Below are 69,603 nucleotides of genomic sequence, written 5' to 3'. Positions count from 1 at the left end.
TATCTGAGTGTGGTTTTGATTTGTATTTCCCTGATAAGGAGCGACGTTGAGCATCTTTTCATGTGCCTGTTGGCCATCCGGATGTCTTCTTTAGAGAAGTGTCTATTCATGTTTTCTGCCCATTTCTTCACTGGGTTATTTGTTTTTCGGGTGTGGAGTTTGATGAGCTCTTTATAGATTTTGGATACTAGCCCTTTGTCCGATGTGTCATTTGCAAATATCTTTTCCCATTCCGTTGGTTGCCTTTTAGTTTTGTTGGTTGTTTCCTTTGCTGAAAAATGCACTTTTTAAAAATAAGTTTATTTATTTATTTTTGAGAGAGAGAGCACGTGCGTGCGCACACGCGGGGGAGAGGGGCAGAGAGAGAGGGAGAGAGAGGGAATCCCACTAACAGTGCAGAGCCTGAAGCAGGGCTCAAACTCATGAACCGTGAGGTCATGACCTGAGTTGAAACCAAGAGTCGGATGGTTAACTGACTGAGCCACCCTGGCGCCCCTAAAAACATACTTTTCAAAAACATATATGGCGACCATGGAAAATGGTAATTGTGTTATAATATCCTGAATAGGGAAAGTTAGAGGTTGGCTTTCAAGTTAGTTTTGAAATCTCACACATCTCTGAGATCTTAAGTGTTGTTCATACATTTTCAAGGGTTTCTCATTTCAAGGAAGCTTATGTTTTTATACGCCTCTCCTACCATCCCGTTCCAGCAACCTTTTGCTTTATAACACACTACCCCCCAAAACTTTGTGACCCCCAAAAATGGTATCTCATACATTCTTCTACACCAGGAATTTGGACAAGGCTTACCTGGGAGCACTGGCTTCTGCTGCTCATGGTATCGAGTGAGGTGGTTCAGTAGTCTGGTCCGGAGAGTCAAGGAGAGCTCCATCCCTGTGTCCGGTGCCTTGAAGAAAATGGACATAAGGTGGGATTATCAAGAGGCATGCTTCCATGGGGCCTTCTGGCATGATGGTCACAGGTAGTCAGACTGGCTTCCCTCAGAGCAAATATCCCAAGATCACCAAGGGGAAGCTGCTTCTGGCTGAGCCTCAGAAGTCACCCGGCATAACTGCTACCGCATTCTGCTGGTTACAAGCAAGTCATAAGAGCAACCCAGATTTAAAGGGAGAGCAATTACAGTCCACCTCTTCAGAGGGAAATGGCAAGATCACATTGTGAAAGGGCATGGGGGGTGGCAATATTGCTGTGGCCTTATTTGGAAAATACAATTTGCCACCCCCCCCACCCCCATGCTAACAAAGCCCCCTGGCCAGGATGTACCTAAGGAGCCCTGAGGTCACTGCAGCCACCTCCATCTTTCATACTTTCCCTCTCCTTAACTCCCTCTCTTATCTTCTTACCTCTTTTCACTTTACTTTCTTACTCCCTTCTTTTCCTCCCCCTTTCAATGAACCAAACTCACAAGGAATCCCACTGGGCATTTCTTAGTCCTCTTCTGCCCATCCCTCCCTACATATCCCCAAGCTCTTTGACCCTCTGGTGATAGAATACTGGGACACCTGGAACCATACATAGCATGTCAGGCCCGGAAAGGTCTTGACTAATCCCAGATGTAGTTTACATATGAGGAAGTTGAGGCCTAGAGAGGACAGGGGCTTTCCCAAGGTCCTACTTCAAGTAAGTGGCAGAGTTCTGGTGAGCACAGCCCAAAACCTAGCCCACACTGGGTCCCAAAGAATACCAATGACTTTTCCTTCCATTTCTGACTTCCTGGAACTAGAACCATTTGTTTCTGTTTCACATTCATTGCCTCAACATTACAATCTCTTTTTGGCTTCTTGGTCAAGGAGAGAAACCAGTCTGGCAGGCCTCTGTTCCCAGAGAGGCCTGTCCCAGTCCTGGCCCGGGTCCGGGCCTTCAGAGATGGGTGGGGGTCTTGTGGATAGAGCAAAGCGGGATTAGCTCAACCGGTCCCCCTCCAACCAACTGACTGCACCCAGACACAATTATCCTTTCTGTTGCTGAAATCCAAGAATCCTCTAAACTTGAGTATCAACTAGCAACCGGTTTTGGACTTTTGTGCATATACAACAGGGATGGTGAATTTAACTTAAGCTGATGACGACAGAAGTCAGGCTAAGGATAAATCTGAAGTGACATAGGGCCAGGAGTCACAACTCTATGTCCAGGCCGAGAGACAGAGACTCTGTTACGTTACAACCTGTTTCGTCTGATAACTCCACTCGGGAGGAGGCGAGGGCCCAGAGGGTGAATCCCAGGCTGGGCCACCAGACATCGCACAGCATCAGGGGCTGAACTTCAAGGGAAAAGCAAGGGCTGGAGAAAATGGGGGTGGGGGGTGGCACATTGGGATCTCAGTAGTAAGGACATGGAGAACAGCCTGCTAAGAAGCCTCTCCGAACTTTTTGTGATCTACCAGCTCAGTGCTTTAGGCCACAAGATAGCAGACTGAGACTGAGGCATGCTGTCAGGGAAGTCACCTTGGGCCAAGAGGGAGTCCTGGAGGTGTCTGTGTGTGAGAGACAGAGGGGAGAAATGGCATATGTTGAGGACTCTGTTGACAGGAAAGGATCCACCGGTCACTCCTGCATCCAGGCGCAGTGTGTCCAGGGCCTTCTATCCTTCCCTACGCCCCTTCCTTCCCTCCCTTCCAGCAGCCTTCTGCAGCTCTGACTGACAGGAGGCCCAGGACAGGGAGAGATATCACTAATGACGCTTAGTCCTTCCTTGCCCACAGAGGCCATGCCCAAAGACCCTCCCCAGAATCCCTTTGCTGGGAGTGGTCCAGATAAGTCGTGCAGGGTTCCCTGCCTTTCTTCCTGGTAGGGTCCCTCCTTCCAGCTCTTGTGCCTGCCAAACGAAAGAGCAATTTCTTTTCCCTTCATACTCCCCTCCTGGAAAGAGAGGGAAAAAAGGAAACCACATCACTACCCGTGTCATTTCCCAGCCTGTGGTTGGCCAGATCCCGTGCCTGGCCCTCGTCCACACGGCCTGCTGCTGTGGCTGTATCCACTTGAGCTGAAAGTGTATGAGCAGCTGCCACACTGGGCACGAAGCCAAGAAACGGGGAGCCCACCCCGTGTCTCCTTCCAAGTTCTGCAGTCTGTTCCTTGCATCTTATGGGGCTGCCACGTATAATGACAGTAGTATCTATTGAGTGCTTCCTCTCTGGCAGCCGCTGTTCTAAAAACTCTACAGGGGCTGTTGTGTTTAGTTCTTTTCCCACAGCTCTATGAAGTCGGCATTATTATTCCCATTTTACAGATGAAGGAATTGAGGCACAGACAAGTTCAAATAACTTACCCAAGGCCTCCGGTGGTGGAGCCAGGATTAAATCCCAAGACGTCTCACACTGGGGCTCACCCCCCAGGCCCCAGGGTGGGCTGACTCTGTGAAGTACGTGGCCTTAGAAGGTATCTGCCCCTGCACCCTGGTGAATGGCCAGCCTTTAGCCAGCAGGCAGTCAACAAACTCCATGGCTTAGAATACTGGGCTCCATATCAGGCACCACCCTCTCCCCCTGGCCCTGGGGGCCCCTCCATCTCCCTCCACTCCTTGCCTCTCACTCAGGCCCAGGGTGTCTTGGCCACTGGAGGAATGAGGTGCATATGTGGGCAGAGTGGCTTGTTCCTTCTAGTTCCACACTGCCGACATCTGTCTTACCTGGGACTGCTAAAAAATCTGTCATAGGCACTTTCAGGCTGTGACACCTCAGACCATCCCTGGACAGACCCAAGGGATGACTTTCCGGGCCCAGCAAGAAACCCTTGTCTAAGAGAAAGGAAAGGAATGGGCTCCAGAAAATCTGCCCCGCCACTCCCCCACTAACTGTGACCACTAACTTCCTAGATAACAGATGATCACTCTCCAATCTAACTAGCCACACAGAGCTTCCCCACCCATTCCTGCTCCCTCTCCCCTCTTTCCTTTTCCTACCCCAAGGCTCCCCTCCCTGGTCTGTCTCCATGTCCAGTGAGGTTCTCTGTCATCCCTCCTTCCATCCCCGACTCTGACTTCACTGCTTCCTTCTGACTGTTACCCGGATCTGAGGATCCCTCTTCACCCACTCCTGTCCCACCAAAACTAACCCCCAAAGCTTGCTTCATGACTCAAATCCCCTCTGCTAGGCTCTACCACATTGAGGGTGAAGGTTCAGGGTGTGGAAAACAGAGGCCCCCTGAGAGTTCTCAGTGGACCCAGAGTGAGGATCTACAGGTCAAGTGGATGACAAAACCTCTTGCCTACAAGTCAGGGCCACCACTCTTGCTCTCTCTGAGGCCGAGGCTGCCTCTCTCTGCCACCTCTGTGGGGCACAAAAGCTGGAGCCCATTTGCATTAATTCTCTGAGTTGCTTTGACTCAGAGTCCGGGACTCAGAAGCATGCTAATTTTATGCAAACGAATGCAAATGAATATAGAAAACTAGGCGACCCTGAATTTACTGGAAATCAGAGGCTCCGCTGACGGGAAGACTTACAGAAATTTTGGAATCTACTTCCCAAGAGAAATGTAAAAATAGTGTGGCCTCCAGTTAGGGGTTGGGGAGGGACATAGCTGGAAGGCATTCAGAGAAAGGAACACAGTCTGGGTTTCCTAGTCGTTTCTAAGTGACCCAGCAAAAGTCAGAGGAAGGAAAAGCATCTGGCCACTAAACCTTCCCCCTTTCTCCTCTCTTGGAGCTGAGCTTGGCGTTCAGCTCCTCGCCCTGCCGCAACCACCCTACAGTGTACGTCTTGGAGAGCAGAGAACACAGGACATTAAGGCATCTTTGGAAACAGGCATTTTGTTTATATCCCGCTTCCCATGACAACCTCCCACTATTATTTTCTCCCCTTACATCTCCTACATTGACCTTCTTCTGCTTGTTCCTCGTTGGGTCTGACTGGTGAACTGAACAGAATGTTCTGGAACCTGACCTGGAGGGTTAGGGAGTCTGGATATTCATATAAAGAAGACCTCAGAGGATATCTCTTGGATAGGTCAACCCAGGCACAAAGGCTTAGGCACCTCATTTCCAGGGGGAGAGAGAAAAGGACCACTCTGAGAAAGAACAGGGGAGAGGAAGTGGCCCCAGAAGCAACAGTCCATTCTTTTGACCCTAAACTGAGATGTTCTGAATAACTTCAAAAGGCAGACACTGCCCTTTTCTTAAAGATTTCAAAAGAAGGAAAGAATTTTCCAAAATACTTCCAACAGTCTACTCATTCTCATCAGAATGTTTTTACCTATATTAACATAAATGTCTGATGCTACTATGGAAGTACCTTTTTTTCTGGTTATTTTCCTCCAAATAAATAGCTCCTAGATATTAAGGTAATACTCCAGCAAACCCTTAACACACACCATGAAAAGACCTGAAGACAACTTCCCCAAGATTTAGTGACCACTCACCAATTCCTGGCGAGGAAATCATTCAGACTAAGCCCTTCACCCCCAGGTGAAAAGGAGCAGTGAGTATTCATCCATGTTCTCCTAACTAGGTAGAAAGCTTACTGAGGCCCAACTGCCAACGAGTTAGTGTTTGGGGTTACCCAGAGGAAGAGAAAAGTGCTGATTTGTACACTTAAAAGAGAAGGGCATACTTGTATATCAAGCATGCTATGTATATCATATCCTTCAAGTCTTATAACAGCCCCACTAGATACAGAACCTTCCCATTGTACAGGTGAGGAGATTAAGGCTAAGAGAATTGAAGTCATTTACCCAAGATCACACACCTGTGGCAGAATAATATCCATATTCTCCTTTTCTTTCTAAGCACATGTTCACCTACATTTCCCAGCCCTCTTGTTGTTAAAGACTGGCCAAGTGACTGAGTTCTGGCCAATGAAATGGGGACAGAGATGATTTTTTGCCACTTCCAGGCCTGGCCCATAAAAATCTGGCAGATGGTCCTTCATCCCCTTTCCTGTCACTATCTGGATGGCCCAGGCACCACAAAGCCACATGATTAAGATGGGAGGAGCTTGGTCCCTGAATGACTCAGTGGAGCAGAGCACCCTTCACCCTGCCCTCTGCCACCTGCACTGGACTCCGACTTGGATGAATAAATCTTCACTGTTTGAAGCTACTGAGATTTTAGCCTATCTGGACTAACTACCTGGTGAAGGCAAGATCTGAAACCAAGTCCACCAAACTCCAAAGACCATTCTTTCTCGTTAAGCCTTCTTGCTACACAATATAGCAGAAATATAAAAGTTGAACTATAAAATATTATCTAATCTCACAGTTCACTTCTTCCCCATCCATGCTTCTCCTACAACCAAAATCTAGAATCCTAAAGATTTTAGAAGAAATTTAAAGATTTAGAACAAAATCAAGGAAGCAATCAACAAATATTGATTGACTGCGTACTACCTACTGAGCAAGGAGAAACCCTTTTATCGTTCATGCCAAGAAGGGTCCTCCCCACCTTCACCTGAGGCTCCATTCCATGGGTGTGGGGGCTATGAATTTGGAGGACATTGAGTACAGCCATGGCCATCATCAAAGCATGCAAAAGCCATCATGATTTGCCACTCACCACTGCATCCCATCATCCCTATGCCAAGTCAAAGAGAGTTGAGTCAACATCATACAAGCACAACACTCTGATCACGGCAAGAAGAAACATATGTAATCAGTCAACCTTTCCTCCACAGGCAGTTAGTCTATTAAATATAAGTTAAGACTGACCAGTAGTTTGGGCATGATAGAATCGGCACAATCTGATTCTTAAAAGAGAAGGAGACAAAGGATTATTGACGAGAAGGATTATTGGCAATGAAGGAGTAAAAGGTTTTTAAATTTTCTATTGAGATAGGAAATCCTGCAAGTATAATTTGTGGGGGCTAGAAGACCTCCCCTGCTACCCACATCTGACATTTCCCTCTCTACATTCTCTGCATTCAAGGATTTGTCCTCGGTCTTAACACACTCTGTCTCTCTCCCTTAAAATGATGATCTCTCTAGAGAGAGATCTTATTAGTCTTATTAGTCAACTATATCTCCTTGTAATGCAGGACTTGGTGGGAACCGATATTTATTGAGCCCTTAATATATGCCCATTATAGTTCCAGGATCTTAAAAATCATGAGTACCTCCTATATAACATGGGCATGGTGCCTGCAGCAGTGAACCAGGGAATAGCAGGTACCTGCCTATGACCAGTCATTCCTGGCACAGCTGTGCTAGCCACCAGCATTCACATGGCCCAACACTCCTGGGACACCTGGAGTACGTGACAACCTGTGTCCCACCAACAAGCACTGACAGACCTCAGAATCCTGCTGCCTGCTCAGCCCACCAGGGCTTCATCCACCCAGGATTGCCCCAACTCACTTAGGGCCCCAGCATCAGGCCTCCACTAGCTGCTTGAGAGGCTTGAAGTCATGACCTCTGCCCTGTGCTCTCCCAGATGGGATAGGGTGGAGATGGAGGGTAGGGTGGCAGGCAGGTATGGTCCTTTTCTTTTTATCAACATGATTCTTATTGTTGATTCTCCCCTGGCTTAATGAGTTGTTTGGGGAGAATCTGATTTTATATTTGGGAAGAAGAAGAACAACGATTTTCAATCTGAAAAAATTTAAAATACATTACTTTACTCAAGTTTCGTATTTTACAGATGGGTAAATTGAGACTCAGAGAAGCTTTGTAATGGTCCCCGGCCACAGTGGCAGAAGTTAAGTTTGAGCTCAACTTTGTCTTTGATTCCGAAGTCCTTGCTCATAGCACTACGCCAGTGTTTCTTAAACTGGGCTGATCTTCGGAATCACCAAGGGAATAGTTAAAAATACACATTCGTGGTCCTAAAATACAGATTCCTGAATCACTCTCCAGGGGCAGGGCTCAGCAATCTGTGTTTGCACACACCCCAGGTGCAGCTGAAGATGAGCCAAACTGGAGATACACTCCACTGTACCTTGCAGTGGGAAAGAACAGAGGGCAAGTTGAGTGGGTACACCAAGGAAATGAGGGGAGAAGAGAATGGAAGGGTCTTCTGTGCTGTTGCCCAGGGCTGGCCCTGCCCAAACACTGGTGCCTGCCACTTAGTAGTTGAGGTCCTAACATAGGACCTGGAGGACAATTAATGACATCAAGGAAAGGCCTTTCCAGTCAGCTGTTTTCCTTACATCTCTACTGTGGAAAGAGGATATCATGCCTGTGGAATTTAGCTGCAAAGAGTCATCTCCAGATCTATTTTTAAATTCTCCAGAAACGAAGAAAGAAAAGCCTGTAAAGGTTTGGAATGTGCTCATCATTTTCATGATTCAGGAAAACTGCTTTGATTTAGTGCTCGTTTCTTGCAAGCCTGTGCTCACAAATTGGCTGAGCGTGAGGTTTGTGGGCAATGGGGGAGTTTCAGCTGAAGGAGACTGAGTCACAGAGGACTCCAGATGGCAGGAGGGAGGGCTCCCCATCTCCCCCTTCTCTGAATCCTCCTTGTCTGTGCCCAGGGTCCAGAGCTTCCTCAGGCCTGGTGATCTGAGCACCTCCCCCAGAGCTCCTGATAAGAGACTTTGTGATGGTCCCTCAGGAGGCTTATATTTAATGGACCTGATAATCTGAGGGAAGAAGTTGTTTTAAAGAGGATTAAAATTGGGCTCTCTGCTCCTCTCTGTTCGACAGACAGCTGCATCTTCTGGTGCAGTGCCAGCCATGTTCCCAAGACACGATGGTGAAGGTCAGAGTAAATGGATTTGGCCATATTGGGCACCTGGTCACAAGGGCTGCTTTTAACTCTGGCAAAGTGGATATTGTCACCATCAGTGACTTCTTAATAGACCTCAGTTACATGGTCTTCATGTTCCAGTACGATTCCAGCCGCTGCAATTTCAATAGCACAGTCAAGGCTGAGAACAGGAAACTTGTCATCAATAGAAAGCCCATACACTTCTTCCAAGAATGAAATCCCACCAACATCAAATGGGGTGACGCTGGTGCTGAAGATGTTGTGTAGTCCACTGGGGTCTTTACCTCCACGAAGAAGGCTGGGGCTCGCTTGAAGGGTGAGGCCAAGAGGGTCATCATCTCTGCCCCTTCTGCTGATGCCCCCATGTTTGTGATGGGTGTGAACCAGAGAAGTATGACAACTCACTCAAGATTTTCAGCAACGCCTCCTGCACCACCAATTGCTTGGCCCATCTGGCCAAGGTCATCCATGACAACTTTGGCATTGTGGAGGGACTCATGACCACAGTCCATGCCATCACTGCTACCCAAAAGACCACAGATGGCCCTTCTGGGAAACCGTGTGATGGCTGAGGGACTGCCCAGAACATCATCTCTGCTTCTACTGGTGCTGCCAATGCTGTAGGCAATGTCATCCCTGAGTTGGTTGAATGGGAAGATCATGGAATGGCCTTCAGTGTCCCCAACCCCAATGTTGTGGATCTGACCTGCCACCTGGAGAAAGCTGCCAAATACAGTCACATCTAGAAGGTGGTGACGCAGGCATCAGAGGACCCCCTCAAGGGCATCCTGGGGCACACCGAGGACCAGGTTGTCTCCTGCAACTTTAACAGTGGCACTGACTCTTCCACCTCTGATACTGGGGCTGGCATTCCCCTCAATGACCACTTTTTCAAGCTTGTTTCTTGGTATGATAGTGAATTTGGCTCTAGCAACTGAGTGGTGGCCCTGATGGTCTACATGGCCTCTAAGGAGTAAGAGCCCCCTGGACCACCAGCCCCAGTAAAAGCAATAGATGAGAAAGGTGCTCAGCTGCTGGGGAGTCCTTGCCCCAGTTCATCCCCAAACACAATGAGAATCTCCTAACCTCTACACAGTTTCCATCCCAGACTCCCCTGAAGAAGGAGGGGGAACTGGGGAGCCGTACCTTATCATGTACCATCAATAAAGTATGCTGTACCCAACAAGAACAACAGCAACAGTTGATTAAAATCGCATAGTGATTGGATTTGAATATTCGAGTTGAGAGTTTAACTGATAAGAGAATGTTTCTTTTTAGATAATTGCAATAATGACTGTTGTTGAGTTTCTTTGCCCATGTTGAGTGTGCACCGAGGGGAAGGGTTGAAGTATTTGAAAAGTCTAAATTGTAGTGGATGCAGGAAAAGACGTTTGATATTCCTTACGCGATGACCTCCTTTACTAAGTGTAAGGATAAATCCTACCCTGAAGCCTCCAGCAAAGAGGTCACTTAGTACCAATTAAAATCCAGTCCATCACCTACCTCAACAGATCCTGTGGCTTTGCCCTCTCCAGATCCAGGAGCAGCCTGCCAGGGGCTCTCAGTGCTCACTGGTGTGGCATCAGGATTCAATTTCACCGCAATGCACATTGCAGGAGGTCAGCCCTGGCTGGGGGCATTGAGCACGTACATGCGTTTATGCTGTGTGTGTGTGTGTGTGTGTGTGTGTGTACACACACGCGCGCATGTGTGCACATGCACATCACTGGCTGGGAGCTCTCTTGCCCCAACCTTCCATCCATCCCAGACCTGGAATCTTGTGTTCAGGGATGTTGAGACTGATGCTGTGTGAGCTTGTGTTTGACTCATTTTATTTTTTTTATTTTTTAAGCAAGCTTCATGCCCAGCACAGAGCCCAACATGGGGCTTGAACTCACAACCCCGAGATCAAGACCTGAGCTGAGATCAAGAGCAGGACGCTTCACGGCCTGAGCCACCCAAGTGCAACTGGAGGTCATGCGGATGACCAGAAGTTGTGCCTCAATATAACAGAACCAAGACCACTTGCTTCTCTCTGTCTAGCCAATTCAACCAGATGGAATTGGTGCCCCTACGGAGCCTCTGCTCCCATCACTACCCTCTCTTGGTGGCCCGTCAGAGAAGACCCTGGCGGAGAAGCAGCTCCCGTACCTTATCATGTACCATCAATAAAGTATACTGTACCCAACAAGAACGACAGCAACAGTTGACTAACCACACGGCTCCCCAGCCCAGCTTCCTCGCCGATACTGTTCCTTTCCAATGTCTGCTGTTTGTTTTTAACCATATCTATTTCCCTGAAGGTGTGAATAGCTAACCGCACTGCAAAGGTTGGCTGACATAAACAGGTGTCAGTGTTACAATGAAATTAAACTTACCCCACGGTCAAAAAGACTTGCAAAATGATGTGAAACATCTAAGTATTACTTTGCCTCCCGGTAATTAATCCTGGTGGACATAAACAAGCCCAACCCTGCCTTCCCATGTACTGCATCTCCCAAACTGCAGGCTTAATAGAGGCTTTTCCAATTCTTAGATATTAGCTGGGCTGTCTGGCTTTGCGTTGGCTGGACACCGTCCCACACTTTCTTTCCTATTGAAGGGGAATCTCCCAGTGTATAAGGTCTTGGTAGGTGGCTACGCTGGAGACCAAAAAAGCCAGGTGCCCCTCTACGCACCCAGGTGTCCGTGTCATCGGCCCGATTCAGTACAACATGCCCCAAGACTTCAATGTTGAACGAGTGGCACAAAGTGCAGAGGCACTAGAATTCTTTCACAGTGATGAGGGGTCCAGAGCAGGCCGGCTAAAAAGCATTTATTGTGCTTCCTGCTTCTTTCTGCAGACTCACCCTGTACCTCTTTCCGATAAATTCCCTTTCTGGTTGTAACAACCAGATGCTGTTTCTGTTTCTTGCTCCTAAAATCATTCCCCCGGTTGCCGCAGGCACTATCGGTAGCCCAGACAACAGGTGCTCCACCCCTTTCTTGCTAATAGAACCCCAAGGTTTCATTTGCTCATATATCCACCTGTTCCAAGGGGATGGATCATGACTAGTCAATCCCATCCTCCCGTCCAGTGATTGGTCTAGACCTATGACCCAGTTCTGGCCAAAGAGACCCAAGAGGAAGCTGCTAGATGGAAGTTTCTGGGAAAGATTTCCCTGCTGGAAAGGCTGTGCCCCTCCCCCATTTCTTCCTGCTTGAGAAGGAAAGCTTGGAGCCCCTGTAGCCATCTGGCCACCATGAGGGGACATAGCAGAAGCCCCAAAGAAGGCATGGAAAGAGAAGATGGAAAGAGCCTGAGCCCTTCATGACCTCCTGGAGACACCACACCAATCCCAGAACCACCTTCCTGTATTCTGTGGATTTGCTAATGAGTCAGCCCCTGTCATTTAGTTCTTTATTCCAAGTATTGTGTTATTTGCAACTGAAACATTTACACATACTGATTCACTGAATCTCACTGTTTTCCCAAATAATTAATCACACATCGTTGGAGCTAGAAGAGACCTGGGAGATCAGCTAGCTTCGAGTCACTTTTTAATAGAAGATGCTGAAGCAGAAGTGGAGGCAGAACCAGAAGAAGAACATGGGCCTCCTTAGTCCTACCCCATGGCGATTCCCCAACACCCTGAAGACTGAGCACCTAAGTCAGGGGCACTGGCCGACACCCACGGGGACAGATCCTGAATCCTGGCATCTGAGAGTTGTGGGCGAAGGGGCAAAAAAGAAGGGCAGAACGGGCTGGGCTTGGACAGGTCTGTGGCCAGAGACACCTGAGACATCAGAGCCTGAGGAAGGGCGAGATGCGTTTCCAGCTCTTTCTGTCAGGGCTCACACGTGCGCGCGCGCACACACACACACGTACACACTTTCGCCCTGGGTTCCACTTCCCAGCCTCTTGAGCCTCTGGAATCTCCTGTTTCCTCACTGGCCTGGCAGCAGGGTTCTCTTTTTGTGGTTTTGGTTGGTCTCATACCCTGTATTTTGGTCTACTTCACAATTTTTCTTGCCACTGTGTTTGGACCAAAGTCAGCTTGAAGAGAGGCTAGAAATTAACTCTTGTACTCTGCCAACCTGCAAAAGAGTGAACCAGACCTAGTGGGGACATTGGTCATAGAAAGCCACCAGCTGGCAGAGATGCCATTGTGCTGTGATCTCTTCAGAGGCTTCAGGAAGAACACCCCCACCCCCCCGCCGTCCCGCAGCTGCCACCCCAAATCACGCTTCCTTTGCCTGGGAAAGCAGTGCTAAAGTTCCACCATTAGAGCTACAGTGTAAATGTTCCTGGGAGACGCATCAAGGTGGATGTGACCCTTTCAAGAGGGTAGACATTGAGAGGGATGAAAGTGGTATGATGGTTAATTCCATGTGTCAACCTGACGGGACTGCCCAGTGCCCAGATAGTTGGTCAGACATTGTTCTAGGTGTTTTGGGATGAGATGGACATTTAAATCGGTGGACTCTGAGTACTATTGGCTGACCTCATCCAATCGTTGAAGTCCTAAATGGAATAAAAAGACCAGCCTCTCCTGAGCGAGAGAGAATTCTCCAGCCAACTGCCTTCAGTCTTCATCTGCAGTATTGGCTCTTCCTGGTTCTACCACAGACAGTCTTTGGACAGGAGCATGTGTATAGATTATAGATCATAGATTATAGATACACCTTCTATTAAATCCATTCCTCTGGAGACCTTGACGAATATAAGTGGACCAGGTTTATTGGTGGGTCGAGGGCAGCAACGAAAGATTCCTTTTGTTATGCAGGATAGTCTCTGCGAGTCTGTCCTGCTCGCAGGGCACACACAGGGGAGCAGGAGGGCGGTGGGGACAGTTGCATCCTTCCAAGGGAAAAAGTTGGGGGAGGGAGAGGGCAGGGAGGAGGGTGGGAGGTATGTCAGGCCATAGTGGAGGACCACAGCCATCAGGGTGAGGAGTGGACAGTCACCTATAGTAGTGGCCAAGGAGTCCCTAGAGGTTCTTGAGGAGGAGAGTCGCATAATCCAAACACTAAATCTGATGGCTGCGGGAGGGATTGAATGAGGGGACTCAGGTCAGGGAGTCCCAGGGAAGACCCGTGAAGGGCTGAGCCTGGGCATGGGGGCGATGGTAGACCGATCATGAGGAAGGAACAAAGTAGAATCCAAGTGGCCAAGTTCCCAAGGACACGATGGAGGGATGCTGACTCCATGGAAGGAAACTAAAAAGTGAGGCCAGCGAGCTGGTTTGTAGGGAAGAACTACCGAGTACAAGGTGCTTGCAGGCCATCCAAGTGGAAATATTATTGCCATTATTATTGGCCAACATACACTGAGAACATACTGTCTACCAGGCAACATGTTAAGCCCCTCACATTCATTATCTCATTTATTCCTCACAGCCTCCCAATGGGAAATGTTATTATTATCCCCATTTTACAGATGAGAAAACTAACTCTCTGAGAAGTTAAGCCCTGGCCAAGTTCCCACAGCTAATAAGAACCCAGGTTTCTTACGCCAAAACTTCTAACCACCTCTAAGCTCTGGCACTTGGGCAAGAGGCCTGAAGGTGGTCCATGGCCACAGAGACGACAAGAGGGGTCTTAGGAATATCTGGCACCTCCAAGGAAAGTTGGAGGAGGAAATGGACAGGAGAACTAATCTTTATTTAATACCCGTAGACAAGTCACTTAACTATCACCCTGTGTCACTTAGCCTTTAATCAGACCTCAGAGAGCCAATTTCCCCACTTAGCAGGATTGGTGTGGGCTCTGGGGTCGGTGGTGATATCCCACTGACAGCTCACTAGCCACAGTGCAGAGTCACCGTCACCTGAGCACGAAGGAGGCTCCTTCCACTCTCCAACTGAAACCCCCAGATTCTCTCTCTCTCTCTCTTTTCTCATCAGGAGTTCTTTTCTAGTTGTGAGTCAGGGACAAAACTTTGAAGCAAAATCTGGATAGCAGATGCAGAGGTGGGGAGCAGGTTTGAGGGTCGTTGTAGTTTTCAGTGATTCCTCGGGGCTTCAGAGATAGTCTGGGAGGGGGAGGCTTTGAGGAGACAAGAGAGCAGAGGTGACGGCCAGAGAAGAAGGGGAGACAGAGACAGAAAAATGGGGAAGGAAGACTCGAGGCAGCTGGGGCCACAGAAGCGTTTGCCCTCTCTCCACCCTCCCTCTTATCCATCAACGTCCCCACCCTGGGCTTCTGGACTCCCTTTTCATCTTCTAAAAGAAAAGAAACTTAAGAAAACACTGGAACTGGAACCAAACTGACCCCTTTTCCCTTAAAGCCCGTCCCATAGCCGCGTCCCCCAGGCATAACCTTCAATGCCTCTTCCTTTCTCATCCACATCTCTGCAGGAGTCCAGAGCAGACCAGTTAGCCTCAGAAACTTCTCCATCAGGCCTTCCCTGTGACCCCATGAGAAAAGGGGTGAATCCCGGGCACCTGAAGGAAAGCTCCTACTTGCCTACCTTCACCCTCATTCATGGCCTGGCGAGGAGAAGCGGGGACGAATGGCAGGTAACCCACCTCAGTCCTTCCCGAATGGAGTCCGTCTTCATCACCCGGGCCTGTGTTCCCAGGGCCCAGCACACTCAGGGTTTCTGACAAGGATTTGTGGGACAGATGAACGAACGAACAAACATGAAATGGAAGGTGCCAAGGGCAGAGGCTGCCGGATGGAGGAGCCTCCAGTCTCCCTGGCTGGCACAGCAGTGAGTCACATGGCTCTCCACACCTCCAAGGCAAAGCCCTGAAAACCATTACCAAGCTACCTGCTCTGACTCCAGCCCAGCTTTCGTGCCCCGGCTGCAGGGTTCACACACCGGGTGCCCGTCCCTTGGACCAGCGGCCTCGCCTCCGGTACCCAACACCCCCAGTCAGATCCAGTCTCAGACCTTCTGCTTTAGTCCTATTTGGGCGAGGCTGTGGGGTAGAAGCTCCCAGCAGGCAGGGACTTGGGCTCACCGCCTGTGTACCCCCAGGGACAGGCTGACCGTAGGGATGGGGATGGATGTCAAAGGGGAAGAATGGCTCATTAGGTGCCAGCATCTTGAACACACAGCTGGCATTCAGGCCACACAGCAATTCTGGGAGGCAGGTCCTCCTCAGCCCGTTTTTGCAGAAAAGGAAATAAACACAGGCAAAGAAATAGAGAGATTTTTTAAAGCCTGCCTAGCTGTTTTGGCAGCAGAAACCTGGGGTTTGTTCAAACCAGCTCTTTTGTTCTAAAGGCCTTGTTCTTTCTACCAACCATAGGAACTCAATCTGGGAACCCTGGTGTCCTAGAGTCCAGGCAATCAGTGCTCCACCCCTCCCCCCTCCAGGCTGAGTCGGGGAGGGCAGCAGCTCCTTTTAGACCTCAAGGTGGCTCGCTCACGTGTTGCTCAGACCAGGTCTCTGTGGCCTCTCAGATGCCGGGATGGGGAAAAGGGACTCCTTCTGAGACCCACAGGGCCTGGGTAGGGTCTGGATGCCAAGTCGGGGGGTGGGGGAGAACTGCTGACTCTACCCCAAACCCCATAGGCCTCCTCCTCTTGCTGGGGCCTGGGGGCCCAGAGCAAGCAGCCAGAGGTCAGGACACAACTCATGCTCTGGAAGTACCCAGCATCCCACGGGTGAGAAGAGAGAGAGAGTCAAAGAACCTGGCTGGCTCTTTGGCTAGGGGAGACCATTCGGCCCTTGACCCCAAACCGGGTGAGCACATGGGCCAGCAGAGCCAGCCTCTACAAGCATGCTCGTGTGTCTGAGGGCAGCTGGGAAGGGCCCCGGGCATAGTCCAACCCCAGCCGAGTCTGTGCCTCGCCTCCCAGAGCTCTGGACCCCTGAGCAAGTCACCTCGCCTCTGTGAGATGCCCTTTGGATGACGGCGAGGAGCCTCAGATGAGATGGTGAGCGCGAGTGAAGCACCGCCCAGCAAAGCACGTGAAAGAAATGAACAGAAGAAGACATTCAATTAACCTTTGTTACATGGAGCTGTTCCTATTACTAGCCGGGTGCAGGGTTTGCAACTTTCACTTAGTTGGATTCGGGTTAATACTCCCCCATATTTCCTCATTCTTCCTTTTAATGCATACCTGGGTGATTGGGGAATGGCAGTGAACGTTAATTGAGGGTCTACTATGTGCTGGATTAGCCTTTCTCCGAGTTCGGTTCCTGGACAGATTGTACCAACATCTCCAGAGATGCAAATTAGAAATGCAAATTCTTGAGCCTCACCCCAGAAAAACGGATTCAGAAACTCTGGGTGAGGCCCAATGACTAGTATTTCAGTAAGTTCTCTGCTGATGCTAATGCATGCTAAATCCACTGTTCTACATGTTTTACATGAGTACCTCAATTAATTCCCCCCAAAAAAGCCTTCGGAGGTAGGAATTAATATCTCCGATTTGCAGATGAGAAACAAGGTTTGGTGAAGTTAGTACCTTTCCCCAGGTCCACACCATGCCCTTTTTTCCTCGCTACGGCGATGCCTACCAGGAGTGGGACAGTTTTGTTCCAAGAGGGCCTCCTACGGGCAGGTGTGGGAGGCAGGAGTGACTGTGACGATAGAACGTTCTTCTGGGCTGAAGAATAGGACAGCCAGATACTTTTACATGGTGTGCAAGACCAACCAGACTGTTACCTTTTATGAAAAGAGGCAAATGTTTAGTGCTCCGCCTGTCCTACTATCGAGCTGGCATTCAGAAGGCATCACTGCTAGTTTGCAGTGCACCCAGAGCACCTGCCATCTGCCAATCATGAGTGTCCGCGGCATTGAGACCTGTTGCAGTGACGGAGGACAACGACACCATCGATGACGTATTGAGCTCCTGCTGAAGACACTGCTTTAAGGGATTTGTAATTTAATCTCCACCCAGTGTTACTACACCCTCTTCCAGGTGAGAAAATGGAGGTCAAGAGCTTGGGGACAAAAGCTCACAATCAAGGGGGCAGGGGTCAGGCCTGCCCGGATCTAAGGATCATTCCTTCCATTATGCTTCCATTATGAAAAGGCAGTTCTCCGAGCCAGGCAGATCTTGGCACCCAGGCCCACTTCCCCCGTGGGCTCCCTGCACCAGGAGGAAGCCAGTGGGGGCCCACCAGCGCAGGGGCGGAGAGCTCCGGGTACCCGAGCCAGAGGAGCCCAGGCGCGCCCCGTCCGCGGCCACAAGATGGCGCTGTGGTTCAGGAGACTCCGGGGCTGGCCTGACCCCAGCTCCGAGGACCGGAGACCAGCACCCACCGGATCAGGCCGGCCCCAAGAGAGGGACCCCCAGGTCGCGGAAAACGGTCGTGGAGGAGACTCCCCGCTCCCTCCCGCTGCCGGCCGCGTTCGGGAAGCTAGACCCCTCGGGGCAGGGACTCCGCCGGGACTCCCAGGCAGGGCCCCCGGGGCGGGCCGAGCGGCTTCTCGCTCCCTCCCTCTGTCCCCCAGCGCCTCCCCGCCGCCGGCCGGTCCCAGCCCACTGCCCTCCCACGTTACACGTCATTTCAGCCCGCTCCCAAGGCGAGGATTTTAAATATTGCAAAACGAAGCCTCAGAAATGACCTCTTTGCAGCTCAATACTATTGCAATACTGTTGCATGGTAGCAGATGGGGACTCCACTTAATCATGGTGAGCACTGAGTAATGTATGAAATTGTCCGCTCACTAGGCTATACTCCTGAAACGAATACAAACAACATTGTATGCCAACTCTACTTCGATCTTAAGAAAAATTTTTAATTACAATTCACATGATCTCTTCACCCTCAGGCACCCTCCGACTTTAAAACAGCCATCGAAGTTTTTTTCTTTATGTCAAAAATCAGTTACAAATAGGAGTCAGAGTCCCGGCGCCTGCTTTCCCAAAGTCTTTTCCCATCACTTAAGAAAAGCATGCACGGGTACGTTTGTGCACAGGCGCACTTGATGAGGCGGAACTCTGAGTTCGAATCCTGTATCTGCCATTAAAATTGTAGGGGCACCTGGGTGGCTCAGCCGGTGTAGCGTCAGACTTGGGCTCGGGTCATGATCTTGCGGCTTGTGGGTTGTGGCTTGAGTTCGAGCCCCGGGTGATGATCTGACGGCTTGTGAGTTGGAGCCCACCTACCCTCCTCCGGCTCTGTGCTGACAGCTCAGAGCCTGGAGCCTGCTTCTTGGTCTGGGTCTCTCTCTCTCTCTCTGCCCCTCCCCCTCTCATGCTGCCTCTCTCTGTCTCTCAAAAATAAATAAACATTAAAAAAAAAAAAGAAGACATATAAAATTGTGTGCCGCCAGGCGGAGCTCTTTCATCTCCTGAACCTCACTTTTCTCATAGATGAAATGGGAGTAATTCTAGTACCCACCTCACGGACTGCTGGAAAAATTAAATATATGTAAGCCAGGGAGCATAGCGCTTGACATGTAGTAAGTGCTCAGTAAATGTTACCATTGGTATTTCTTTTCCACTGATCTTACTGGTGTGTTCTTATTGCGGGCGTGCACCAGTCATCTGGCATTTCGTCCAGGCAGCCTTGGGTTTGGGGCTGACTTCATCTAGGATATCTGATGGCCAGAGGGCTGTCTTGGATATCTCTGTGTTCAGAAGGCCCAGCACTGGCCCCGGGCCTGATACACAGTAATTAAAGCGGGTCATAGCGGATCGCCGCAAACCACAGCCTCTGGCTACGGTTCTTCCTCCATCTTGTCTTCTCCAGGTGGTGGGTGCTTGCGTGGACCTGCCATTACAATTGCTGAGTGACCACCCCCCTTCTCTGCCGTGGGGCAAGTGGTGTCCAATTTTGAGTGATAAGAGCTAGAGCTTTTTACTCACCTCTAGGCCAGGGAGCCCCTTCTGCTTCCCAGGGCAGGGGGGATGTCTAGGGTGGGTAGGAGATGGCGGCAAAGCTCCGTGTTGATTCGACTCAGTACTGGAGAGAACATGTGTTCCATATAAAGGCCTGCTAAGGCAGGGGGAGGACCCTGGCTCTAGAACCTCGGCCGGATTAGCGTGGAACTCTTGCCTCTGCTGTGCATGGTCACACAGGTGAACAAGCCAGTGCAGAGATGTTTACGTCTGGAGTTCTTTGGGGCTTCTATTTCTGTCCTTCCCGACTTCTCCATTTCTAAGAGCTGGGTGCTCCCCTCACCGTCTCTCTGTCTTGCACAAACCAGTGCCTGCAAAAAAAGGCTTTACTGACGATGCACAAGCAGTCCACGTGTGTTGACTGATTACCTGGCAAACAGGCTCTGAGACCTCAGCCAAGATCTTTAAACAAGCTGCCACCGGCTCATTAGATTCCATCAGAGGGCCCTGCTGAAGCTGTTCAGAGATCACTCCTTGTCACTAAAAAAGCTAACTTCAGGGGCGCCTGGGTGGCTCAGTCAGTTAAGCGGCTGACTTTGGCTCAGGTTATGATCTCACAGTCTGTGAGTTCGAGCCCCGTGTCAGGCTCTGTGCTGACAGCTCAGAGCCTGGAGCCTGCTTCGGATTCTGTGTCTCCCTCTCTCTCTGCCCCTCCCCCATTCATGCTCTGTCTCTCTCTGTCTCAAAAATAAATAAACATTAAAAAAAATTTTTTTTAAAAAGCTAACTGCATATGCAAATGCAAATAACAGTGTTGGAGGTGGGGGGTGGGGTAACCTGGGGTGGAAAGGGCTTCTGGTTCATTTAGGAAAGCTTCCTGGTTGGCAGGGAGGGGGCGGTGCTATTGAAGCTGTAATTGAAACGGATGCTGTTTGACAAAATGAGAAAAGGGTGTGGTTTTAGGCCATAACCCATCCTTTCCTGGTTCAGGTCCTCACTTGAGTCATTCCAGAGTTCCCCTGCCAGCCACTTGGAAGGTTCCAGTTTGTGACATCTCTCAGGAAGCTAGCTCAGTTTCCTAGAAAACATCACCCACAGAGATGTACCACCTCTACCCCCCAAATCTTTCTTAGAAATCCTACCTGCAGCTAGGAATGAATGGATCAGAGGTCAGGGATTAAGCAGTAACCAGATACTGGGTTTGGGGTGCCCTGGTAATAGTAATTTGGTTTCTGGCCAGGGCCTCCTGCTCTCTGGGGGAGGACACAGGACAAATGTGAGCTGAGCCCGGCAGTGGGGGGCGCTGTCTGGGGGGGTTCTCAGACGACCCCACCTCCCGCTCAGCTGGCAGAGTGAGGCTGGCATGGCAAACTGCTCTCTGAAGTCCTCGCCTTCCTGCTTTCCTCTTGGGACTCTGAGAAGGAAATCTAAAGCGTGTGTTTCTGATTCATTACTGTGAACTCATCAAGTTGCTGTTTGGCAAGAGTCCTTGGATGTTTCGGAAAGAGCTTTGGGTTTGATTTCGTTTGTTTTTATAGCGCTTTTCCTTTGAAATAGGAAGTCCGTCTTTGCCAAGAATAAAATGAAAAACTAGATTTGAGGTTGGCTCAGAACATAAGAAGAAATCTAGATTTTTTTTTCCTTTTGTTCCTCTACTTTTGACTGTGCGATACTAAATAAGTAATAGCTAACGTTTAATCTTGTAAACTGGGTCATATTATTATCATTGCCAATCTATAAATAAGAAAACTAAACACAGAAGACTTAAGTGAATTGCCCAAGTCTGCCAAACCAGGAAATGGTGGCCTTATACACCTGCATAGTGCCAAGGGCCCATAATACTTCAGGGGGCACTTACAAAAATGTTTTAATTTTTTTTTAATCAAGATTAAAAAAATGAATTTTTAGGTATAAAGACAATGTTTTTTTTTCTTTTTTTTTAAGTGGGTTCCATGCCCAACGTGGGGCTTGAACTTACAACCCTGAGATTGAGAGTCACATGCTCTACTAAGCCAGCCAGGCACCCCTAAAGAAAATGTTTTAATACATTATATTACTATGTTTGTCTTTATACCAACGTCACCATACAGGTTGTAATTATTTGAGAAGCAGACACTGAGTTAGGTACTGGGCAGAATTAGGAAAGAACAGTAGCTGTTACTGGTGGAACTGCTCTAGTGTGGGCTGATCACTGTGTGCAAAGCGACTCAGACACCACCTTGTTCCTTGGGGGGGGGCGGGGGGGGCGGGGGAGGGAGGGAGCCAGGCCCGCATCTGAATACACAGAAGCCTAAGAGTGACAAAATGCTACAGGGTTTGCACGGGATGGATCAGAAGAGGCTTCATGAAGGAGCTGGGTTCTGAGGAACGAGAGTTAAACATGAAAGGAGAGAAAGGGGAAAGTGGGAGCATTTGGAGGAACAGGGAATTCAGTGTATGGGGAAACTGAGGCAGCCGACAGGTTGTGATGATCATCAGTTAAAATTCAGTTCCGAAACTACTTTCAAATGCTTTCTTATACATTTCACATCCAGGACTCATTTAATTATTAAACTCCATCAGTAGCACTTAAGGCCTAATTGTTACTTAAACCCACAGATGATTATCTTATATAATAGAAGGGTAAACAGGACTTTTGTTTTTGTTCATAGTGCTTTCCTATTGGATATTAACCCATATTCATTCTTTAGCAGTTAGTGTCCACCAGTAGTTAGCAAATTGCCCTAAAGGTCCTAAGAAACCATCTTACTTCCTTTTTTTTTTTTGTATCAAACTGTCATACTAAGCATTGCAGAGTTTCTATGGAGCAGACTGGTGGTTTGTAAACAGGGCTCCTCAGAGCTAGAGCTTGGTAAATATGCCTGGAACTGGGGGCTTGGGATCTTTCTCACGGCTTTAATCTGAATATTAGATAGATAGATAGTTAGGTAGGTAGATATAGATAGATAGATAGATAGATACTGTAAAAACTTCAAGAAAGCTAAATAAGGACTCCAGGAACTAGTATGTTTATTCTCTGCCTATTCCAAGAACACCCCAAGGTGACTTATGAAAAAAGATATGACACAGCAAGGTTTTTTTTTCTTTTTTTTTTTTTCTTTTTTAAGTAAAGAAGGAAATGGAAAGAAGGAAAATCATTCTAGGAAAAGTCAGATGTCACCACGGTAAGGTTCAGGCCCCAATCCTGAAACTGAGGGGCTGCCCCACGGGTTAGGAAGTGCAGGCTGCTGTTGACAGACGTGGTCCCCCGAAGGGTCCTGTAGACACAGCCATTCTCTATCTACGGAACAAGGAAATGTCATCCTGGGCACGGCCCTGAGCTCCCTGCTCCTAGAATACGAGTAAGAGGAAGTGTTTGACCTTGGACAGGCTGGTGCCCTCCTCTCTCCTGGCTGCCAACCTTATCCTCTCCTTCCCTGCAGAGCCACAGACCTGAAGGAGGGCTCTGCCCGCCCACCTGGCTGTCCTCAGTCTTCTGGCCACACCCCCTCCTAATACTACCCTACACATGCCAGTCACCCCCTCAAAATGATCAGAGAGTGACAAAACCCAGGTTTGCACATCCAAGGACCTCTGCTAAATAGGAATAGCTACCATTTACATCGTGTGTACTCTGTGCCGGGCACTGTTCCAAGCACTTCCTATGTATTGGCCTCCTTGATTCTCTCAACAACCCTGTGTGGTAGGTACTGTTATTACCCTCATTTGGCAGATCAAGAAACAGAGGCACAGAGAGGTTAAAGAACTTGCCAAGGTCCTACAACTGGTGAGAGCACAGGATTTGCATCCCGTTTGGCTCTGTGCTTTTACCCACTCACCATGCAGCCTCCTGGTCCGCTGACACGTTACAGCCCGCTGGCTGGGGATGGTCCTGAGGCTGAGGTCCCAAGTGTTGCCCTCAAGCGGGCCTCTCAGCCTCATTCTGGTCCATCCTGTTTGGTGGCTGCAGGTGGCACCTTGTGCTCTGTCCAGCATTGACACTATAGACCCCAAAGAACACTCACGGTTCGGGGGGGACTGCAGGAACTCAGGGCAGCCCTTCCTCACAGTGGGAAAGGCGGCAGGCAAGTGGGATATGTAAGGCAGCACCATGGCTGATCCATAGTTTTATCTTACTAACACTAATAATGATTGTGACCAAGGCCATTTAGAGCTAGTTGCTGGTCTAGGTCTTTCACATCCATGATCTCATTTAATCCTTAAAGCAGCTGTGCGGGCAGGTGTTATTATTCTTGCTATACAGGGGAAACAGAGACCTTGGATAGATTAACTCCCCAGAGGGCCCAGCTAACACACCCCTGCCTTCTACCAGGCCACAGTACCTCTGACCCCTACGTGGTCACCACCCTTGTGCCCTTATGCCCCCTGAGCCCATTTGTACAGAGGTTCCTCCGTGAGCATTCTTAGGATCTTGCTTTGTTTCTGATCCTGCGCAGGTTGTCGGTTCCTCAAAAGCCAGGGTTATGCTCACCAGCTCTCTTTGTGCACCCCTCTCCAATGCCAAGGACCCCCCATGAATTTCTTTGTAAGGCAGACTCGAGTGAGATGCTCCAACTTCATGGCTATGCCTGCATCAGCAGCAGGCATCTCTGGTAGAAATGCAGAATTAAGGAAACAGCCAGAAATCGAGTTTCCTGATCCTTGATCCCTCCCCAAAACTCCTCACTTGCACAGATAGGCATAAAGCATGCATTTACCCAAACAGCCCAGAAACATACCTCCGGGTGAGTGTCCAAGGCCCAGGCATGTAAATCATCAGGCAAATGAGGCGGCAGCTGGTGGGGTGGCGGCCAGAGGCATCTGTGTCTGCTCACACCCAGAGAGAACTCAGCCGCTAGTAGGACAATCCCAGTCCTCCAAGCTCTTTCCTGCCCTGATGACTCAGGGAGAAACCTTGCAACAATTTACTGAGCAGCCTCTGAAAGCAGCCTCTTGACTTGCCTGTCAATCCTCCTGCACCGCCCCCCTCCCCCCACCCGTACCTGACATAGGCAGGGAGTGGTGATAATAAATGGGCTGTTACAAGCCATCATTGCTGGGCAGTGAAGACGATTGCTCAGCCTTGCTTGGGAAAACATACTCACCTACCTCTGAGTAATCCCCGGGCATGCAGGGGCACAGGAAGGAAATGGGTGCCAGGCCCTGGGCTAAGGTCTTGGGAAAGCGTCATTAATCTGGATGGTGCACAGACCTTGCAACAATGTAGGGATGACACCAAAGTTTACTTCTCTTTTCTTTTTTTTTTTAATGTCTATTTATTTATTTTGAGAGAGCGCGTGCAAGCGGGGGAGGGGCAGAGAGAAGGAGACAGAGGATCCTAAGCAGGCCCCAGGCGCTGAGCTGTCAACGCAGAGCCTGACACGGGGCTCCAACCCAGCAACTGTGAGATCCTGACCTGAGCCGAGGTTGCCCAACCAACTGAGCCACCCAGGTGCCCCCAAAGTTTACTTTTCTACCATCTATGAGAAAACTGATTTCTAAGCAAACAAATTCAGTTCATTGTTCATGTATTCAATGAATATATGAGAGCACACTCCATGAGGACGAGGGGGAAAGAAACTAAAAAGGGCCCTGGGTGCCAAGAAAGCAATGGGTAAGGTAACCAGTTATAGCATTTTAGCCAATGAGACAGAATCAGGCCATTTCCAAGCTGTTTCAAGGCCCTGTAGTTCAGCAGGAAAACAGACCTGTGACTCTGTTTTCCTCTTCATTGGAGCAGATCCGCGGGACCCTCTTTTTTTTTTTTAACCCTCTGCCACCCCATCCAGTGAAAATACATCTCTTTGAAAGAAGCAAAAGCCCTGGTACTCTACAATATTTAAAGAATCTACTTTCTAAAACTCAGGCTGTGCTCCCTACCTCAATCATTCTGAATTAATGACATGATCCTAAAGAAAGACGTTTTTACAAATCACAGTGGCTTTGGAATGTATTACGTGCCTGCCACTCGGTTTTGCCCACAGATGCAGCAATGGCATCACCTGGGAGCTTGTTAGAAACACAGACTCTGCAGCCGTCAAAATGTCCCGGGTCAGGAGCTGCAGTTTAGCAAGACGCCCAGCTTCTTCCAGCGCACGTTAAAGTTACAAAAGCGGTGCTGGGTTGGGTATTATCTTCATGGGCACTGACTTTCCTTGCAGGGTTTGCTGTGCTCCAATGATGCCACCAGCGGCTGGTCATCACTAACCATGTACTCTGTTCTGGAGGCAGCCAGCTCTGGGCCTGGCTGAGAATGGGGGCAGCAGGGAGAGAACAACCCAGGCACGCAAGGACAGATCACACGACGAAGGGGTGTGTGCGCCGTGACCTTGGCTGCTGGCCTGTAGCAGGGGAGGAGCGATGAGGGGAAGGAGCCCAGAAGGCAGACTCTCCCAGAGGACAGTGGGTGGCGGGAGGGTGGGGGTCTGCACGCACCCTGTGAAAGGGAAGCGCCTGTCTTTGGTGCGGGTGGTAGAAACGGAAGAGAAAAGCCCCTTCAGGATCAGCACAGTGATCCACGAGGTCTCTGTTTCAGCCCAGCCCACAGGGTGTGCTACCACACTAAGGGCTGAGGAAGGGTTGAAGGCAAGGAGCCAGGCTGAGAGCTGTGTCCAGGTCCATTTCCTGGCTCCAGGAGTGTCTGCTCCTGACTTGCACTAAGGATATGAGGGCAACAGGCTGTGTTCCGTGAGCAAGGAGCTAAGACCGGGCTTCTGAGCCTGCAGCTGACAGCAGAGAAAGACAAGGGCAGACCAGGGCTGGCACTGACTTAAGACAACCCACGCCAACTGCTGCACAGGGAAACGTGTGTAATTTTCTTGGGACAAACCCTGAGCCCATGAGACGAGCCCAGGCTGCAGCCACACCCCCTCTCTCCGCTAATAAGGCAGCATTCCTTCCCCTCAGCACTTTCCAGGCAGAAGGCGACCCTGGCTTGCTGAGTCCCCCACACTGCAGGGACGTATATCAAGCTCCTTGAGTTACCCTGTTAAATTTCTTTTTCTTATCTTCAGGGCATGGAGGCAGCCTTCACAAAGCCCTTCACAATCTCCTCTCTCTCCACCCTTTTCTATCCTTGGGGTAGCTAAGAAGTTTCAGTGATCAGGTCACCAGCTTCCAGTGACTTCTGTGGTAAATTTTTCATACAGTCCAGCAATTCCTTTGGAATGTATTCTCTAACTTGGCAGCTGAGTCGAAACCTCAACATTACATCTTGTGGCATGTGTAATAGGAAAAGAAAGCCCCTAGGAACACCCTAAGTGTTTATCAATATTAGTTTAGTAAATTATAGAACATCCATCCTTGGAATATTATGCAGTGGTTCAAAAGAATGAGGTCTGTCTCAATGTGTGAACACGAGATGGTGTATCCAAGATGTATTATGTGAAACAGCAAGCATCTTGTATTGTCTTATTTGTGTCTAAAAGGAGAGGGGGAAGTGTTCGCATATAGGTCTTTATGTGCATAGAATATTTCTGGAGGTACATATTACAAACTGTATTGTCCACTGCTTCTAAGTAAGGGGCCTTGAAGGTCAGAGCTGGAGGGGAAGACTTAGTTTCTACTGTGCACTATTTGGTATTTCTGAATATTTGTGTGTGTGAATATATATATTTTTTTCTGAGTGTATATACGAATATATAATATATAGATAACACTTTCAATTCCCAAAGAATTATAGAGTCATTTAAAATGGTGATTATGAAGATTAACATAGCAACACGGAAAATTTTATGACATAATGTTAAGTGAAAAAGGCACAATTCAAAGTCATTATGTGCATTCTCATTTCAGTCACATAAAGATAAGGAGATAAACAAAATTTAAGAGCAGTTTTATTGTAGTGCTGGGATTTTCCATACTTACAAAAAATCAACAATAAAGTTGAGGTATATTTTATATACGGTATAATAAATATAATTTATAAGTGCACATTTGGATGAATTTTGATCAATTTATACACCTTTATAACCATCACTACAATCGAGTCACAGAACATTTCCATCATCTCAAAAAGTTTCCTTGTACCCATCCTATTCAATCCTGGGATCAATACCACAATCAATGATGTGTTTTCTGTCACTATAAGTTAGACTCGGCTTTTCTACAGTTGCATCTAAGTGGAATCATATAGTATATACCCTTTTTGTGTCCTGGATTTTCTTTTGCTCAGCATATTGCTTGTATCCACCCTCCCCTTCTTCCTTAGTAACCAAATCCTCAACAACATACCCAGCTAAAAGATTATATCTCCCAACCCTCCTTGCAACGAGATGTGCCCATATGATAAAATTGTAATCAAAGAAACATAATTAAAAGGGTCTTTGGAAAGCCTCTGTAAAAGTGAGAGACAGATACCCTTTTTCTTTTCTTCCCCTTTGTCTTGCTGTTGGCCTGGAAGCTGCACCTGATGAGTGGAGCTCCAGCAGCCATCTTGGAATATGAAGTGACCCTAAGGATAAGTAGAAAAAGAAAATGAGCCTGGGTCTTTGGTGACACAATGGTGCTGCCATACCAGCTTGACTCCTTTCACCTTAAACAGCCTTTATATGGGAAAAAAAAAATGTTTCTTGTTTAAGAACAAGTATTTGGGGCTTTTAAAAAAATTTTTTTTAATTATGTTTCTTTATTTTTGAGAGGCAGAGAGAGACAGAGCATGAGTGGAGGAGGGGCAGAGAGAGGGAGACACAGAAGCAGGCTCCAGGCTCTGAACTGTCAGCACAGAACCCGATGCAGGGCTCAAACCCACGAACCATGAGATCATGACCTGAGCCAAAGTCGGACACTCAACCGACTGAGCCACCCAGGCGCCCCTGGGCTTTTCTGCTATATTTGTAGCTAAAACTAATTCTAATTGTTCCATAAACCTTTTAGCACAAGTTGATTTTTGAAAAAATTATGCCTATGTTTGATTAAAAATTTAATTTTAATTAAAAAATAAACCGTTATGACAAAATCTGACAAAAAAGTTCAACAAAAACACCACAGACTACTATTTCTCATGAAGATGGATGCAAAAATTCTTAACAAAATGTTGGCAAATCGAATCCAGCAATATACAAAAAGAAGAATGTACCGTGACCAAATGGGGTTTATCCCAGGAATGAAAGGTTGATTCAGCATTCAAAAATAAATCAATGTGTATGTTAAGTTACCTGAATTTAAATTTAAAAAGAAGAAAAAAGAAATAAATCAATGCAATTGACCATATTAATAGAATACAAGATTTTAAAAATCAAACAATCATCTCAATAGATGCAGCAAAAACATTTGAAAAAATTCAATATTCCCTCATGACTAAAAACTCTCAGCAAACTAAAAATGGAAGTGAACTTCTCAACTTGATAAAGGGTAATTCTGAAAAAAAAACAAAACAAAACAAAAAAACACAAAAAAACCTACAGCTAACAAGATACTTCGTGGTGAAAGACTGAATGCTTTCCCCTAACGTAACAATGAAAGCATGTCTGCTTTTAACACACCTATTGAATACTGTGCTGATTCCTTAGCCAATGTACAAAACAAGAAAAAGAATGAAAAGGCACAAAATTTGGAAAACAAAAAGTAAAACTTTCTCTATTTACCGGCTACATAGAAAACTCCAAGGAATCTTAAAAAGAACCCAATCCAACTAGAATTAATAAGTGAACTTAAGAAGGTTAAAGGATACAGGGTCAATATACAAAAACCAGCACACTAGCAACAAACAATTGGGAAATTATAATCTTATAAATCCCATTCATAAAAACATCAGAAAGCATATAATACTTAGGGGTAAATTTAATGAAAGATGTGTAAGACTTCTACATTGAATATTATAAAATACTGAATATGTAAAAAACATATATAAGCTGAGAGCAACTAAAGAATGCTTAAATAAATGAATAGATATACCACATTCATGGATTGAAAGACTCAATATTATCAAGATGTTAGTCTCTCCAAATGGATCCATAGATTCAGTGCAATCATATTTGCACACTACTATGGTTTTTATTTATTTTTTCACAACTATGGATTTTAGACATTGACAAGGTGATTGTAAATTTACATGGAATTTTAAAAGTAATACAATGAATCTAAAATAGAAGAGGGGTGCCTGGGTGGCTCAGTCAGTTAAGCATCCGACTTCAGCTCAGGTCATGACACCTGACAGTTCAGACCCTGGAGCCTGTGTTGGATTCTTTGTCTCCCTCTCTCTCTGCCCCTTCCTCACTCATGCTCTGTCTCTCTGTCTCTCAAAAACAAATACGTTAAAAAATTTTTTTCAAGTAAAAAAAAAAGAATAAAACAAAGCCAATGCTTTAACGGAGACAGCAGAGAGAAGGGAAGAATCACTCCAATCAGTGAATCGCTCCAACTCAGAAGAGCTCCTCAAGGGAGACACCATTTGAACTGTGGGTTGAAAGGTGACTAAATACTTAACAGGTGGGGACATTCATGAAAGGCATTGATTTACTTAGGTTTTCCAGATCATAAGGAACTAAAATTCATCCCATTTAGTTAAATGAAGGAGTTGCATGTGAAACTATCCAGAAGATCAAGTCTCATGGAAATCCTTAGAAAGACCTCATGGATTCTCAGCTTGGAGGGCAGTCCTGGATCCAAGGTTCCTGTCCTGGCCTCAGCAGCTGGAGCCCCTAAATATTTAATGTCGTCTCCTGTCTGTGTCCATCCCCTCTCGGCTCCTCTATCGTCTGCTTTTTTCTCTCTGTACCTCCAGATATGAAGTTAAAAGGATAGGTTAGAACCAGATGGCAAAAGGCTTTGTTTGGCCAGGCAGGTTGGTTTTTATCGTTATAGCCACGGAAGCTTCTTAAACAAGGGAAAGAACTCCTCGGATTTGGCCTTTTGGTGGATAATTCCACTGGTGTGCGGACCGGCTTTCGGAGGCAGGAGACCAGGGAAGAAGGGATTCCAAGTAAGAGAAAATGAAGCTCAAAACCAATGGAACTCAAAATGTGGGGGTCTGGGTAGTCGTAAGATACATCCTATTCTGGTCAAAATTTTTTATATCTCCTTAGGAAGCAGAGGGAAGGAGAGTTAAAGCATCTGCATTTGCAAAAACTCCCCAGTTGATCCTGGTTGAGAACTGCTAGTCCGGACAAAGCGGCTTTTATAGGGACAGAGTGAAGACAGAGGGAAGACAGGGATGGATTCGGGGAGCACTGGATTTGGTGGAACCAGAACCCGGGCAACTGCAGTTTGTAGCTGAGGAAGCTGTGTGGATGATGGCCTCGTTTTCCAGGCTTTGGGAAATAAAGAGCAGACTGGGTGTATACACGGGACTGGAGGTGAGAGAGGTTGAGAGAATAATTTCTGCACATCCCACAGAGAGATCCCAGGAAGTCAGAGCCCAGGAGGCAGTGCCAGAGATGGGCCAACGCCAGCCACCCTTTAAGCTCCGGGGCCGGGGCGGGGGGCCCTGCTGGTGAGAAACGTGCTCTCTGGGCGTTGATTAGTTGGACAGACACTGAGTCTTAGGCTCTGAGCAAGTACAAAGCCATTTTCTCCGTGGTTTTGCTGCCTGTGGTGGTAGTGTTATTTAGCATGGACTTCATTAGCCCCTTGGTTTAGAATTTCATCATCATGTCTGTCAGGTTCCAGGATCCCACTCTGATGATTCTTCTGAAGAGACTTTAATGAAGGGACAATTTACAGGGATGTGGGCAGGACTTGGGGGAACCAACAAGGGATGTTGAGGCAGCTGAGGGATTTCATCAGCGGGAAGCTGTTACCGCCTCTAGGCCTGAAGGGGCAGAGGGAGAGGACGGTACCACTGAGGCCCAGGGCAAATGAGCTGTGCAGGAGGGGTTGCCAGTGCAGGAGAAGCTATAGTCACAGAGGAAGCAGCCACTGCCAGAATGAAGGCTCCAAACCAGGAGGGACAAGGAAGAAATAGCCTGCCAATCTCTCCCTGCTTTCACTCTCCGGTCTCCTCCCGGTGCCTCTCATGGGTCAACACCAGTTGGAAACTAGCCATCAGGGGAGCACGGGGTGAAGGATGGAGGGATCAGCCTGCAGACACGGAGGAAGAGAAGAGCGGGGAATGGATCAGGTGTATGGGTTTAGGGGACAAGCGAGATACACCAGTACAACCACATCCCCCAACACAGCCTGTGTGAGGCAGTGGCTTGGGTAACTCTGTGGAAGGGGCCGAAAAGCCACACCACAGGAAGTCAAGATACTTGGATTCCTGACAGGCCTGACCATGCCACGCACAGACTGTCCTCAGCGCCACACTGCTGGCATCCTGGGCTGTGACAGCCTTAGCTGTGAAGAAAGGGAGGTTGGACTATGTGACTCTCAAAGCCTTCCACCGTAGGGCCTCTCGACTCTGCCGTCGGCCAGCGTGCTCTCTGGCCAGCCCGTTGAGCTGGGCGATGTGGCGCCTGCTCCAGGGGCTGGTTGCACCTCATGCCCACGGGGCACCCAGCCTGACCAAGGGCAGCGCCGGGGAATCCTGGGACCGGCCAGCATCTGGAACTAGACGGGGTGTTCTCTCTTCCAGCGAACACTTGGGACGTGCAGAGTCAACCAGGGACTTTCTTAAACGTATTTTTCACTGTGATGAGGTACATTCAAAAAGAAAGAAGAGTGTATTCATCTCCAGAAAGCAACAGCCTCCCAGACCTGTGCTGCTGAGCTCCAGGTCCTATCCCCCCCTGCTCAGTTCCTGATAACTGAAGTTGAAACTTGAGCAGCAAAAGGGAAGTCTCCTGTCTCCTACGGGGTATCAAATCCTGTTTCTACACAGTTTCAGTTCTTAAAGACACAGGATTCCATATTTTCTCAGCCACTATGCTGGAAGGCCAAGAACGTTCGGTGACCACCAACCACATGTGTATGGGCCCCAGGGGGTGAAATTGGAAGGCTTTGAAAAGAGGTCTGCATATTGGTGAAATGTATCATCACCTTTCTCCTTATTACTATAAAGAAATGGTCTGGGTAAGTGCACAGATTTGCTCAGGCTGACCTGGGGCCCAGTGTGCTTTTAATGCTTTTACTTTCCTAGCTTCCTGCGGTGGAGCTGGGGGGGGGGGTGGGGGTGGGAGGAGATGACTCATCGTTTTCTTTTGGAGGTGGGAAGATCTGTGCACCCTGGCTGCAGGTTCACTCCAAGAGTGGCCTCGGGGAGATGCCCGCTCCTTTGATGTACCACAAAATATCCCAGGCTGCTGGAGAACAGCCTGAGGTACGATGTATTGGGAGTCTTGCTGCCTTCTAAGCGTTTATTTGAGAATACACGTTCAGTTATGTGGTAGTTTTGTGGGCTCTGTGGTTTATTAAAGAAGATAGAGGAGGGGGGAAAAAAGAAAGACAAAGAGGGAAATATGAAAAAGAAATGGTGGAACAGGTGTTAGTAAGGGTTTCCAAGCATGTGAAAATACACAATAAAGGGGAAAAGGTGATGAGTCCAGTGGGAGAGAAGACAGGAAAATGTTTCCACAAAGATTCGGTTTAGGACCAAGAAGTTTTCTCACTGAAGTTAGACAACAGAACAGGCAGATACAAGATGCTGTGGAATCTTTCACGCCAGGATCCATTCATTTGGGTATTCACTTATTTAAACAAGCAATAACAATAGAATGGGGTGTGTGCTGTGACCTACAGACAGAGTCAAGGGGAGCGCTTTGTCGGATCACAGAAGACCGTTGGAGAAAATGACATTTAGCATGTGACGTAAAGGATGCTTGGAGTGAAAGGAAAAAATAAGGAGGAGGAACAGGAAATCTGAGGACCTGACTCAGGATAATAGAGCCCCGGACAGCAAAACAGAAGAAATGATCCCAGAGACTCAGGTCCTTGGAGATGACACTCAATACCAATACACTGCCTGGCTTTTCTCGGAGTCTCTGTCCACATGAGGTGAACACCGTCCAACAACACTAGGGTCATTTGGCCCTGTTTAAAAATACAGTTCAGGGGCACCTGGGTGGCTCAGTCGGTTGGGCATCCGACTTCAGCTCAGGTCATGATCTCACAGCTTGTGGGTCCGAGCCCCGCGTCGGGCTCTGTGCTGACAGCTAGAAGCCTGGAGCCTGCTTCGGACTCTGTGTCTCCCTCTCTCTCTGCCCCTCCCCTGCTCACGCTCTGTCTCTCTCTCCTTCAAAAATAAATAAACATTAAAAGTAATTAAAAATAAAGTTCAAAGAAAAGGCAAAGTCATGGCTCTTTTTCCGATATGAAAAAACAGGTGTACAAATTTTTACTCATGAAAGTTTAAATAAGATCATAAATATGAAAGGTCATTAACCAATGGGGGAGCTGAGCAGTTATCACCAGTTCAAAAGAGAATCCAAAGAACAGGCATATTTATAGGTCTGGAATATTGAAGTGAATGTGCCAGTGGAGGCAAACTGGTTTCTCAAGGAGGAGGGAGGGAGAAAAGTAAATTGACTTCTACGGACAAGACATAGTTTGCATGTCTAGAGGTGAGAATTATTTTGCATTGCTACCAATTAACTATAATGTACAGAGTTGTAAAATTGCTCAAAGACACTGAAAATGTCTTAATTAGATAATCTGAGGAGTGTCCTCTAGACAATACATAGTTTTGCTTTGAACTTGCTCCCTACAAGAACCATCTAGTAAATTTCATTCCTTTTCTCCTCCAGGCCAGTTGGATTTGTGTATCCAACTCCTCTGTGTACACATAAGTACCCCTAAGCAAATATTAAAGACTTAAATAATAATGTTGTAGAACAAATAAAAATATAATTAACTATTTACAACACTTACATAAAATTGAAGAAAACCTGGAGACTTGTTTCCTGTGTGCTTTCTGGCCCAAACCTCTACCTTCATCGTCATCAACCTATTGTGCTTTCGACATTATGCTTACGAGATGTTTATGAAGCAACTTCACTGCTGACTTACAGGAATCCCTAATTTAAACCGGGCAAATTGACACAGATAAGGAATTATAGGAACAAAGGAAGTGGATTAGGTCCATGCCCTTAAATGGGGAAACAACACCAAGAAATTCACATTACAAATGAAGTAATATTAAGTGATGAGGGTGTGGAATGGGGGTGAGGGCTTAAATGGAATGAAGACTAAAGAAGGAGTAGCCATTCATTCCATCAATCACTCAGGCAGATATACTTAGTGTTTCCCATGTGCTAGGCACCGAGTTAAGCAACCAGGGATATGTGGCTAAATAACATGATCCCTGCCTGTCCTGTGGTTGTTTACAACCTAAGTAGGAGTGTTCCCTGTTCAGACCAGATGGAGAACATCATTAGATCTCCCCTCCTCGAACTGAGGCAGGTCTAGAGGTGAGATTTCAGAAGTTATATGATAAGGTGGCCCACTAAGATATGTGCGTGTATTGTGGGGGGGGGGGGTGTCTGTCCCTTGCTGGTCCTGGTCCCCCACCCCCACCCCCCCCACACACACAGTGGGCACTTAACTACTGATCGTTTAAACAACAGCTAATTCATAAATTAGTAACAAGCAATCATTGATAGTTTTACTTTTAAGTCATTTTATTATCTACTATTATAAATAAATGTATTGGTTTAGTACAATAAGTTGATTATTAGAATAAGTAATGAATTACTAATCAAGTTCAATAACCATTAATAATTAGCAAATTTACTGCAATCGTTCGAGAAGTACTGCAAGGTACGTTCACCGGTTCTTTCCACCCTTTTACCTGAGGACGCTGGCCCCACTGTTATTTCTCCAACTCTCTTACTATGTCAATTTCAGAAACCACTGCCTGGCAAATTGAGCCTCCTGTGGGTTTGTGACATTTGGAAGGTACTTTTTTTTGCCTTGCTACTGGTCTAGAGGAAGGACTGCAAAAGTTCTGTGAATACTGGGATGCTCGGGAAACAGTGTTGCTTTCCAGGCCCTGGGCAAAGGCACCTGTTCTGTCCATGATCCAGTGGCCCTAGATTTGGACAGAGCAGAGGGTGGTTTCAGAGCAGAATGGAAGCTTACACCCTGCACGAGGTGACTGAGAACTTAAACCAGTTCAAGAAGAGTCTTGATAATGGATGGATACATAGCGGGTTATTAAGGGAAACCAGGGAAGTTCCAAGTACATCTCTGGACTTTTAGCATGGTGTCTTAGAATGTAAACACTGGACTCTCCCTCACATGTTCCTCAGCATCGTGGTTGGAATTCTGGGCTAGTGGCCTTTTGTCTGATCTGCGATGACATTTCTGATCTTCCTAAGAATATGGGACTAGAAAAGGTCACGCTAGAACACCCAAAAGAGCAGGTGAGCTGCCTCCAGGGCCAGAGTCTGCCCTGCACACAACTCCAGATTTAGGACACGAGTTCTTCAAGCATGCCGCACCAAGTGCATCGGCACCTGCTAAACACAGACTTTCAGTGTGGGTCATGCTAACGGTGGTGATGCCCGAGGCGGCGGAAGTGAATATGTTAATCTCCTCTGTTCCCAAATAGGTAAGTGGGGGCAATCTCATCAAGGTGGTCAGTTTCCAAATGGGCAATCCAGGAAAGTTCCCTTGACTCCAAGCAGGGTTTGCAGACACTCTGGCCGTGGCTAGTTCCACTCTCGCCCCTCGAGTTACCTGTCATTATTAGGGGGCTTCCAGCAGCCCATCCCCCTGGGGATTCAGCATACCGTCCCCAGGAGCAGGGATGCTTTAGGTTCAGAGCTCAAGGATCCCCATCCCCCTCTTCCCATCCACCTTCCTTTTTCCCCTCTTTTTCTTCTCCCCTCTCTCCATTCTCCCTTCTTTCTGCTCCCTGGCTCTCATCTGCAAGTCCTCTTGTAGTGGCACTGCTGACCCTGCCAGGACTTCCTGGATATCACGGGAGGGAAGCTGTGCCAGTGAGATTCAGGGCCGCCCCTTTTCCTCTAGTTCCTGCTGGGACAGAGCCCACAGCCCTCATGAGTATACTCGGACTGGGACAGAGCCCACAGCCCTCATGAGCATTGATGGGAAAGAAGAGAGGGGCTTTTGGGTCTCTCGCTTTCCTGTCCGTTAGAGTCATCATTCTCAACCAAGGTTTGGGGCCAAAATTGGGGCCTGATTCAGTGATGGAAACCCCAAGCTTCAAGGCTGGGCTGGTGCAATACAGGGAGGGATTGCGGACAGGAAGTGGTGTGGCTGCGTGGGTGTGAAGGAAGGGTTTCCTCCCTTTGACACTTTCTATGCTGAAGGGGCCTTTCTCAGACTGCCTCCCTTCCCCCCAGCCCAACAAACGGCCACTTGGAGACCGAATTCAGATGTGGGGCGCCAGCCAGGCAGCGCATACAGCAGAAGTGTGAACACAGCCTAGTAAATCCAGTTTCCAGCAACTTCTCTACTTCCCTTGTCCCTCCTGGAATAATACTACAGTTTTTCAAGTTTATAGAGAATTTGCTTCTTTCAGAGTAGGAACTGGGGAGCTGAGACAGCCCCTGACGTTACCAGGTGGTGGATAGGGGCATTCTTAGCAGCCAACCTCAGTGAACGTTTGGTTTTCAGAACTCTTGGCACATTGCCAGTTATCTTGGAGGGGACTTGGACCCCAGCACCATGACTCACGACCCTGGGCTTCCCTAGTTTGGCTTCTTTGACTCCAAATTTACTGCTCTGACTTTTGGGGAGCTCCCCCTCAATGAATACACAGCTCAGGGAGGAAGTCCCCTGTGGTTTGGCAGCTAGTTTGAATCAGGGTCCTGTTTGTAGACAAAGCAATGAGCACATTGGAGCAAAGCGACTGGATCTGGAGGGATTTCGGAGGCACAACTGAAGGACTTGGTGAACTACCACAGAGGTTTCAATTATGATGTCAAGCAGGTGACAGAGCTCTTTATTAAACAGGTAAAAACAGATTGAGAAGCATCTTTGAAAGGAAGAAAATGAGATCGTGAGTCCAGCTGTGAACACGTCGAGTGGGATATGCTTGTGCGATGTTCTCTCGAAGACATGTGACGGGCAGCTGAATATACCTGCCCTTGTGAGAGAGAGCTGGGCTCTGGGTACAGGTGTGAGAGTTATCAGTTTAGGGATAGATAGAGATGGAGACTCCAAGAAGAGGAGTCCCTTCCTACAGTGAAGCAGCAGGTAGACAGAGAGAAATGCAGAAGCTAGCGTCTTCATTTTGGCGGACTAAAGGGAGAGAAGACCTGAGATCTGGCCATTAGATTTGGCAGCTTACTGGTGACCTCCGAGTGCGTGGTTCCAGTGAGAGGGTGGGAGCAACTGCTAGACCTTACAGCAGAGACTGACAGTCCCCAAATCCGGGTTGTCCGCTCCCTGAGCACCTGGCTGAATTTCAAGCCCCAAAGTCCCGTATGGCTCAGTGAGGCCGTGTGACTGAGTTCTGGCTATGGTCTGTGGGCAGAGACGGTGTACTATCACCTCCGAGATAGAACCCGCTCCCCACCATCCTCCCTCGGCCCCTCATCCTCAGTCTCCCGGCCAAAGTCGAGGAGCCAAGAGACCCTAAGGCCCTGGGGGCACAGAGCAACTTAATGGACGGAGATGCCTCTCTAATTTGTCGTGTGGAGCCAGGGTTACTCAGGCCAGGGAGGCCCCAGGCACAGATACCCTGGGGTTAGCAGTTTCGTGGGGGGGAGCAGCTGGCTGAACGGCAGTGCCAGTAGGGGTCAGAGCAGATCAGCAGAACTGCTAAAGGGATGTGCAAGCCAGGAGAACGTGGAAGTGTGGCGGGATCCTGCTGAGAACCAGCCAGAGCATAAAGCGCTCCCTGCAGGGACAGAAAGTGCTGGAGCTGAAAGAGAGCAGCACAAAACACCTGCAGGTACAAGGCACACACTTTGTGTACGTACTCACGGCCACATAGGCGCCTGGGACCCTGGCTCTGAGTCTGCCCCTCATGGACAGGCTCACCTGGACTCCACAGTCCTGGCCAGCCTTGTGAGATGCTGACAGAAGATCATGCCACATGTAGACCCCAGTCCCGGCCCGGAGGCACCTCCTGGGCATGGCTTCAGCCCAATGCTATCACTCTACAGTGGATCAGGAGTCAGAGCATCTGGGGTTCCAGCCTGGTTCTGCTCCTACCTGTGGCTGACCTTGAGCAAGGCCTTTCCCTCACTGCATCTGAGCCCCTTGTCTGCAGAGTGAATGTTATCAGGCTGGATGATTTATAAAATCTCTCATACTAAAAACTTCTGCCATTCCCCCCCCCCCCCCCCACCGAAACGGCTGCATTCAGGAAGATTTGGCCTGGTCCTGCCAGCCAGCAGCAGCCCTGGTCTCTAACGGCAGACTTGGAACGCCTCTGACCAGGGAAACCTTGCCGTCTTCAGCCTGCGTGAGTTCCAAGAGACCCGCAGACCTCCAAAAGGCCTGGGGGACAGGGGACCCTTGCCCAGGAGAGAGGAGGCTCTCGAGTGGCCAGTATGAATACTTGCATGAAATCAGCAAGCCTGTCACCCTTGGGAGGGGCTGGCATTCTCTTTTCTTACTTTCTTCTTTTTCAACCATCTACAACAAGACACCTTCCTTTCCGTTCCCATTTCCTGTGCCCTTTATGATGGGATGGCTCTGCCCTCCACAACTCCCTGGGTCCAGGGGAAAAGAGAGTTGGAAGAGGACCGAGAGTCCTCTCCCATTTTGCTTTTCTCGCCGGGCCCACCTTCAACTTGTCTTGGTTCTGCTTTTCCTGAAATAATAATTAAACAGAACTTTTGAAAGGAAATTGCTCTCCTTATCTGCCAAAAATATCTGTGTTTTTAAACTAGGGGACAGATTTCCCCATCCCATTGCTGACTCAGACTAACATAAAGTAAAAGTGTCCTCGATCCTATGCCTACGTAAGGAACAGGGAGGTGACCCAGGAGTGTCTAGAGCAGTCACGAAAGCTTCCAGAGCCTGGAAGAGAAAATCTGCCTTGACAGTCCAGCAGGGGTGGGGTGTTGACCAAGATGGAGAGCTACCCAAAGCAGGCAGGGGTCACACCCAGCATGACTACCTCGACATCACCCCGGTGGGGTGGCCAGCAAGTTCCAGGCCTCCAAAGCTGTCTCCTGCAGCGAGCACAGATATGGCCATGGGGAAGATGACCAGGAGGGGAAAGCAAGACCCAGGAGCCACAAAACCGTGTGAGGAGACAGAAGATGACCTCTCCAGGACAAGGAAACCTATTTCTAAATTCCAAGAAGTTAGCAAAAGGAGACATCATAACCATTCTTTATTATCCAAATTCTACAGGCAATGATTCTGCACAACACGGAACCTATTAGCTGCCAAAGTGGATTCGAGGTGACTCCTGAGGGTGGCCTCCCTGCCTGGATCGGTTCAAGGCTCTGAGAGGTGCCGGCGGGAGCGTCATGCTGAGCCGTCTGCTGAGGACGCGGCCAGGAGCTCCGAGAAGGGGACCCGGCCACAGGCCCCCCTGTACACAGATGCGGAGGGAACCCTCCTGCCAGGTGTGAAAACGACCAAGGCTCCTCCTTCAGCAGAGGAGGAGGATCCTCGGGCTTCATCGGGGCAGGCAGCCGGCCACGGGGTCCGGCCGCGGCACCGGCACAAAGTTCATGGGGCACAGCAGCAGTGGGCACATCTTCTCGTGCTCCTTCAGTGCCTCGCTCAGCTGCTGCAGCTCCGTGGTCAGCTTCCCGATCTCTCTCCGCAGCACAGTGTTCTCCTGCTCCAGGCACTCATACTCCTGCACAGACAAGGAGAACGGGGAAAATGGTTTCTGCGAGCACCCTCCCTTCGCTTGATGCTTCGCTCTTCCCCAGGAACGCTTCCTCGCTAACTGAGCCCCCTTCCACAGCTCTTAGTGGTTCCTTGTTAGCTTCACGTTTCTCTCCTCCCACCAGGATGCAAGGCTGGTGAGGGTGGGGCTTTGCTTTTTGAATCAGCTTTACTGAGATATGATGTATATCAAATAACACACACCTGTTGTAAGGATGTATATAATTCAATGAGTTTTGGCAAATTAAACATTGGTCAAGAGAACGTTTCCATCACTCCTAAAAGTTCCCTCAGGGCCCCCATTGCAGCCAGCCTCTCCTCCCCCAACTGCTGAGTTGCCTTCTCAAGATCTCTGTTGGGGTCACTGCTGCGGCCCCAGCACCTGGAACAGTGCCTGGAACATAACAGATGTTTGCTGGCTGCATGAGTAAATGAATAAAAATACCCCTTGCCTTGGTTTTGCCCCAACACTCTGTAAAGTTTCCACTAAACCAGAGTGTGCAGAGGCTTAGACCTGGAGGGGGGTCTAGAGACCCCTCAGCCCAACCCACACAATGCAGAAGCCCGACATGCAACTTGTGCTGGGCCTTCTCTTCTTCAAAGGGCAGTCCCTGCCATTTCCACACTGCTCTATTAGAAAGCTCATCTTTGTGCTGATCCAAAATCTCTCTCTCTCCTTCAGACCCACCTATTGGGCTTGGTTCCACCTTATGGAACCACACAGAGTAAATTCAATACTTTTTCAACATCACAGTTCTTGAAATATTAGGAGACAGCCCCATACCACTTCCCCTTAGGTATTCTCTCAGCTCAACTGTCTCAGGTCCCCTGAGCTCCTTGGGTTTTAGGGCTTCTGGTCCTTCTGCCCTCCTGGAGGTCATCCCAATACACACTGCAATGTGCCAGGATCTCAGAGAAAAACGCCATACCCAAAACAGTGCATGATTCTGCAGGTGGCCTGCCCATGCAGAGGGCAGATGCTTGGAGGTGGCCCACCCTGGGGCTGGGCCCAAGCCTGCAGCCCCCTCACTCTGGGGATTCTCCCTGAGCTTGCAGAGAGGTGCAGGCTTTGTCTGCATCTACTGCTCCTCTGTCTACATCTGGATGATGACCGGTGTTCTGGAGATGAAAGGTGTGGGCTCTATATCCACTTCTCCTGACTTTCACCCTGTTCACTTGGCATCTTCCAGGTTAGCAAAGTCTTTCTGAATCTTAACGTGTCAGCTCAGGGATCACGATGCCACAAAGCTATAAGCTGTCCATTAGCTTGATGAGCAGGTCTTCCTTATCTCCATCCAAGTCATTAGTATGTTCTATAGCATAATTCTCAACCAATGGCAGAGCCCTAGGGCACGCCAGTAGAGACCATCTCAAAGTTGACAGTCTTATTTAAATCTGGCTGCAATGTTGTTTACCATGCATTTCCCGGGGTGGGGACCCAACCTTACTAACCATCACATCTCTTCTCGTACTAGTAACTTTTTTAAAATGTCACTAAAAATGTCTGTTCTTCTTACAGTTCCCTAAAGCACACACAAATTCTCAACTCTGCCCCTTTGCTAATGCTGTTCTCCTCGACTGGACTACCTACCTCCTTTTCTGTGTGGGCCCAGCTCAAGCCTAACACCTCCAGGAAGGCTTCCCTGAGCACAGCACCTAATGGAACCACATCCCTCATTATTATGTGTTCTATTCAATTTTGTATCATATTCAATCTTACTTATACTAAATAAGGTCTCTCCCCAAAGATCAGAAATGTAAGAGCCTCTGCTACCCTCTGCGGTAGCCCCACCTGATGGGCCACAGTGCCCAGTGACTCCTCAGCCCCAGTCCTCTACCTCCTTCTCTCACCTGCTTCCTTCCCCTCTGTAGGTGCCAGAGGGGCGGCACACACAGAGGCCATCTGAGCCTTCCCCAGGCAAGCCCTCAGGATAGTCTGGAATACTCTCCAAGGCCACCAGCTGCACCCCTTCCTCTCGCAGGTTATCCTGGTCAGTCTGGTTTCACTAGCGCACAGGCCCCATTCTGCCCTCAGCCCTCCTCCATGCCTGTCAGCTCCCCTCTGGCCTCTGACAAACTCTAGTCCTGGAGCCTGAATTCAGTCTACAAAGCAGCAACAAGCCCTCTGTGGGCAAGGGGAGGGAAGACAGGACAGTCATCGTGGGAAGCCTGCCTGCAGCAGCAGGCTGACTGGCTGCAGCTCTGTGAGGCACACGTACACACATGCACGCAGGCACACACGTGCACGCACACGCATGCATGCACATGCAGCACAGATGCACGCACGCACACGTGCACATGCATGCACACACACGTGCATGCACACACATGCACGCACACACAGACACACACACACACACACATACACGCGCACATGCTCCACCCTGCAACTGGAAATGCTCTTCACCTCCAAGTAAAATGGAGAATAGATGCGAATGGTTCCAATGAGCTAACATTTAAAAGAATTTTTTTAATGTTTAGTTTTGAGAGAGAGACAGAGTGTGAGAGGAGGAGGGGCAGAGAGAGAGGGAGACACAGAATCTGAAGCAGGCTCCAAGCTCTGAGCTGTCAGCACAGAGCCGGATGCGGGGCTTGAACTCACGAACAGTGAGAACATGACCTGAGCCGAAGTCACACGCTCAACCGACTGAGCCACCCAGGCGCCCCTAATGAGCTAACGTTTTAACTAGATTCCAAAACATAGGAAGATCACTTGCCGTGGCAGAACATTCCAAAGTGTCCTTTTGTATTGTGGCAGGACGCTGTGAGCTTCTGAGTTTTAGCTCCAGAAGCCATGAAGGGCCATGCTGCCTAAAGTCTTCCCGAGGTACAGCTGCCTCCTCTAAACCCCAGCCCAGCAGCCCCCTCATCCGCCTTCTCTGCAGGGACTTTCTCTTTTGGGATTTGACTTTTACTTCTAAACCTGCTGAGGGACTTTCATGGAGCTGAGAGAATAAAAAGAGAAGAAGTCAAGATCTCCAGGTGAGGCCAGCTCAAGAAGAATAAAAGTGGGTGTTACTCATAAATTAATAAATAAATAAATATTTAATAAATCAATAAATAAATATTGAGCAGGTGGAGAGGAGGTATGAGAATGCAGAGAACAAAGGGGAAAGAGTAACACCCACTTTACACGGAGAAGAAAGTACTTGGACTTGACATACGTGAAAAATAAGCAAGAACATTAGCCCATCGGTTATTTCCAAAAGATCAGTTTAGCTCAAATCTTGCTGACTTTCGAGCCTTTTGCGCAGGAGGGTTGGAGGTCACTGCGCTGCCTTCCCCGGCGTTTCGCAGGACACAGTCGCAAAGCAGAGACCTAAACATTCCCGGCGGCAAAATCTCTGCAAATCCCAGTTCTGCCTCAGAAATGAGACTGTCTGAGGCAGCCATCCTCAACCAGAGCAATCCCGGTGGTCCCCGGGGGACAGGTGGCATGTCTGGAGACAGCTGGGTTGTCACAACTGGAGCAGAGGGCGCTACTGCATCCAGTGGGTAGAGGCCAGGGGTGCCACTCGACAGCCTACAGTGCCCAGGACAGCATGCCCCCAGACAAGGATGTATCCAGCCCCAAATGTCAGTAGTGCCAAGGCTGAGGAACCCTGGTCTGGGCATCTAAGAGAGGTTGATTGGGGAGCGAGGGGCTGTCTGGGGGCATCCAGGGTCCAGGATTAAAAAAAAAAAAACAACAACAACTGACAAGCTAATGTGGGTACCAGGAACCAGAGAGGAAAACAGAGGCAGGAAGTAAATGAGGGGGAGAAAAAGGCCATCAGGAGGGCACAGCCACACACAGACCCCATTTCACAAGCGAGGAAAGTGAAACTCTGAGAGGCGCAGTGACGTTTCCAAGGTCATGCAGACTTGGAACCTGATTTCAAGGTCAAATGCAATCCTCAAGCAAGGACAGCAATTGTGCTTTCACTTGGCAGTGACTGGCCCCAAATTTCCCCGTGGTGGTTACTGGCAGTAAAGGGCTGTAAGGGCTCAGGATTTTACAATGAGCCTATTCCCAAGCCCTAGGTTGATCTCCTTCCCAGAAGAAAGCTAGTGTCATCAGGGAGGGCCGTACAAATTAGTGTCATCATCAGTTTCTAAACCAAGGAGGGACTGACATGAAGCATTCTCTTAGAATATGCAATATCTGAAAAAACCGTGGCAACACAGACCACAACCAAATTGCCTAAGAAATCCGTCAGTTGGTGACATTTGGGGTTCCTGAGGATGGCATCGTTTGCCTTCCTTTTCTGACTCAACGTTCTTTCTCAGTCTTACACCTTCAGATGCCTGGCTCGAACCAGTCTGACCCACTTCTGAGACACCTTTTGGCTCGTCGTTGAAAGCTGGACCGTTCACTTGGGTCCCTATTTGTGAATGTGGACTCAGGCGTGTGCCTAATGTTCAGAGATGAATAGAGGCTGAAATCCCCATGAGAGGTGTAAGCGCCTTGACAAGATGATTTGAAAAGCCACAGTGAGCGCTGAGGCACACAGACACACGTTAGGAACAGCTTCTCGTCACCACAGTCAGGCTTCCAGCAACCACCTCGCTGAGGGGAAAATTCAGACTGAAGAGTGACTCGAGCCTGTCCCTGGCATGGCCCGCTCCGGCTCTCCCAGCCCTGCCCTCCAGGGAGGCCCAGCCTTGATGGACTGTCCTCCAGCTTTGCAGACGGAGAGCCGGGAGAGGTGGGAGGTGGCCCAGAGGCTTCTGGGAGCTGGGACTGGAGGAGGTTTCTCAGGGTGTTGGAGGTAAGAGAGACTCCAGTGAGCGAACAAGGTGGGCAGGAGAGAAAGGTGGGAATTTTAAACGAACTCTAAATACTCCCCTTCGTGGTATTCAAGAAAGGCAAATAAAGATCTTGAGTGACTTTGAGATATGCAGCAATGCTACCCCACAGTATGGGACAGAGGAAGGACCGAGTAAAGCCCTTTTCATGGGCTAATCTCCCCAGGGAGTGACAGGCAGCCACGGCTACCAAGTGCTGCTTTCTGCACCCCTTAGTGTCTCCTAGAGAGGGGCCTGGTCCCAGGTTTGAAGAGGCTTCTGAGAAACGTGTCCGGCTCTCACTTTCCTGTCCTTCACGTGGCCTGGAGCCCGAGGGGGCCTGAAGGGCTCTTCTGCCACAACCCAGAGCAGCCTGCTAGGTGCTCTGCCCTCAGCTCACTCACCGGAGCACAACAAAGCTATTCTTTACCGCAGTTTTTAACCAGATACCCCACCCTCAATATGTAGACTTTTTTTCAAAGTTAAAAAAGTACTTTTTTTTTTACTATATTTACTTTTGTTTTTTTGTCTTGTTTTATTTTATTTTGTTTTGCTTTGTTTGCCCTGCAGAACATAGACCCCCACAGCTGTGCTGCCCTCCATGGGAGGAATTAACAGCGGAGACAGAATTCATGTGCTACCCTTCGGTCCAAAGAAGACATTCCTCTTCTACAGTGGGACTGGGATGTATTTCCATTTTCCTGAGCCAGCCACCTGCTCCCCCACACACCCTCTTGTGACCAATAACACTTGTGTGTAGCTAGTGACAGTAAAGTTAAGGGCTACAGCTTGGGGATCTGTGCATGGGTGGAGCCACTGTCCTGGCCTCCTTGACACTGTGTTTCTCAGAAAGACTGTCCTTGATGAGGTGATCCGCTAGTGGCACTTAAACCGGAACTACTCTTCGGCTCCACAGAGACAGAGAAGGGAGTGCTCTCCCATGGAAGGGCTGGGTTTCACATCAGTTATTCCCATTTCCCAAAAGAGCACCTGGCACAATTGGTCATGTGACACAGTATAGGGACAGCAGAAGAGGCTAGGTGAACAGAAAGGCCCTCCACAGTAAAAGGGCCTCCCAAAGAGGTCAACATCCATCCCCTGGAGCCTGTGAATATGTTACCTTACATGACAAAAAGGACTCTGGAGGTGTGATTAAGAATCTGAACTTGGGGAGGGGCGCCTTGGTGGCTCAGTCAGTTGGGCGTCCGACTTCAGCTCAGGTCACGATCTCACGGTCCGTGAGTTCGAGCCCCGCATCGGGCTCTGGGCTGATGGCTCAGAGCCTGGAGCCTGCTTCCGATTCTGTGTCTCCCTCTCTCTCTGCCCCTCCCCCGTTCATGCTCTGTCTCTCTCTGTCTCAAAAATAAATAAACGTTAAAAAAAAAATTAAAAGAAAAAAAAAAGAATCTGAACTTGGGGAGGGGCGTCTGGGTGGCTCAGTCGGTTAAGCATTCGACTCTTGATTTCCACTCAGGTCATGATCTCACAGTTCATGAGTTCAAACCCTGTGTCAGGCCCTACATTGACAGCATGGAGCCTGCTTGGGATTCTCTGTCTCCCTTGTTCTCTGTCCTTCCCCAACTCATGCGTACGTACTCTCTCTCTCTCTCTCTCTCTCTCTCTCAAAATAAATAAATAAACATTAAGAACAAAAAGAATCTGAACATGAGGAGATGATCCTGGATTATGCAGGTGGACCCAATGTAATCATAAGGGTCCTTATAAGTGAAAGGAGAAGTCATGAGACAGATGACAATGGAAACAGTATCAGAGTAATACAGCATGAAAAAAGCTTAACTAGCCAGTGCTGGCTTTGAAGGTGGAAGGGACCACAAGCAAGAGAACACAGAAGCCTCTAGAAGCCAGCAAGGGCAAGGAAATGGATTCTTCCCTGGAGCCTCCGGAAAGAAGACAGCACCTCTGGACACCTTGATTTGAGCCCCGTGAGACCCATTCCAGACAGATGACGTCCAAAACTGTAAGATAATAAACCTGTGTTGTGGTAAGGCAACCAAATTTGTCATAAATTGTTACCGAGGCCACCGGAAACGAGCTGCTTTCCTTGAAAACTCCTATGCTTCCCAAAACAGAAATGAGATCTTACTCCTCTCCTTGTGACCCAGCAGCAAGGCCTTGGCCATGGTAGAGCTTCACAAATATTTGGGGAAGGTCCTGTCCAAGTCGCTCACTCACAACCACACACATAGTTACTTGGGACTTACAACAGAGTGTCCCCTAGTGTTTTCTTAAGTGAATGCACCTGGCTTGGACGAGAAGCTTCTTGAGGGGAAGAACCCTCGCTGTTCGGCTGGCGCATGCGGTCTGAACACAGGACCATGCACTAACTGAGCCGAAAGTGCCCTCTGGGGTTATCTGGTAACACGACGCTAGACCCAAGACTGCTTCGGCAGCAAAGGGGAAGGAAGAAAGCAGTTAAAGGACATTCCAACTCTTCTGTGGGAAGTTTCCAGGATTAATACAGGCTGGGAAGGACCTTCCCTGACCCTCATCTGAAGACCCTCTCTCTTTTTAGGGCCCAGCCTTCCTGCTCTCGGGAAAGAGTCTAACGTGTCATTTATGCCCACTGTGAATTTATACCAGTGGGTCACCTCTCCCTGGAGTACGTGCATCCTCAATCTGTTCTCGGTTCACTGTGAAAGGGTTTCCAGAGATTGCTGTCCTCCCCCCCCCATTATACCTCGGTCAGCTATGCTGTCAGTGCCCCCAGACTCGCCTTGTGGAGACAAGCTGTGGCAAGAGAGCAGGCGGGGAAACGTTAAACTAAAATCCCCAATTACTTGCACCAACTCTGTGTATAGACGAGAGTTCAGAACTGTCACCAATTCTTTGCACAGGGCCTCGGATGCTTGCGAGGCCAGTTCCTGATATGGGGCAGTTCCCAATCCTGGCTATGAGATTATGTGGGATAGAGAGTGGAGGGCAATGGAAGAGTTTAGGATAAGTCCCAGGTTCCTGATGTGGGTGATGAGAAAGGTGGTTAGCTCTGTTAACTGCAATTTGAAGACAGCGAGAAGAGAGTCTCAGGGTGAACACACACTGTCACAGCCATGTTGCATCCAAGCAGCCTACAGCAGACCCACCTGGAGACATCTAAGCAGACTTTCGAGATATGGGGTCGAGGGCCCGCGACTGAGGTCTTGCCTGGAGTAATCAATGTGGGCAGCTGATGCTGAGAGAACAGATTAATAGATCAAATCTTCCAGGATGGGAAGGAAAAAGGGCAGAGTCTGAAAGCCCAGTCAACACCAACATTTAAGAAAACAGGCAGAGGGAGAAAAGGTAGTGAAGAAACTGAGAAGAAAGGTGGTTAAGAGGGTCAAGTGGAAGTGTGGTCTTTTGGAAGCTAAAGACCTTGAGGAAGGTGTCAAGGAGGGAAGGGTTAGGGAGCCTGGGTGGCTCTCAGTCGGCTAAGCATCTGACTTCGGCTTAGGTCACGATCTCATGGTTCATGGGTTCGAGCCCCACATGGGCTGTCTGCTGTCAGCTCGGAGCCTGGAGCCAGCTTCAGATTCTGGGTCTCCCTCTCTCTCGGTCCCTCCCCCGTTGCGCACACTCTTTCTCTCTCTCAAAAATAAACATTTAAAAATCTATTTTAAAAAAAGGACAGAGTCAATGGTGTCAAATGTTCCAGCAAGGTCATGGTTGATGAGACTAGAAACAGGCCTCTGGATCAGGCAGTGCCAGGGCACTAGTGGCCTCAGTGGGAGCAGCTTCCATAGGAAGGGTGTGTGTGTGTGTGTGTGTGTGTGTGTGTGTGTGTGTGTGTGTGTGTATACGTGTAGGCACCTTGGGTGGGGAGGGGGCGGTAGAAACAATACCACATGGGACTGGAGAATAAATAGAACTGAAGACATGGAGAGAGCAGGTCTCTTTTTAAGGAGCAGGGAAGTGAGGAAGGAAAGAAATGAAGTGGGGTGGTAGCTTGAAAAGGAATTGGGATCAAGAGGAAGTTTTGTTTTATTTTGTTTTGATTTATAATGAAAGAAATCGAGAGTGAGGAACAACCGGTGGACGAGGGAGAAAGCAAGATGTCGGCGAGTGAAGAATCAGAACACTGGGCTGAAGGACGCAGCAGAATTAGACTTGTGTGTCCAAATCGGTGATGACCAGGACATGACCTTGGGGCTGCCACCACAGTGCAAGGACAGAAGGTGGCTCCTCTCCGTGGCCTTAATGTGGCTCTGCCCCAATCACAGGCTCACCTCATGGAGTTTGTCAGCCTTCTGGGTCTGCTTCTTCCGACTTCTCTGAGCAGCAACTCGGTTTTTTTCTCTCCTTCGGACCTTCCGGTCATCATCCTCCGGACTCTAGGGGGAAATGTCTGGTCAGGTGCGCTGTCCAGGCCCCTTGCCTCACCCTCCTCAGCCTTGCCTCTTTCCTCTGCATGGCTCATGGAGCTTCACCGTTTTACCTGCAGTCACAGCAGAGGACCTGCTGCTCACCGCGTGTCGTGGCTGAGCTTAGCTGCCAACCCCCATGACCACCCGGACAAATGTGTGGTGTGACCGCCATTTAACAGACGAGGAATAAGAAACTCAGAGAGGTTAAGGAACTTGCTCCAGGTATAACAGCTAGTAAGTGGGTAAGTGGGAAGTGGAACTCAGGTCTGTTGGACTCCAAACCAACGTTCATAAACCTCTACCCCACAGGGTGTGTGCCTGGAAGAGGTGTGGTGGCAACGTTGTCCATCTGAGGACGGGAAAGGCAGACGGCATCTGCTATCTGGAAACTGCCACGTGCGAGGTCTGACGCCACCACACAAACAGGTACTTCGACGCGTGCAAATCACATCACGCTTGTAACTACTTGCAACCACACAACTCTGCCAACACACCAGATGATCTTAAACACCACAGACAATATGCTCATTTGAACAATGCTTGATGGCCATTTTGTTCCACGGGTCAGAGTGAATCAGAAAGCAGACTGATGATTTGTCTTGAGAGCTCTTAGCGCTCTGTATGAGATTTAACCAAACCGAGTTAAATCCTTTAAGAGTTATCCTGAAACAGGCAGCCTCACAAAATGCACCTACCAAGGTAAAAACATCTCAGTTATAGAAAAAACATGGAGAAGTAGAGACTCTTTGCCTTCCAGAACCCTGTGAGAAGGTACCAAGCGGGGGGGGGGGGGGGGGAGTATGCTACCTTTAAACAGTTTAAAAGCTAAGAGGTTAGTAGGATACAAACACAGGAAAGCTACTCAATTATTAATATTATTGGGAAGCAAATATTAATATAAAATAATGGGTAACTGCAGTTATCATTTTATATGGTCTTGTATTCCAATATGAGAGACATATGTTTCCCCCCAAGTTCCAGTGGGTAAAGAATTTCCAGTATATGGAAGAATCTAAGTCTACAGAAGGACACAAACAACATACATAAATAATATAACAAATGGACGCGGTCTGAAGGTAGTGCTTAAGGGAACAGGCACAAGGGGTCAAAACATAGTTTTTTAGAGGCAAAGAAGTCTTGGTAAACATAACCAGAACACCACATGGGCAAAATGTGGTGTACAGGACAGACTTTCAGCTTAGAAATACGTGGCTCCTGGTTTTGTCTCTTGCTGTCATTATAGCCTAGGGGAAAGGGCTTACATTCTCTGAATGTTCAGTTTTCTCATTTATTGTAAGTGTGAGTCATTCATTGTTTCACTAAGTATTAAATGAGTACCAGCCATGTGCCAGGCACTGTTTTAGGCACTAGAGAGACATGCCCTGAACAACTGATGGGTAATCTCTGCAGCAATCATTCTAACAGCCTAACGCCTGGAAGGAGCATAGGACAAAATGAGATTTTATCCTAAAGCTCCCAGCACATGGTACACCCTCAGCAACCTCTGTAGAGGTCGCTGCTATTTTTGAATTCCCCATAGTGCTTGTCACCAAATCACGCCTTTTTGTCCGCAATCAAAAAGTCACAGGGCACAGGGAAGCAGCCTGCGTCCTGCCCTCTGGGAGGGGACACTCTATACCTATCCGTATGCTCACATCTGACAACCCAGCAGTAACATTTAATCAAAACAGAAAGGAGAGCAAAGTGTTGAGACAGCCATCAACTATTAACCATATCTTAATCCTCATAAAAATCACGAGGTTATTATTATATTCATTTTACAGGTGGAGAAACTGAGGCTCGAAGATGTTAAGCCAAATGCCCGAGGCTACTCAGCGTGCGTGTGGTAAAACCGAGGTCCAAACTCAGAAATGTGTGACTCTTGAGAGCCACCTGATGACACCGTGTACCAGGCATCAAACTGGGAAGGGGAGCATAACAATGAAGACTCCGTCCAAGGCAGTTGGGTGGGAAGTTCTCTGATGGCCATCCCCGCGGGCAACCTCGTCTCAGTTTCCTAAGTACACAGTTGTAAACGTGGCCTAGGACAGCACAGAGGACTGGATGGGGGCCGAGGGGTTTCCACCAGCGCTGGGGCTGGAGTCCGCCCACTGCGGGCCCCCACCCCGCACCCTCAGGCACGGGTCTTGAGTTCCCCATTCGGACCGTAGATGTTGGAAGTGCCTGGACACGAGCTGCCCCTTCGGGCTGAATTTCCCCTCTGCGCACCCTGGCGCCCGGGAAGGGCCACGCGCGCCGGCGGTGGGGTGGCAGCGGGCGCCAGCGCAAGGATGGCGACACCGGGACAGCGCGGATCCCACGTGCGGGGAAGCGTGGACCGTGCCTGGCTCCCCGCGCCCTCCAGTCTCTCCGCTTCCCGGGCCACAAGAGACGGGTCACCATTCCGGACGCCGCGGGCACCGTGCGTGAGCGGAGGACCGCCGGACAGAGGCGCACGCCGGGGGGCCCTGGACCCACCCCGCGCCCCCACTCCTGCTGGTCGCTGGTTCCCGCAGCGCCTTCCACCCCGACACTCAGCGGTCACCACTCCGGAACCCCAGACCCACCCACCTCCGCGTGCCCCTCGGCGCCCCCACCCCCGCAGGCCCGCGGACCTCCCTGAGCCTCCTTCAACTACCTGCGGCTGCGGCTGGTTCCCCGGCGCCGAGACGCTCCTCTGCAGGACGCTGCCGGCCGCCGGGAGCACTTGCGACATGCCGGGGGCTCCTCCGGCCCGCCCCGCCCCGCCGCGCAGCCTCGCGGAGGAGCGGCCGCGCGGCCCGCCGCCCCCTGCACGCGGGGCGCTGCCTAGCGGCACTCTCTGGCCGCCCGCATCCGCGCGCCCCCGCACCTGCCGGCCGCCGCCCTCCGCCCCGCCCCCTCGGGCTTCCCGCTCTCCCGGCGCGTGCGGCCGCCGCGCGCCGCCAGGGTTTCCCCGCCCCCGGCCCCGGCCGCCGGCCTGCGCGTCGCCGAGTCTGCCCGCCCCCCCCGCCCCCACCCCCGCCCCGTTTCCTCCTCTCCCCGCCCTCTCGCCGCACCTCGGGGTCCCAAATCCCACCCCTGCGGCGGCTTCGCGCCGGGCCCCGGCACTTCGTGGAAGTCACGTGGTAGCTTGGAAACCCGGGAGGGAACGCGAAGCCCACCCACGAGGGGCGACGCCGCGGCGCCCAGGGGTCGGGGAGACGCAGCGCAGCCTTTGGGGTCCTCCGGCCGCTCTCGGGGACCTGGGGCTGCGAAACACAAAGGGGGTGGCCTTGCGCGGGGTTGTTAACCGGTCCCATCTCGGCATTTGCCTGCGCACCGGCCCCGCCTCACCCTCGCGCAGGGGTCACGGTCTCCGGGACTTTCTTCGCGGCGACCGGTCGCGCGGGCGCCACTCTCACTCCTTCCTCAACCCACCGTTCACCCACCTGCGAGGCGCAGCCCAGGGGAGGGACAGCCGGCTTTGCCGGGTCCCGCTGCGCACCCTGAGAGCCGCGGGCACCCCAGGGCCTGTCTGCGGGGGGCATTTGCATCCCTTCTCACCCGCGCCGCCGGGCTGTGGGAGAGCGCGAGGCCGGGCGGCCCCGAGGGTGAATTCCCTCAGTGTGGGATGGGAGGGAGGAGGTTGTCCTGAGAGCGACTGAGAGCGAATCTGCCCCGGTGGACCTCACTATTGACAGGTTCGGGGATCTGAACCTCTGATGCTTTCTTTTTCAAGATGAAAGTGGCAGATGCTCTGCCTACAAGTTAACATGAGTGGATTAGTGCCCAACTGGGGACGGGGTGGAGGTGTGGCGCGTTCCCCTCCACCTGCCTGCCAGGGAAAAGATACAGAGTCAAGCAGTGCTGTTCTTGGTCCCAGCAAAGAACAAAACAAGCGGTTTCGGGTTTGTGGTCTGCACCGAGAAAGAAAGATAACTGCGAACCTAGGTGGGCGGGTGGGAACCAGGACCAAGAGGTCAGACGTGCCTTCCCACTGCGGTCGCCTAAGTCTTCAGGCTCGTGGGCAGCAGCAGGGATGGGGGGCGGGCACTTCTGACTCGCAGTCCCGCGCACGTGGCTCTCCGCCAGGATTTAAGACCCTGGCAACAGCTTTGAGACGCACCTTGAGTGAACTTGACTGCCTGGCTGGGGGCAGGACGATCTTGTCTGTGGGATCAGGAGCTTCCACCAACTGAACACAGGGCTGAGGTGCAAGGCAGCGGGGAGGACTGAGGGTGGGTGCAACGGGACCGTGCCGTATCCCTCATACCATCAAGAATCCACAACGGAGCCATCTCTCCATTCGGTTATCCGCCTAGATTTATCTTCTCATCTCCCGTTTATCCTTTCCACCGTGCCACATAACTCATGGCTGCCCCGGAGCTATTATTCCTTGCAAACCACACGGATACACACAATGTTCCTAGGACAGGGCTCCGCACACCAAGGGCGCAGTAAATGCATTGCGGTAGGTCGACTGGGAGCCTTCATTTCTGGAAACATAAGGACTCTTAACAAGATAGGAAAACCTACCGGCCATGTGATCTTTAATTTTCAGAAGTGCTTTCATTCCCCAATGCTGTTTAGGAAGGGAAAGGGTAAGGCGAAAGCACGGACATTTAGGTGCAGTCCCATCCTTCATTCTGGGTATTGCCACTCTTGTGTTCCCGCGGAACCGCAGCCTGGGTCAGCGGCGGCTGTGCCCTCCACCTCGCTCCCCACGGAGCCTGGATCCGGGTCCCAGCACACCAGAACTCTTCCTGTAGGCATAGGCCTACTAGCCTACGTTACTCAAATATAAAGGAGGGATCTTGGTTAACCAGTGAGCATTTAAGGAACAGGTCGGTTTCAGAGAATTAAATTCTTTAGTAAAGCCCTGGGATAAGACAACATGGAGAGAATTTTCTGAGACAACGCGACAGGAGAAATCACACTGGAAAGATCTGAACTGTACAAGAATGCTACATTGCTATAGATGAGAGCATGACAATAAATTACAAACAGATGGGGGGAAATGTTCACTACAGTTATGATAAAGGGTCAAAATCTCTACTACATACACAGCCCTTGAAAAGGAATAAGAAAAATACTGAGACAGTCTCTCAAAACCGACCTACACAAGAAGCATGAACTGGCATTTCCCATCAGAGGAAATGCTCAAGGAAAACAGATATAGGAAAAAATATACGTTAGAAAAAGAAACATTTAAAAATATTAAATTAGCAAAATTAGAAGTATCAAATATTGGTGAGAGTGTGCTGAAATTGGTGCCCTCATATTTCACTCGCAAAACAAATTTATTGTAATTTTTAAAGAAACCATGCAATAATCATCACCTGTGACTTCGTTTTCCTCAGAAAACTTCTAGAAAATCATCATAGGAAGATGATTGTAAATGACTAAAGGGAAAAATACTATATGCACTGAAAGCTCATCATATTTTTTTAAAGTAAAAAAATTGTAAGCAACATAAATGTCCAATTATTGGAGAATGGCCAACTAAAATATGTTTTAGTCATGGGACAGAACAGGATGCATCTTTAAAATTACAAGCATGTGAAAAAAAAATTACAAGCACGTGGACCAATTTGCCACATGGAAGATTTATTGGACATAGGTAATGTAAGAAGAAAAGTCAGATAACAAAAAGTGCAAGTATATCATGTATATAAAAATGTGAGTAAAACACTATTGTTAAAAATGGTTCAGATGAGGAGCACCTGGGTGGCTCAGTCGGTTGGGCAGCCGACTATAGCTCAGGTCATGATCTCGCGGTCTGTGAGTTCGGGCCCCATGTAGGGCCTGTCCTGAGTGCTCAGAGCCTGGAGCCTGCTTCCAATTCTGTGTCTCTCTCTCTGCCCCTTCCCTGCTTGCTCTCAGCCTCCCTCTCTCTCTCTCTCTCTGTCTCTCTCGCTCTCGCTCTCGCTCTCTCTCTCCCGAAAATAATAAGCAATAAAATTTTTTTTACATATATTAAAAAAAGGTTCAGATGGTAAATTTCATGCTGTGGGGTTTTTATACCACAATGACAAAGTATATGCCTATGAGAAAACATTGGAAGACAATATACAAAACTACTAGCTTTTCTGCTATGGTGGTGGGATTATAAGTAATTTTCCTTTTCCTTTATTTAACTTTTTGGAGAACATTTTATTATGTTAACATCTTAAAACATTTTATATTTACAAGCACTAACTACTGCCTTCCCTGACACTAAGCTCATTTGTCACATCAGAATGCCAACACCTGTTTGGCCAAATGGGATGCTCTAGGAACAGTCTATTTTCTTGCTTTTCTGTAATATTTCTGGTTCATTTTATTCTAGGTCAGAAGGAGAAAGAACAATGAAAATGAAGGAAAGATAAACAAGAATAGACATTTCAAGAGTCTCCTTTTCTTCTTCTGCCTTTCCTTTTCCTATGTAGTTTTTCCTTTGAACCATGAAGAGAAATGATATGGTTTGGTATTTTCCCGTTACTGCCCCAGTGACCCTGGATCACATCTTTAGCGTCAGGGGGAGGAGGTGCAGGAGATTTCTAGCTCATTGATCAAATTCTCTGGTGATTCACTTCACAAGATGACAGTTCTTTATAGAAACAAGTTGCTCGCATGCTAGAAAACCCTGTCACTACTTCACCTCTGTTCTTCTCTTTTAGGGAAACTGGCTTTCCAGTAACTGTATTTTCCCTGCTCTTTCTCAGAAGGTGGTCTTGTGGGCTTCCTGTGGGGCTAGACAAAGGAAAGTTTAAGGCAGAGCCCCCTGGGTTTACCAGAAATCAGTCATTGTGTCAGGCTGCGTTCTAGGCACTGGGATATGGCACTGGACAAAGTAAACTCAGGGAGTGCATGTTGTAGAGGAGGGAGACAAAGAATAAGCCAAGTGGGGTATTTAGATGGTGGTATGTCCTACAGAGAAATACAAAGGAGGGATGAGAAATAGAGAGTTGTGAAGAAAGCCCAAGCGAGGTTTTCCTGAAGGAGGTGAGAGAGGGGGGCATGTGAGTATGTGGGTGGGATGGTTCAGGCTGCATGAACAGCAAATGCAAGAGCCTCTTGGGAGCATGCCTGACCATTCCAGAAACTGTAGGAGACTGGAGTGCAGTGAGGAAGGACTGCATACCAGGAGATGAGGTCAGAAAGGCAAAGGGCCTGGTGATACAGGGCTCTCTGGACTATTGCCTTTTTCTTGAAGTGAGACGAGAAAACATTGGACTATTAACAGAGGTGTGATATGATCTGACTTAAGGTTTTCCTTGAGCGTGGCATTAAGAGCAGTCCAAAAGGGGTAGGGAAGAAACAGGAGGTGATGGCAATAATCCAGGAGAGAGGGGATGAGGGCTAGGAAGATGCTGAGAGCAATGGAGGCCAAGGTACATTTGCCAGGAAGTCATTGTACTTAGGCTTTAAGGTTCCTCACTTGGACAGGCCTCTTTCAAGACCCAGAAGGGGCCCTAGCAATGTGTTCATATGGTAATAGGCTGCAATAAAATTTGTAAACGTGGGATTTTTAAGTACAAATGGTTAAGACCACTATCTCTTTTCGCCCCAACTTCCCCTCGCTCCCTTCATGTCTGGTGATGTTGAACTAGCTGTGTGGGCATCTGGGGGGGGGGGGGGGGGGAGGGTTGCCAAGAAAGGTTCACCAGAGCTGTATTTCTATATTGGGATATATGTATGTGTTCTGCAGTCATTTCTGTCTAGAGTCATACTCTCACTAGCTATAGGCTTCCAGGAATATCCCTACTGCCCACCATGCTAACTCACCTGAGAAGGTTCTTTGTACTGAGAAATGAACATTTTCACACTGCCCGGCACCAGACCAATGTGGATGGTGGAGAAAGGTTTGAAATGTATGGCCTCAGAAGTGAATCTAGGAAAATTCTTCAGATCAGCACACATGCAAAATTGTAAGCAGGGGACTGAGTTCTCGCATGTCTTGTCAAACCAGCATCCTCTCCTGTTGGGAACGAAATCAACCGTACAGCTTAGAGGATTATAAAATATACCTTAGGGTCTTTTTCTTTGCTAGGCAGTATACTTGATAAAGCTTGATTATAATTTTAATTGCTGTTTGGAAATAAGTTCTATAATATTTTCAATGAAAGTTAGAAAAGTCCAGACTCCTGAGTTGTTCATGTATGAAGGGCACCGTCATTTATCATTTCTAAATTTATTTATGTATTAAAGAACTGAGAGGAAAAATATATAAAATTCATGAAATGTAAACTAAAGGGGAAAAGGTAAGCAATTAAGATCAATAGAAAACTTTCTGACATCAGAAAGCAAACCGTAAACACGGATTTCAGAGAATGCTAGAAGCAAAGACATCAGAAGAACAGTGTCAGGTGGAGGGAAGAACAGACTCTTGCAGGGTCTGATTATGCCATGATGGAGTACAGCGGACCAAACACACGATGGAATTAACATTTACAATTCTTGCTGTTCTCATCTGAACTACTCACATTGACGAGGATAATGTGCCATTACAGGGGTGATGATTGGTTAACAAGTGACATCAGTTCTAAGAATATTTAGAATGAATCAGTGGAAAAGAAAAGGAACTGCCCTGAAATATTACAACTCACACATTTAAAAACTTAGAGGTTTTTCCAAATATGAAAATTCTTTTAAAAAAAAATGACAGTGTGTCGTGAAAGAAGTGTTGTGAGAGAAGTTATCTGAATATTTTTTAAGTCAAATTTTCATCCCCCCCCCCTCCCCTGGAAACACTGGATTATCTTTCTACTCTAGTTATAGAAAAACTACATTACAGGATCATTGTCTCATGAAGAGGAGAACAAAGATTATACAGCTTAAAATTGTAAGAAAGGAGTATTAGAGAGGTATGTCAGGAAGGTAATTAATAAACATATGGTATTTTTCTGCTGTTTTTGGTATTTGTCAGATTTTTAAAATTTGTAGTTTGTTGTACATTTTTTCAGAATGAGAAAATTGCTTTCCTAATGCCAGCCAATTATTGTGCAAAGCCCAATAGTGCAACTGGCTAAGAGTCAGCTAGCTGACTTTATAACCTTTGATATTTTTATGATTATAGGCCCTATGTGATAGTAAAATCTAGAACTGATTAAAAAACATACAGAAGAAACCTACTTCGTGTTATCCCAGCACCCATACAGAGATCACTCTGTTAGTATTTTGGCATTATTGTGATGGTTTTATGTGTCAACTTTACTGGGCAAAAGGACACCCAGATAGCTGGTAAAACATTATTTCTGGGTGTTTCTAGAAGAGATTGGCGTTTGACTCAGTAGACTGAGAAAAGAAGATCCTCCTTCACCAATATGGGGACTGTCTAAACCACTGAGGGCCCAAATGCAACAAAAAGGTGAATTCCCTTTCTCTTTTTAAGCTGAGGCGCCCATCCCTCTTCTCCTGCCATTGGACATCAGAGTTCCTGAGCTCTGTGTTTTTGGTCCTTCTGACTCTGGGACCACTTATACTAGAAGCTTTTCACACCACCCCCTACCCCCGGTTCTCAGGCCTTTGGACTCTGACTGAATTATACCACCAGCCTTCCTGATCTTGCCGGCTTGTAGATGGAAGGTTATGGGACTTCTCAGCCTCCATAACCATCTGAGCCAATTCCTATCATAAATCCCGTCTTATTATACCTCTTTCCGTGACAAGAAATATGCGTCTACATCATCATTTTAAACGTGCATAAAACTCCATTGTAGAGATATACCATAGCTGCTCTAGATATCTATTACTCTGTTGTTTTCAATTTTTCCATATGTGCAAACAACATTATTATAAAAATCATTGTCTTAGCCTGCCTGCCATAACAAAATACCACAGACTGGGTGATGTAAACAATGTATTTCTCCATAGTTCTAGAGCCTAGAAAATCCAAGAACAGGTGCTGGTCAGTTGGGTTTCTGGTAAAGACCCTCTTCCCGGCTTGCAGATGGCTGTTTTCTCACTGTGTCCTCCCATGGCAGGGAGAGAAAAAAGAGATGTCTCTCTCTTTCTCTTCTTTTTCTTTTTTTTAATTTTTAAAAATATTTATTTTTGAAAGACAGAGAGAGACAGAGCGTGAGCAGGGGAGAGGGAGAGAGAGAGAGATGCAGAATCTGAAGCAGGCTCCAGGCTCCAAGTTGTCAGCACAGAGTCCCACGTGGGGCTCAAACCCACAAACTGTGAGATCACGACCCGAACTGAAGTCTGACGCTTAACCGACTGAGCCACCCAGGCGCCCATCTCTTCCTCTTCTTATAAGGCCACAGGCTTATTAGATGGGGGCCCCACCCTTATGACTTCATTTAACCTTAACTCCCTCTTAAAGACCCAATCTCCAGCTCCAGTCACATTTGGGGCCAGGGCTTTGACCTCTGAATTTCGGGAGGGACACAATACAGTCCATATCAATCCTTACACTCACATATTTTTGCACCTCTCTGATTATGGCCTTAGGTTTAATTTGTAGGAATAGAATTGCTAATCAAAAGGAATATACGTATTTTCAAGGTATTTGACATATATTGCAAAATGACCTTATGATCAATAGTCCTGCCAGCTGTGTATGAAAATCCTACTAGCTAATTAGGGAACTCTTTTAGGTGGACTACAGCTGACTGCTTGTTTCTCGGGTCACTTGTTGGATTCCTGGTAAAGAAGAAAACAAAAAACAGGAACAGATAAATATAAGATGAAGACTTGCCCAAAACAACAGGTCAAGGGTTGTTTTTAGCAACTTCCCTTTCATAGCCCCTTCTAGAAACATCCACTCCCTGAAGCTGTCTCTCAGGTGCCTGGGATTGCCCAAAAGGCGTGCAACCCAAGGTGAAGTTCTGGACTCTGTAGAATCCAAAACACAGCACGATGTTTCACAATATTTCCTCCAGCCAAACTTCCCACCCCGCAGGCTTTTCTCCCCTGCAGCTCTCAGAGAGGAAAAAGACAAAGACAGCCAGCCAAACCTGGGCGTTCGTGTTACCTCTACCGAAGGTGTTTACATTTTAAAAGGAAAAAGCATTGATAATGCATTCACGCAAAGGACGGATTTCAAATAGTGGAATTTTAGGCTCCCTGGCTTTACGAGTGGAAAGAGATTGGGAGACAGTGATTTAATCACACTGTGTTAGGTTATTACCGTCTTACTCCTTTGTGTAGAATTGGCCCTGAAAAAGGAGGGAGGGAAAAAGAAAAAGGCCAAAGGGGAAAAAGGAGGAAAAAGGAGACAGGAAAAGAAGGAGGATAATACTTATGTGGGATGCCAGTGAGTGACCCTAGAAGATTCTGGAAAAGAGGCTGGGAAATTTAAATGACTGGCTCATCATCCTTGTTCTGTCCCTCTGTCTCTCTCATCTCGGCAGTTCTGCCTGCCCCCTAGCCAGTGCTGCCCTGAGCTCCGTCCTCCGTCCTAGGCCCTACTTCTCTCGTTCGGAGCCTTTCTCACTAATAGCTAACGCACTCCTTATGCTTTTATTACATAGGTTTTTCGGCCGTGTACTCCTTGACCACCCCTTCTTATCACAATATATAACAATGCTTTTGGAAGTCACTTGTCCAGAAGAGAATAGAAAGATCACTGCATCTTTTCTTTGATGGGCACTATGTTATTGACAGCTGAGCTACACAAATCACGTGATTCTATAGCGTGGTGTGCTTGCGGCTCACATCCTCAAAATACAGGAGCTCTGGTCAATTCTGTTTCCTATGATTCTCACCAAAAAGTTTATGTGTATATAATTGTGTCAGCTGCATCATCAGGTAAAACCCGGGACAGTGAGGACTTCCTCTTTGACTAGGCATCCATGAGAACCGAATCTTCCACCGTTACATGGCTGATAACTGGAAGACTCAGCCCCCCACTAGGTTGGGCTGAGTATATTTCAAACTTCCACTGCCTGCTTACTTCTGGTGCCAACACCATAGGATACGTTCATATCGCAATAACGCCTGCCCTGCACTTTTGCAGGCCACATCACGTGAGTTGGCACAGTGGGCGTTAAGAGTATCCTGGAAACCATTCCTATACCAGTCTCCTATCCGTAAAAACTCTACTCCCAACGTAAGTGTATACCACCCCAACCCCCCTTTGCTGTCTCTCAAAAATGCACACCGTCATCCCGGTGCCGCCTGACCGGAGAGGAAATATGTCAGAGAGAAAGCTGGAGTGGAAAGAAACCACAGTCTTGATTAATCGCAGCTAAAATCTCTTTCTTTTGCTGATTTTATGAAAATATGTAACCAAGTGAACATAGTGCCATGACCCCTTCCCGGGCCTTGGAAAGGTCCACGTGATGCGCTCACACTTCACTGGCTTCAAAGTAAATCCATCTCTGCCTCGTTTTTCTTTTTTTTCTAAGTGTTTATTTACTTAGAGAGAGAGAGAGAGAGAGAGAGAGGGTGCTGGCACGCGGGCAGGGGAGGGGCAGAGAAAGAGGGAGAGAGAGGATCCCAAGCAGGCTTCACACTGTCAGTGCAGCAGCAGGCAATTCGGGGCTCAAACTCACAAACCACGAGATCACGACCTGAACCACCCAGGTGCCCTGTAAAAGGCCTTCCTTCTTCTGCTGTTGTGGGCCCCCAGACCATCTAAAAGTGCAAGTTTGCCACGTGACTCTTGCTTTTAAAACCTTTCCTTGTCACCAGGATGTCCTTTGTCACCAGGATGAAGCACTACTCCTCTCGGCTTCCATGGTTCCCTCCATTTCTCTCTAAACTTCTCTTGCTTCTAGAGCCACATCACCCCTTATGCTCATGCAGTATGACTGCTTGCAATCCTCCAGACCATGCCCAGTTGTCTCCAATCTCTGTGGCTTTTGTCTTTCTGCTGCCGTCTTCTTTTTTCCACATACATCCCCTTCTTACCCCTAGCTCAGTTGACTCGATGAACATCCACTCTTTCACAGTATAGCTTAAGCATCTCTCCCTCCACAAAGACTTTCCTTGACAATCAGAATGAACTACATATCTTTTTACTTCTTTATGAAGTTAAAATGTTTACAGTTATGTAACAAGTACGTGAATACATTTCCATTGTAAAAAGGGGAGACTCAGGGCGCCTGGGTGGCTCAGTCAGGTCAGTCTGTTGGTTGAGCACCGACTTTGGCTCAGGTCATGATCTCAAAGTTCATGTGTTCAAGCGACACATCGGGCTCTGTGCTGACAGCTCAGAGCCTGGAGCCTGTTTCAGATTCTGTGTCCCCCTCTCTCTCTGTCCCTCTCCTACTCTCTCTCTCTCTCTCTCTCAAAAAAAAAAAAAAAAAAACATTAAAAAAATTTTTTAAAGGGGAGACTCAACCATTATGGATAAATTAAGAGTGAGCACCATCCACAATTCTAGTTTTTAGTTTGGTGTGTGTTTTTCCAGTTCTTATGTATATTAACACCTCATTCCTTATTTACACGTCTTTCTTCCCCTACTAGATTAGAAAACCTACGAAGGCAAAGGCGATGTCTTATCACTCTGGCCCCACTGCCCAGCCCAGTGCCTGGAGGTAGGAATGACCAGCGCTGGAAATGAGAGCATCAAAGCACAGAGAGCTTAAGGAACTTGCCCGGCTTACCCAGAAAAGTGGCAGAGTTGGCATTCAAACTCAAGTAGAACATGCACTCACTAACATGATTAATATTAATATTAATGATTAATCTATAATTCATATATAATGAACACCCAGATTGGGGCAAGTAGCGTCTGGATTAGAAGAGCTGCCCCCAGAGAAGGTCCAGCACCTACCATCACAGCACATTACTGGCTTACATAAGCACCGTGGTAGCATACTTCACACAATAACTGACTGCTTTTTCTTCTGTCCCCGCCCAATTTTGTTTCCCACAGAACGACGTCTAGTAAGAGTGTTTTCACTAGTTATGCAATGCTAATATCTAGTGCAGCCCTAAGTTGTAGCATACCATCAGAATTATAACAGCCTAGTATCTGAAGAGATTACTCATTTTTGTCTTTAAAACAATGAACGAGACATTTGTGACTCCCTTTTTAAAGTAATTTCACTCTTCCTCTACAACCTACTACTATCTACAACTAATTTGTAATTTCCCAGGGGACAGCTCCAGCTGCTTGCTGTGTCTAACACAGGGCTGGGCTCAGAGCACTGGTCACACGTCTGCTGCATGAAGAAACTGTGAGTGACTTCCACTGACAGTGCGGTAGATTTCACTAGAAAGAGAGCGATAGCTTTGCTATTCCCCCAGACACTCAAGATGAGTGACTGGGGTTGTTTCAAGAAATCTTTTTTCTCTCTTAACAATCGCCCATGCTCTTGGCCTCCTTAGAGCTGAAAGAGCCTCCGGTTTGTGTAAAAAGCAGCCCAAAGTCTGCCTCTCAAAAGGAGCTGGGCTAGTTTGTCACTTACCTCCTAGATCCCGGGTACACAAGATTGTGTTAACCTTTATTCTTTATTCTATACTTCTGTTCTGTCGTCATTGGATCTTTTAATTATTTGTCACTTTTTTTTTTACTCATTAATAATATAACAAAGCGTCTCTAAATTCACCATGTAATCCAAGAGCCAGGACACCGACAATCTCTTTCATTCACTTCTATGCTCCTCCCTATTCTATCCCCTTCCCCCTTCACTATCTTAAATTTTGTATTTATCATTTTTGGGTTTTTTTAATTAAATTTTTTATTTGGAGATATTTTAGATTCGCTTGCAGTGAGATCCCACGTGCCCTTCACCCAGTCTCCTCCAGTGGTAAAATCTTTAATAACTTTGGTACGGTATCACAACAGATACTAACATTGATGCAGTCAAGATAGAGAACGTTCCCCTCACCACAAAGATCACGAGGGTCAGCAGCACCGTCTGTAGTCACCACCACTGCGGTCCCATACTTGGTCCACCCCATCCTTAATCCCTGGCAGCCGCTAATCTGTTCTGTATTTCCATCATTTTGTCATTTCAAGAATGTTGTAAATGTAGTCATACAATATATGATCTTTTGAGACTGACTTTTCTTCACGCAGCATAGTTCTCTGGAGGTTGATCCAGGTTGTTGCCTATATCAACAGTTCATTGTTGTTGTTATTGGTGAGTAGTATTCTATGGTATGGATGTCCCCACAGTTCATTTAATCCTTCACCCATCGGGAGGCACCAGTTCTTAGCTACTATGAATAAAGCTGCTATAAACATTTGTGTACAGGAATTTGTGTGAACATATTGTGTGAAACGTTCACTTTGTGAACATAAGTTTTCGTTTTCCTGGGAAAATGTCCAGGTGTACAACTGCAAGGTCTTAGAGTAGTTGAGTGTTTAGTTTTTCAAGAACTGTCAAAGTACTTTGGATCCAGAGCGGCCGAACCATTTGAAATTCCCACCAGCAGTATATGAATGATACTGGTTCTCAGCATGCTCTCCGGCATTTCGTGTGGTCACTATTTTTTATTTTAGCCATTCTGATAGGTGAGTAGTATATCTCACTGTGGCTCAAATACGCATTCCCTAACGGATAATGATGGTGAATATTTTTTCATATGTTTGCTCTCTGTATGTGCTCTTCAGTAAAGTGTCTCTTTGTGTCTTTTATCCATTTTATAACTGGGCTGTGAGAACTCTTTACATATTCTAGATACTAGTCTTTTGTCAGATGTGTGGTTTGCAACTATTTTCTCCACTCTGTAACTTGTCTTTTCGTCCTTTTAACAGGGCCTTTTGGAGAATAAAATTTTTAATTTTGATGAGGTCCCATTTACCAATCTTTCTTTTTATCGGTCATGCTTTTGATATAGTCTAAGAACTCTTTGACTTGCCCTAGATCCTAAAGATTCTCACTTTTTTTCTAAATGTTTCATAGTTTTTGCATTGCATTTTATGTATTTAAAAAAAATTTTAAGTTTATTTATTTATTTTGAGAGAGAGAAAGAGCGTGCACACGTGCACACACGCAAGTGAGTGGGGGAGGGGCAGAGAGTAAGAATCTCAAGCAGGCTACTCACTGCCAGCTCAGAGCCTGACGCGGAGCTGGAGCTCCAGAATCATGAGATCATGACCTGAGCCGAAATTAAGAGTTGGATGCTTAACTGACTGAGCCACCCTGATGCCCCTGCATTTTAGATTTAAGGATGTGATCCATCTTAATTTTTCTGTAAGATGTGAGTCTTAATTAGGGTCTTTTGCTCCAGCACCATTTCTCCAAAAGTAGATCTTTCCTCCACTGAATTGCTTTTGCATCACTGTCAAAAATCAACTGAGCATATTATTTATTTGGGTCTATTTCTGTGGGTCTATTTCTGGGTTTTTTATTCTGTTTTATTTAGATATGTGTCTGTGTCTCTGCCTATACCTCATAGTCTTGATTACTATAGCTATACAATGTCTTGAAATATATATTATATATTATATAAATATATTATATACTTATATATATATATTATTTATATATCTTGATTACTATAGATATATAATGTCTTGAAATATATATGTTATATAAATATATATTATATAAATATAAATATATATTACTATAGCTATATAATGTTTTGAAATTTCATAGACAGATTCCTTCCAGTTTCTTCCTCTTTTTCAAGATTGTTTCAGCTATTCTAATTTCTTTGTCTTTCCATATAAATTTTAGAATAATCTTGTGTATATCTAAAAAAAAAATCTTTCTGGGGTTTTCATAGGAATCGCATTTAGCTTGTACATAAATTTGGGGAAAATAGGCATCTTTGCTAGGTTGAGTCTTCCAATCCATGAGCATAGTATGTCTCTCCACTTATTTAGATTTTTTATTTCTTTCATCAACATTTTGTAGCTTTTAGCATGTAAGTCTTTATGTGTTTGTTAGAGTAACACCTAAATATTTCTTTTGAGTTACTATTTAAAAATTTTAAATTTTGGCGTCCATGTATTCATTTGATTTTTGTAGGTTTATCCTGTGTGTTGTGAACTTGCTGAACTCACCTATTAGTTTTAGGAATTTTTTGTAGATTACTTGGGATTTTCTATGTAAACAATCATGTCATCTGCAAATATGGAGAGTTTCATTTCTTCCTTTTTGATTTATATACTTTTTATTTTAATTTTCTTGCCTACTGCAGTGACTAGAATATTCAGCACTATGTTGAATATGAGCAAACTTTCTTGCCTTGTTCCAGATCTTAGAGGGGACAGCATTCAGTCTTTCACTATTAAGTACAATGTTAGCTGTATTGTTTTTGTAGATGCTCTTGATCAGATTGAGGGAAATAAAGTTCCCCTTTATTCCTGTTTTTCTGGGAGTTTCTATCATGAATCATTGTTGATTTTTTTCAAATAGTTTTTCCTCATCAATTGATATGTGTGATTTTTCTTTTTTAGTCTGTGAAGTGGGTTATATTGATTTTCAAATATTGAAATTGACTTGAAACTGACTTGTACCTCTGGAATAAGAGACTTTGTCCAGTTTCACAAAATGAAATGGGAAATGCCCCCTCTTCTATTTTCTGGAAGAGATTGTATAAAATTGGTGTTAATTCTGCTTTAAATGTTTAGAATTCTCCAGTGAAACCACTGGAATCTTGAGATTTGGGGGGGGGGGGTCTTTAGTCAATTCCTTTAGTATTTATAAGGCTATTAAAATTGTTTCATATTGGGTGAGTTGTTGTAGTTAATATTTTTCTAGAAATTGGTCCATCTCATCTCAGTTGCCCTGTCTATGTGTGTATAATTGCTCATAGCATTCCTTTATTATTCTCTTGATATCTGGAGGTTTTCTAGTGTATTACATTTCATTCCTGATATTGGTCATCTGTGTCTTCTTTTTTCCCTCGGTCAGTCTTCCTAGAGGTTTGTCAATTTTGTTTATCTTTTCAACGAATCAACTCTTTGTTTCAGTGGTTTTCTCTGTTGTTTTTGGATTTTAATTTCATTGATTTTTATTATGTCCTTTCTGCTTGCTTTTGGCTTTTTCTCTTCTTTTTCTAGGTTCTTAAGGTGAAAGCTTGAGACATTTAACACTATGAATTTCCCTCTTAACACTGCTTTAGCTGTGTCATGAAAATTTTGATATGTTCTATTTTCATTTTCATGCAGTTCAGGTATTTTTAAAATTTCTCTTGAAATTTCCTATTTGACCCACGGTTGTTTAGAAGAGTGTTTAGTCCAAGTATTTGAAGATTTCTTGTTATCTTTGTTATTGATTTCTAGTTTGATTCCATGTGGTCAGAAAATACATTCTGTATGATTGTAATTCTTTTTAATTTGTTGAGGTTGACTTCATGGTCCAGGACATAGTCCATCTTGCTATATGTTTCACAGGCACTTGAAATAAATGTGTATTCTGCTGTTGTTCGGTGGGATGTTCCAAAAATATCTATTTGATGGTGTTGTTGAGTTCTTCTATATCCATGTTGATTTTTGTCTAATTATTCTACCAATCATTGTCAGATATCTTAATTTTTGTCTGTCTAGTAGGTGGAAAATGTTATTTTGTGGTCTTGATTTGCATTTCCCTGAGTTCTATTAAACTTGACGGTCAATTAAATATTTTCCTTCCTCCCTAATTGTACTTTTTAAAACATGTAGTTGAGACTTTCTTTACCAATTATTCAAACTTGTTTTTTCCCCTCTTATTTCTGTTTTGTTTTTTTTTTTTTTTTTTTTTTTTTTTTTTTTTTTTTTTTTTTTTTTGTTCTTGTTTTTGTTCCTACATATGTAGTAACCCTGGCGATGCATCTGAATAGGAAAGTCAGGAATATGTCTTTGGGTAATTCTGGTGTATCTCCATCTGGCATAGTGCCACAAGTAATTAGACACACACTTGGGTAAAAAAAACAAAAAACAAACAAAAACCTCCAATGACTTCCCATTTTCTGAAAAATGCAGTCCTCAACCTTAGAATAACATTTAAAGCCCATATGATGTACTTCTGATTTAACTAATTCAGCTCTGTCAATGCCTCACTGTTCCCTAATAAGTTGGCCCTTGCCTCTACACTTTTGCTCATGTCATTCCCCTTGCCTAGAATGCTTTTGGTCAATCAAAATCCTACTTATGTTCTAAATGTGGCTCAAATGCTCCCTCTTAGGAGACTATCTTGATCATTCCAGCTGGAAGTGATTGCCTTTTTCCATTGTCCTCTAACATCTGCCCTATTTTGGTGCATTGCTTGGTATCATAATGCACATATCTGATAAACCATTGGGTGGCTTCATGTCCGTGCTTCAGACCAGAACTGTGTTGTTATTGTTACTTTACATCTATATCTTGGCTTGTAGGCAAAGTGCCTCTTTTTTATTGATATTCTAGCTCACATAGTGAATATCATTAGAATTCTATTTCAAATGACCAAATTCACCAAAAGTAGTACATTAGGCAAATCACCAATTTGTTGAGAACAGATTAAAAGAATCATTTAGAATACTGATAAACTCATGCTATGAAGTGATTTCCAAATGCATGTCAGTTGAGTGTGGGACATGAACTAGCAAAACAACCGAAAAATGTGTTTTAAAAATATGATTTGTTTTATGGAAGTGTGCAACACTCCAGTGAGTTTTGCACTTTTGTTTCTTTAAGCCAGGTGATAGTTTCAGTAGACTGTGTAATATAACAGGACTTAAAAAAAAAGCAAGTATAAATAATACCCTATGTTATTTTTAAATTAAGGGTCATACAACTTATCTACATAAAAGTAGTAAAATTTTATATCTCACATTTTCATATACCAGGCAATTCCAGTCTTTATTAAAAGTCTAACTATAATTTTTTTTAAGTCACAGAAGACTAGAAGAAATTTTTTTAAGAATTCTTTATCTTAGCATAAAATGAAACCCATTTATTATAGAGAATTAGAAAGAATAATGATAATAATTACTATTGATAATTAATCAACTATTAGGTATTTAATCAATAAATAATTATTGTTAACAACCATAACATAGAAAGACTTTGGAGAGGTTGTTCTAGATCTTTTTTGGTCTGTGTTCAGACAAGAGTATAATGGATAGATTTTTTTTTTAAATGAAGAGTCTATACCCACCCTTGGTGTTCCAGGATGTAATAATGCTGATGTTTGTCAGTGCTTTGTGTTTATTTTCAGTTCCACATGCTGTTCTTTAGACCCATTTCCTCTTGCTCTCTCCCCAGCAGAGGAAGAGAAGTGTTGACCTCTCTCTTCCGCCTCAGAATCTTCCATAGAACTAAAACACTGTGCCTTCAACCTGATTTTCTCCAGGGCGAATCAATCCTCTTTCTCCATGGTGTTTGGGTCTCATTTCCCAATTATTTTATCACTTTGAGGTATCCCCAGAACCTTCTAAGGGCTGAGACCAAGGCATATTTTTCCTAATAACTAATTGGCTTGGTTATCTGGCATTCTCTTTCCTGATAGCAGGGGAACTGGATAGATGACTTTTGGGGCTTACTTTCACTTGTGACTTCATGCATCTTTTTATGGAAACTGGCTGAGGATTCTACATGTGGCAAATATTTAGTAAGCCTTCCTGGCTGTCTGACTCAAGAGTGTGGTTCCGAATAAGAGCCACAAATGGTAAAGGCAGTTCCAGGAATTTGCTGGTTACTCAGCAGTGTTGGAT

General features: G+C 47.1%; 1 protein-coding gene, 2 long non-coding RNA genes and 1 pseudogene across 3 annotated transcripts in view; 2 read left to right on the top strand and 2 right to left on the bottom strand.

The window, feature by feature from the left end:
- LOC125925294 (uncharacterized) overlaps positions 1–10,833 on the top strand; it is a 13,827-nt gene extending 2,994 nt beyond the window's left edge. The window contains exons 2-3 of the long non-coding RNA XR_007458773.1: positions 792–928; positions 10,508–10,833. This is a non-coding gene — a long non-coding RNA (uncharacterized LOC125925294). The remainder of the gene's footprint in view (positions 1–791; positions 929–10,507) is intronic.
- The window catches only part of LOC125925293 (uncharacterized), a 155,189-nt gene extending 130,822 nt beyond the window's left edge, over positions 1–24,367 (bottom strand). Inside the window, exons 1-2 of the long non-coding RNA XR_007458771.1 lie at positions 24,103–24,367; positions 811–907 (exon numbers count right to left, since the gene is read on the bottom strand). This is a non-coding gene — a long non-coding RNA (uncharacterized LOC125925293). The remainder of the gene's footprint in view (positions 1–810; positions 908–24,102) is intronic.
- On the top strand, positions 8,567–9,884 carry LOC125925290 (glyceraldehyde-3-phosphate dehydrogenase-like; annotated as a pseudogene).
- A 15,094-nt stretch (positions 24,368–39,461) lies between the features above and the next one.
- BATF3 (basic leucine zipper ATF-like transcription factor 3) lies at positions 39,462–52,079 on the bottom strand. The gene is made up of 3 exons (XM_049634180.1): positions 51,770–52,079; positions 48,994–49,098; positions 39,462–39,971 (listed from the first exon to the last, which is right to left on the bottom strand). The coding sequence occupies exons 1-3, from the start codon at positions 51,845–51,847 to the stop codon at positions 39,786–39,788; spliced, it is 369 nt and encodes a 122-aa protein (XP_049490137.1). The 5' UTR covers positions 51,848–52,079; the 3' UTR covers positions 39,462–39,785.
- Positions 52,080–69,603: the final 17,524 nt, after the last annotated feature.

Source organism: Panthera uncia, chromosome F1 (assembly GCF_023721935.1).
Source record: "Panthera uncia isolate 11264 chromosome F1, Puncia_PCG_1.0, whole genome shotgun sequence".
Lineage (NCBI taxonomy): Eukaryota > Metazoa > Chordata > Mammalia > Carnivora > Felidae > Panthera > Panthera uncia.
This window is presented reverse-complemented; position numbering and strand designations above follow the sequence as displayed.

Coding starts and splice junctions, on each gene's coding strand:
- BATF3 (XM_049634180.1), bottom strand. CDS start 51,847: ATGTCGCAAGTGCTCCCGGCGGCCGGCAGCGTCCTGCAGAGGAGCGTC. Junction 49,099..51,769: donor GGAACCAGCCGCAGCCGCAG/GTAGTTGAAGGA, acceptor ATTTCCCCCTAG/AGTCCGGAGGATGATGACCG. Junction 39,972..48,993: donor AGGCTGACAAACTCCATGAG/GTGAGCCTGTGA, acceptor TTGTCTGTGCAG/GAGTATGAGTGCCTGGAGCA.